This window comes from Triticum aestivum, chromosome 5D, assembly GCF_018294505.1.
Source record: "Triticum aestivum cultivar Chinese Spring chromosome 5D, IWGSC CS RefSeq v2.1, whole genome shotgun sequence".
Lineage (NCBI taxonomy): Eukaryota > Viridiplantae > Streptophyta > Magnoliopsida > Poales > Poaceae > Triticum > Triticum aestivum.
The window spans coordinates 259,235,466-259,307,554 of NC_057808.1; the positions used below are offsets into that span (position 1 = coordinate 259,235,466).

A 72,089-nucleotide genomic window follows, 5' to 3' on the forward strand; every position below is an offset into this window, starting at 1 on the left:
ATCCGGTTGTAGAGAACTTGACACTTGACCTTAATTAAAACGCATCAACCGTGTGTGTAGCCGTGATGGTCTCTTCTCGGCGGAGTCCTAGAAGTGAACACGGTTTCTGGGTTATGTTTGACGTAAGTAGGAGTTCATGATCACTTCTTGATCATTGCTAGTTCACGACCGTTCCGTTGCTTCTCTTCTCGCTCTCATTTGCGTATGTTAGCCACCATATATGCTTAGTGCTTGCTGCAGCTCCACCTCACTACCCCATCCTTTCCTATAAGCTTAAATAGTCTTGATCTCGCGGGTGTGAGATTGCTGAGTCCTCATGACTCACAGATACTTCCAAACAGTTGCAGGTGTCGAGGATACCAGCGCAGGTGATGCAACCGAGCTCAAGTGGGAGCTCGATGAAGATCTTGTTCGTTGTGTTGTTTCTTTTCTTGTTGATCAGCAGTGGTGCCCAGTTGGGGCGATCGGGGATCTAGCAGTTGGGTTGTCTTCTTTTCATTTGGATTTGACCGTAGTCTGTCTATGTGTGTTCTCTGAATGATGTATGATTTTATTTATGTATTGTGTGAAGTGGCGATTGTAAGCCAACTCCTTATCCCTTTCTTGCTCATTACATGGAATTGTGCAAAGATGACCCTTCTTGCGACTAAACCACAATGCGGTTATGCCTCTAAGTCGTGCCTCGACACGTGGGAGATATAGCCGCATCGTGGGCGTTACAAGTTGGTATCAGAGCCATCCCCGACTTAGGAGCCCCCTGCTTGATCGAATCGCTGGCGTTGTTGAGTCTAGAACAAAAATGTTTTGAGTCTTAGGATTATATATATCGGAGAGTAGGATTCTTTTTACTCCTCAGTCCCTTCGTCGCTCTAGTGAGGCCTCCTGACGTAGAAGTTTTGACTTTCCTCTCCTCAAATTTCACTAAAAAACATTAGGATCACGCGGGTATCTTGGAATCGTTCCGATGGTTTTGTGACGAGAACATTGTTCTTGGTGCCTCCTGACATTTAGGGGTTGTGGCAGTGTCCCGGGGAGTTGAGCTCCGAGGTGTTGTCGTCACAATTTTATCGTTGCAGTTCTGGAATACCTGAGTTTCGCCGACATCGAAATCTCTTTTATGCAGTTGTTGGTGAGATCACCTCGACACCACCCAGTACTGGGGCGGGAGTTCGGGAGTATTGCCATAACTCGTATAATGGATGCTTTTCGAAGGTTGAGGTAAATGATTTCCGAAGGTTTCTTGGTTATGTGTTGACGGATGGATACAGCTGGATCTAGGTATTGTTAGTTTGGGTGATATATTTTGTGTCCCCTGTATCCCCAACACCTGATTGCATAACCAGAAAGTTTCGGGAGTTTATAAGTGGGAATTCAAGTAGCTCTTAGGATATCTTTCCGACAGATGCATGATATGAGATTGGGGTTCGACGTCTAGTGGTCCGCCTTTCCACGGTTGGTTTTACAGTGGTCTCGTAGTGTCTTAAAGAGTCCTTGGCTATGCCGACTCGGCGACGCTTATTATGTCTTGTGCACTGCCTTGTACATGATGGTGCTGTACGATCGAGCCCGTGTGGGCCCCACCACGAAAACTTCGGACGAAATCTCTATCATATGTTTGTTCCGGCTTATTCTGCGAGCCAATCCTTTGTTTTGTTTTTATTTGTGGTATTCGAGTTGCTTCGAAGTCAAATGTTGAATCCATACCTTTCCTAAACGGTGTTCTCATATTGCTAGGTGAATACTAATCCTTCTTGATCATCGAGGTCGCCATGGTAATTTCTTTTCCAACCGATGTGTTTCTCTTCAAGTGGATCCGATCATTTTCAACATTCGCGAGATCAATTCTCAGTTCTTTGCAACGGTGTTTGCTTCATCCGTCCCAAGTTGTCTTTGTTTTCCCACCCTCCCACCCTCTTGCTTCAAGGACTCAGATTTCTTAATCATGTATCCATCTTATGGATGTGAAGTTTCTCCATTCTTTTCCATCAATGTTCTTACCCGGTGGTCCTCATGAAGATGTTCTTCAAGTTTATCATTATTCGTTCTCTTTCTTCTCTAGTGGACTAAATTCAAGCTTTCAGTGTTGATTGTATTATTTTCCTCGTTTCAAATGCTTTCTCATGTCGGTGCATCTCTTAATCATCCACCTCTTTCTATTCATGTTATATGGAGTGCTGAAGATATCTCTGAAGATTCGCATTTCCATTTCAAATTCGTTCAAGCTATTTTGAGGTTGTTATCTCATTCAAGCCATTTAATTCGACCGGTGTAATCTCTCTTTCAAGCAATCTTTCCAACGGTGTATCTTTTCAGTGGGCCCTAACCCACAGGTCTTTTCCCAGGATCTTACCTGACTCTTCTAATTTTTTTCTGGAGTTATTCTCAAATTCATTGCAAAGTTTGACGTAAGAATAAATTATCATCAGTCATATGTCTTTCTCCAAGATCTTTCAAACTTTTTTCATTGTTGGTTCAATCTTTCTAATTTTCATCCGGAGTGCCTCAACAATTCATGGTGGTGTTTCTCATCATGTTTCTCAACATTTGAAGACCGAAGAAGAATTTCTCCTAAATCTTGGTCCGCTCTCTTAAAAAATTCATAGTTCTAGCTTATGCCATCCTCTCATAATTGTTTTCGATTGTGAGAATTCTTTTCTTACCCATCCGGAGTATTTCAGAGTTGTTTTCATTTCTTGATCATCCAAAGGCCATCATTTTAGAAGATTTCTTCGTTCTAAGTTTTCAGCTTCGTTCTCCAATTATTTCTAAATTGATGTCTCTTCGTTCATCTCCGTATTCTCCCGGTGCATCGTTCAAGTATCCTCTAGTCAGCTCGTGATCTATTCGTTCTCATGTATCTAAATTCCCTCGAGTGTTTTTCGCGCGTTCTTTAATTCTTACGGTGTTTCGTCCTCTTTTCTTCATTTGTTTTCAATTCTACGGCGGTTTGTTCAAGATTCCTCTTCCTATGTTCTCATATTAATTTATTTGTTGTTTCAATCCTACCGGTGGTTCGTTGAAGACCTTCTCAAGTTTGCGCAATATCTATCTTAATCCTTTCTACGAGAATAAGTAGTATGCAAGATCAGTTGCTTGTCATCAATTTAAACTGGGAAGGATATGCATAACATCATTCTTATTCTTGTTTCATCCAAGTGTTTAATCCCTTCTTTTGGGGTTCATTCGTGATATCAATTTGTCGGTGCTAAGTTGTTCACCTTTTGTTTCCGTAGTTCCAATCTCTCTCAGTTAACTCACGCGAAGCTCCATCTAAATCATTGCAAGGATTCTTTTCATTCTTCAATTGTTCTTCAAGATTTCTCTCGGAGTTAAGATCCGCCAAGCTATACTCTAAAATAAACATGGTGTTCAACACATGTTTGTTTTGAGGAGTTCAATCATTCTTCATCTTGCATTCCGAAGTGCAATTCTTTCTCTCTTATCTTTTGAGGTGGTGTTATGTCATTCTTGATTATTTCCTTCATGTTTCATGATTCACAAGTTGTCAGTAATGAGATAATTAAATCCATCATTTTCTCTTCGTTCAAGAGATCTTTTCAACCAATCAATCTTTTTGTTGGAGTTATCTTGGGTTATATTTCACCTACAGCCTTCCCTAAGGAATGTTGCTAATTGTGGTGTCTATCAATGATCCAAATTTTCTCCTATCCTCTCGGCGAGAGAAGTTTTCATTTCTTCGTTGATCTCAAGCAATCATTTGTTTCCGTTGGTGGCAGAAGCTCACCTCATAATTTTGAGATGTTTGCCATAAGCCCACAACAAGCTTGTTCTTTTCGTTGCTGATTTTTCCAACAACTCTTTCAATCCTACTTCGTAAGGATGCTCTTAAAAAATTCATTTGTGGTAGGAGATGTTGGTTTCACTCTTCGTTCTATTCACTCCAACTATCTAACTATCATGCATTGTTCCCGGAGGCTTTGTGATGTTGCTCTCTTCGACCAATCATCTTGTTTTCTCAAGATCATGTAATTTTTCCTTTCTTATCCGTTTAGCCGGAGTGTCGTGTTTTCATTCGAGTTCTCTCATCTTATCAAGTTTTATCTCCTTCCTCAACCGGAGTGCGGTCTGAAATCTTTTTTCCCCTTGTGCCATTCTTGCATTAGTTCCGGAGGCAATGTGTTGTTAATTTCATCGAGTATCCTCTCATCTTGAAAAGATCATGTTAAAGTCCTTCCATTTACAGTCGGAGTGCTGCCCAAATTATATCATTCTATTCCCTTCCTATCTTGTTTTAACCGGAGTGGTGTAAATATCTATTGTGTCACTTAACCTCAAGGTTCTCATGGTGTTCCTTGTTTCCGTTTACTACGGAGTGCTCTCAATTCCCTTATCTCCGTTGTGTCATTTCCTCAAGCTTTGCGACCTCTCAAGGTTCTTTGGTTTCACTCGTTTGTCAAAGAAGCAACTTTGTTTTACCTCTTCCCCTTCCGTTTCTCTCCGGTGCCATCCTAGATCTCGGGACGAGATCCTCTTGTAGTGGTGGAGTGTTGTAATGCCCCGAGACCGACGGTTCAGAAGACTTCCATATTCTCGTGATCACCGTGTGTTTCTTTTGTGCTTGCTATTTTAATTTTGCATTGCATCATGTCATCATGCCATCATGTCGTTAATCTTTGCATAAAAACTCAACTAAATAAATTGCATGGATCTTCGATCCATTTAAATCGAGGGAATTCACATGGTGATTTCTCTTTGTAACATATCCTCCTAATATTTATGGAACTATTATAAATATTCCATTAGTTTGGTATTAACCGGAACACACTTGCAAAATAATTCCCATGCCTATTTCCACTTCAAGTTTCACCTCCAAGTTTTGCCAACAATTCTTTTCCCTCTTATCGAGGCCCTTCCTAAATGTTCAACATTTTGGACACTTTGTAATCCTACTCCTTGTTCAAACCATTTGAATTTAAACCGTTTAATCTTACCCACTCCGTTTTTCTTGGAACGAGCATATTTTTGTGAGTCCGGGAAAATTATCTGTCTGCCCAAATCCTATCTCTACCTTCCGTTCTTCTTCTTTTTCTTCTTTGACATTTTCTGTTTTTTTTGGAAAAAGAAGAAGAAGGTTTATCCTTCGTTGACCGTGAGAGCTTATAATGGGCTAAGTTGGGACACCCCTGCAGGGTATTAACTTTCGAAAGCCGTGCCCGCGGTTATGTGGGAGATGGGAATTTGTTAATATCCGGTTGTAGAGAACTTGACACTTGACCTTAATTAAAACGCATCAACCGCGTGTGTAGCCGTGATGGTCTCTTCTCGGCGGAGTCCGGGAAGTGAACACGGTTTCTGGGTTATGTTTGACGTAAGTAGGAGTTCAGGATCACTTCTTGATCATTGCTAGTTCACGACCGTTCCGTTGCTTCTCTTCTCGCTCTCATTTGCGTATGTTAGCCACCATATATGCTTAGTGCTTGCTGCAGCTCCACCTCACTACCCCATCCTTTCCTATAAGCTTAAATAGTCTTGATCTTGCGGGTGTGAGATTGCTGAGTCCTCGTGACTCACAGATACTTCCAAACAGTTGCAGGTGTCGAGGATACCAGCGCAGGTGACGCAACCGAGCTCAAGTGGGAGCTCGATGAAGATCTTGTTCGTTGTGTTGTTTCTTTTCTTGTTGATCAGCAGTGGTGCCCAGTTGGGGCGATCGGGGATCTAGCAGTTGGGTTGTCTTCTTTTCATTTGGATTTGACCGTAGTCGGTCTATGTGTGTTCTCTGAATGATGTATGATTTTATTTATGTATTGTGTGAAGTGGCGATTGTAAGCCAACTCCTTATCCCTTTCTTGTTCATTACATGGGATTGTGCGAAGATGACCCTTCTTGCGACTAAACCACAATGCGGTTATGCCTCTAAGTCGTGCCTCGACACGTGGGAGATATAGCCGCATCGTGGGCGTTACAGGAGTACCGCGGGGGGCGACGGTGTGGCCCGTCGTGGCAACGCAGCGGCAGGCCGATGCTCGATCGGTGTAGAGACGCGTAGTACTTTGGACGGTCTTCACGGGACCTACGGAGGCGCGCGCAACCGACGGGCTAGGTCGGTCGCGTGGCGTAGATGAGGTGGATTGTGGCGGCGAGCGAGTGATCAAGTCGATTGCGCGCGTGGTCGGGGACGCCGCTCGGTGGAGGTGGGGTGGCGGCAGAGTCCAACATGAAATCGGCAACGATGGACGGCGCGGGAAGACGTGCGGACGAGCATGTCAGGGCCGGCACCCGGGCTGCCAAAGCAGCGCCGGCGCTCGGGCAGCAAGGCCCGAGCGACCAACGGAGCAGCGGCGCCTGAGCTCGTGGCAGCCGACGAGCCTGACGCAGCCAGCCCGACGCATCAGGGATGAGGCCGGCGAGGCAGACCGCAGGGCCGCCGTGCAGACACGTGGAGGCGGGTGGCGATGGAGAGGTCCCGGACGGAGCAGGGCGGCGACAGCCGACGCAGGGCGACAAGCAGGCAGACGCGCGGACGACGGCCGTGAGGGGCCGCCTGTCGCGTGAGGCCGCCGGCTCAGTGAAGGAGCCGGCCGGTCGCGCCGGTGTTGGAGTAGAGGCGCACGGGGTCAACGGCAGCGGCGGGCGACGCAAACCGATTTTAGATCAGAAAACCAAAAAGAAAACACCGATCAAAACGACCGACGAGAGAGAGAGAGAGAGAAACCCGAAGCAAGGGTTCGGGAAAAAGACTCTCCAAGGCAGCCGGTCTAACACGACCGCGGACGAACCCTAGGTACGGGCGGCGCGTCCCCCGGCGGCGGTCATGGAGGCCGACCGCCCAAGGGACGGCGCGTGGACGGAAGCGTCAGGTGGCGGCTAGGGTTTGGATCAGTTAGGCTGATACCATGTTAATAGGGATAGAGGGAGATTGGTGGAATAGTTGATTGTATTGCTTGAGCCTCGTGGGCATATATATAGGAGTACATGATTATCTTGGAGTACAAGACAAGGTAGAATAATATCCTATGCTATCCTATCTTTCCTAATAATCAATATACTCAACAAGCTCTTCAAATGTTGCAACACCTTGAAATTTTGCACGAACATCGCGCATTTAAGCATCTTGCACACACAAAAATCATTTTTTTTATTTTTTTATTTTCACCTTTTTTTATTTACTGTTCACCAGAAGTAGATGAGTCCGGGCACCCAATTGAATTTCTGATTCCCATGCACAAAAAACAAAATGAGACAGTCAAAGAAGAAAAACAACTAAATCATTGGCCCCTCATGCCCATCACCACCGCTTGTCTCCTCATGTCGTTGATGCCGAAGCAATTGCGTGAGAAAGGAGAGGAATGCAACAATTGCTTCCATATCTGTCAAAACATGAGATTTGTGAACTCTTCAAGCCACCACCGAGCATAAAAGCAACTCCAGCCGTTTGGCCCCTCAGCACACCCAGCGAATGCCTTTAGGCGTTTGCCTCGACGCTTTTTTCGCTCTGGGGCGTGGCTGGACGGATGGACTGGCACGCTCTGTTGGCTCCCCCACGTAGCTTATGGGAAATGGCCGGGCGGATTCATCATCCCTGCGCGAGACGCCTCTCCCTGCTTCGCCGCTGCCGCGTCCCTGGCCTTCTTGGCGATGGAGCCTGTTCCGCCGGTCGGTGGTGACAGCCTCCCGACGCTGAACTTCCGCCCTCCACTAGGCGTTCGACACGCCCGATGGTCTTGTCATCGGCGCCCTCGGCTTCCTCTGCTTCGGCTGGGTGGAATCGGCAGCGGGGCGAGGGGCTGAATACTTCTTCGGCGGCATGGGGGCCGGATGGCGGGAGCGAGAGGAGAATGGCGGGAGCGGCAGGGAAGAAGGGAGAAGCAATGAGGAAAATGGAGGGAAAGGGGGAGAAAACGGCGGGAATAGGGTTGTCTGTCGCCGACAGAGCGGGCCCACGCGCCTTTTCGCTTCGGCCGGCGCCCCCAGCCCCCCCCCCCCCACCCACCCACCTCCCCCGCGGAGGGCTGGGTTCGGCTCGGGTTCGCCAGCTATTATTTTGGTCCAAACCAGCGATAAACGAGGAGTTGGGGACGTGGCTGGGTCGACTTTTCGCCGCCGGCGCTAAAAAAGACGCCCTGAGGGGCCTGTTGGGGGCGAGTGGAGATGCTCTAAGCCATGAGCATGCCCCATGCCTTCCTGATCTGAGATCCACCGCCTCCTAGAACGTGCAGTATACATTCCTCCAAGATGCGTGCAGTATACATATACCAATAATCATGTATAAAATGCTTCAGCGTTGCATAATGATAGTATTAACTTACGTATGCCAGACACCAATAACTACGCCGGACCCACAATTTTAAATACTCCATTTATGTGGAGCAGCTGGCCAATGCTAACCTGCACTAATGACGGACTGCATTTTCTTCACGCTGATCCCTTCGTATTCATCCACTGTCTCTCATCTCTGCTGGTCTTTAAGCCAAATATCATGGCGTTCTTTTTTCTCCATGCCGCGTGAGAGCTATCTGCACTAAGCTGCCAACCAAACTAATAATAGGTCATGATACATCGGCTTAGCTAATCAAACCTATTCAGAATAAGGTGGTGGACATTTGCAAGCTCCTGTTCTGTACTAGGATCCCAACCAGCATAGGAAAGGTGTCGCCAGAGTAGTGAACGTTAATGAACATCTAACCTTTCACCACTGGAGCTTGATGCCATGGCCAGACTTTTCTCCCAGAGCCAGGTTGAAGATGTGGGTATAGTGTATTTGGAGCAGGTTGTGAAGCGTTGAGTACAACAGAAACCTGCATACTCCATAATCACACTAATTCTCTCCACCCAGAATTTCTTCAATTTGGAAAGTGAGGCATTTTAGTTTCATCGCATGTTTTGAACTATGATGTACAACCGAATTCCTTACATGTATCACTCCCTTACCCAAAAAAATCAGTTGGTTCATTCTTCATAGTTAACTCCAATCATGAAAAACACAATTTGTATTTTAAAATGCAACCTTAATAAAGAAAGTACATCAATTAACAGAACATCAGGCAAAATTTAATAGGACAATAAAGATATAATTTTACACGGCTTAATAGAGAATACTAAGACATCACCAATATGACTTTGGTTTTGATCTCAGCTTCACAATCATACTTTGGATGTTAACCAAAAATTACAATACACGTTTCTGAACAAATTAGGGACATCGAAATAAACTCACAAATTTCTAACAGAACTTTACAATATAAAAATATCTGCATGATACGCACGACCGAACGACCCCAAACCCGCCCAACATAAGGGTTGCCGAACTAATAAAGTAAATATGGATTTCTTTTATCGGTGCAGTGTCAGAACTGAGTGGGGGTGGGGGTTAGGGGTCTGTCCGGTTGGAGATGCTCTTGGCAGTGTTTGAAGTGTCTGCCTAGATGGGGGGGGCATCTCCAACGCGAACCTCCCGCAACCATCCATATCGAGCTGTCCGGACTCCATGAACCATCCAACATTGTCCCACATTTGTCCGCGGACCAGTCCGGGTGTCCGTTTCCCCACAAAGTGGAAGCAAACCAAAGGGTCTTTGTGGGAGTCCGGACACCCGCCACGTAGAACTCTTACACCCACGGCCCACCCAAAACCGAGGCAGAGCCTGCGCATTTGGAGTCAGTCGAACTATTTCTGCAGCAAACCCCCTCCCCCTTTCTTCACCCTCTCCGCTACCATCCCACCACTCTCCACCCCCAATTCCCGCGCTTTTTCGTCGTCGCCTCCACATGGATCCGTACGAAAAGCTGTCGAAGACGACAGAGGTGGAGGATCCGATGAAGGCGGTTGTCCGGAAGATCAATTTGGTGACATGGCAAGCCCATCGCCTCAAAAAGAAGGCAAAGGATAACGAGGTGGTCGGCAAAAGAAGGGCGGAGGGCGTGGTCGCGAACGGGGTGCAGGGGTCGCGCAGGGTTTGGGACGCAAGGCGACGCCGTCGTCGTCATCCATGCACACCCAGTCTCGGCTGAAACAATACTAGCCTCCCCACTTCTACGCCACCTAGCGGCTCGGCGGGAAGTCCCCGGCATCTGCGGAGGAGTCGGTGGCAGAGTGAGCATGGAGGCTCGGATATCCTATCTGGGTAGGGCAAAAGTGTCATTTTTACGCACGGCTGATACTTTTGTGATTGGCATGTAAAAATATGAACATTAGCCTCTTTTTGTTTGTGATATGGTGCTATGAACACCACACTATAATTTGCTCGTATCACCATGCATTTGAAATGAAATTGGCGAAATCTGTACGAGTCGAATGGCCGGCCAACTGGTCAGGACTAGTCTAAGAACAAATAGTGTGTATGTTTTGAGGATCGGTGTTGAACATTGCCCTTAAGGGTATAAGATGCTCTAGCGGGTGGGGTTGGATGGTCACCTTCCGTATCTATTTCCACGAACGGTCTGACTAGTGCACGGACAAATACCCGCATCTATTTCCACGGACTAGTCCAAACCAGTCCATGGACAAATAGCGTGTCCCTTTTGGTGGTTAGCGTTGTTGATGCCCTAACATATACTCCTCCATTCCTAATTATAAGATGTTTCCTAATTATAAGATGTTTCTTAAAGGAAATTATGCTAAAATTGGGTTTTAAAGAGAGTTGGGTGAATTTAATTATGAAATGTCTATCCTCTGTGGAGTACCGGGTCCGTATTAATGATGATGAGACGGAGAGCTTTAAACCAACTAGAGGATTGAGGCAGGGAGATCCCCTTTCTCCCTACTTATTCTTGTTATGTACAAAGGGTTTGACTTCCCTTTTAGCTAATGCGGAGGAGAATGGAAACATTTCCGGTATAAAGGTTTGAAGAGATGCCCCATCAATTTCTAATCTCCTTTTTGCTGATGACTTTTTGATCCTTATGCGAGCCAATCCAGGGAGTGCGGAGGCACTGAAATCACTTTTGGATTTGTATTGTGCCGCCTCGGGGCAAATGGTTAGTGTTGAAAAATCTAGTATATTCTTTAGTCCCAATACTAAAGTGGAAGACAAGGCACAAATGTGTACAATTTTAAATATTATGACTGAATCCCTCGATGACAAATACCTGGGTTTGCCGGCAAAATGTGGGCATGGACAAAAGTGATTGTTTCCAGTTCCTGATCGATCGAATCATTATTAAAATTAGTGGATGGAAGGAAAAATTGTTATCTTCTGGAGGGAAGGAAATTCTACTCAAATCTGTTGTACAAGCCATCCCCACCTATGCCATGTCTGTCTTTAAAATTCCTAAAAAAATTGCAAAGGAATTATTGACGCGATGTCGCAGTTTTGGTGGGGTGACGAGGACAATCAGAAGAGGATGCATTGGATGGCATGGTGAAAAATGTGTGTTCCAAAATATCAAGGAGGTATGGGCTTCTGAGATATACACTGTTTCAACCTGGCGCTATTAGCTAAACAAGCGTGGCGTCTACTCGATAATCCGGAATCTTTATGTGCAACCATCTTGAGAGCTAAATATTTCCCTGAGGGAGATTTGATGAACGAAAGTTTAAAGAAGGGATCCTCCTTTACTTGGCAAAGCATTATGGCGGGAATGGACTCTTTGAGAAATGGTTATATCTGGCGAGTTGGAAATGGACAAAACATCGATATTTGGAGAGATGCGTGGATTCCGAATTGTGCGAATAGGAAAATTATTACTCCTAGAGGTGGGTAACTTCTGTCAAAGGTGGTTGATCTTATTGATCCCATCACGAATTTCTGGGATGAAGATTTGGTGAGAAACTTTGTAGCCAATTGATGTGCAAAGGGTCCTTGCGATTCCCCTACCTATGGAGAATATGTCAGATTTCATTGCCTGGAGCTATACAAAAAATGGTGTATTCACTGTTCGATCAGCTTATTTGGAGGAATGGAACCAACAACACGGGAGGAAATTGCAATATACTAATGGTATGGGTCGTACCAATGTCAATCCTATTTGGGGTAAGATTTGAAAATTATCGTGTCCGGCAAAGGTAAAGATATTTATTTGGCGAACGTTGCATGGAACTCTACCGTGTCGTGTTACACTTGCCAATAGACATATGAAAGTTTCGCCCCTTTGCCCATCTTGCTCGAATGGGCAAGAAGATACAAAGCACATCTTGTTTCTGTGTCAGAAGGCAAAAGAGGTTTGGGGAAAGCTGGGGATGTACGAGGTAATTAAGAAAGCTTGTGTTATTGATCGTGCGGGTGAGGCGGTTCTTGAATTTTTACTTCTTATGCCACGCCAAGAACTATCTATATTAGGTTGCCAAAATACAAGTGAATTAATCGCGATAACCGCCTGGTATTTATGATGGGAGAGACGCATGTTGGTTCATGAAGGGAAATCTCAAGAAGTGAATCAGATTTCGATGGGGATTTGTGCTATAACTGCAAACTATGTGAATGCCCACTCCCCTAGTGCGACTAGTAGAAAAGAAGGATGGAGCCGACCTCCTATGGGTTTTGTTAAACTAAATATTGATGCTTCTTTTGACCATGATCTGCTCAGGGGCACGGCAGGTGCGGTGCTCAGAGATGACAAAGTAAACTTCATTGCTGGCGAAAATTGAAAGATCGATTGGTGTGCTGATGTACTAACAGCAGAAGCGATGGCTCTTAGGTTTGGTTTAATTCTTGCATAAAAGATGGGATGCAATCGTCTTACTATTAACTCTGATAATATGGAAGTCATTGACACAATGAAGAATGAGGGACAATCGGCGGGAGTTGCGGCGGCAATATTCGAGGATTGCTACTTCATGGCATGCAATTTTCTGTTGACTAGATTTGAACATTATAATAGGGTAGCTAATAAGGTTGCTCATGAACTTGCTAGGCTAGCAAAAGCTTCTGTAACTAGAGATTGGTTTGAGGAGCCTATGAAGAATATTGTACCTCTTCTTATAGACGATGTAACTATCATTTCCAATTAATAAAGTGAATATTTTCTTTCAAAAAAAATGTGGACTAAATACGGACCAAAATTGATGAACATACACACTAAAACACGTAGGAACAGAGGGAGTGGTTACTCTCATACTGGTACCCGAAATTTCCCAGACGCAAAAGAAGTCCGCTGGTGTAACCGACTGTAAGCCGCTTGGCTGTACTAAGGCAACAATTGGTACAAGTGGCGTGACCGTCGCTTAAAAAACATTAACTAGTCAGGAAAATACTGAAGGCTAAGCAAGTATACCATCGTAAGTGCAAAGGAACAATCCAGACCTTGGTATACCTCTAAAATTGTTAGTGGTGAGAAAGAGGAAAGCTGGCAGGTAAAAGAAGCTGATGGAAGGAAGATCACATGCAATGTCGATGCCAATTTAATATGATACTGTACTTCACAATAAAATTGTACACTCAATCCTTGGGCTTAAATCGAAGGAAACAACACATATATGAACAAGTTGGCACCAAAATGGACGCCATTCATAAGGCGCTCGCTGATGGCCTTCCACAGGCACCAAATATGATCTGAGCTTTTTTGAGGCTCGCTCTTCCCTGATAGCACAAGAGATCTAAAATGCTACTTCAAACTGTATGTCCCAATCTGCCATTAGTTTTGTCACCAGTCTTCTTTTACTAGTTACCACTCTTACCGGAAGTACAAGCTCAGGAAGTATCGTGTTGGATTAAACCCTATGAGTATCACTACAAGACAAAAGGAAATATGTAAGATGATTTTTCAGAGGGGAAAACTTGGTGCTGTATAAAATGCACTTACTGAGTGGCGATAGTATGATGACAAGTCCGATTGGGTACAAGAAAAATGTCGTTCGGTCCAAAAATGGAAGAACTGCAGCCAAAGTTCACTTTTGTTAGGACAGTCTTAAAAACACATACAATAAAGTCAATTTAAAGATTAGACTAAACTTACCATCATATCCTAGAAAGTTCAGATAGTGATAATAAGAAATTGCCACCATGAACAGGAGGTTTGATAATAGGGCAGGCAAGAATCCATGTGCGATCAACAGAGGCGACAAAAAGTATTGAAGCACTGAGAAGAGAAATTATCAGATACACTACCATAAAAGCTAGTAGAACCAATTTCAGGTAGAGAGAATAATTCCTTCATTATTACCATATAGGATGACGAATGCAGGGAAGAACGAGTTGCAGTGAACATCAAACGCATACAGCCTGCAAATGTTTATTTTTCGTAACTACAGATACTGATAATAACCTCAAGAACAAAGTACTGGAAGAAGCAATTATGATCTCTTAACTTTGTTACTAGTCAACACAAGAATAACTGAACAGGAGTTGAGAGTCAATGGAAATTACAGAAACATGCTATCATGGGTCTGTGAGTGTCATAGAACAACTATTCTGTTAGCTTAAAATGTTCCAGGAGTTGATGCAGTGATGATAAAAAAAGAAAAAATCACCTCCAAATGGTGGAAATACGAGTCAAAGAAGATGCACTTCTAGTACAAGATAGGACAATTACCACTCGACGCGTTGTTCGACCACATGGCTATTAGGTTCCTCCCTCAGATAAGAATTGGTAAGAAACCTGCATCGAAGCGTAGCAGATGTTAGTTTATATTCTCCATTTACAGATTTGCATGTGTACTAAGTACTCCCTCTGTACATAAATATAAGACGTTTTAGAGACTTGACACAAGTCTCTAAAACATCTTATATTTATGTACCAAGGGAGTACTTTCTAACAGATTTAAGCACTAGGCCGCAAAATGTAAACATATGCCAGAAATGAAGATTAAAAACTACTCCCCTCTGTTCACAAATATAAGATGTTGTTGATATTTCAATATGAACTACATTCAGACTGAACTGAGTGAACAAACATACTAAAACGTATCTATATACATCAGAAAAAGTTAGAACATCTTATATTTATGAACGGAGGAAGTAAAATGCTGCTACCACCTCTAGAGTAAATGATGAAGAAGCAGGCGTTTCAAAAATAAGAAGTTATAGCAGTAAACCAATTGTCAGTGTGAAACCAAACTTTATGCAACTACTCCCTCCGTTTCAAATTTGAACTAAAACCACGTCACTTATTTTCGAATGGAAGGACTAGCTCATGACAACATGCTTCGACTTCCATTGCATGTTGAGGAATACCTCCCAAACAGAAAAAGACAGTAAAACTGAGTGACACAACTGAGAAGTACCAAAAACATGATGTTAGTGTTGCCTTCAAGTTCCAAGTCTACAGCATGAAGACTTACCAGCAAAGTGTGGCCAAAACTAGCCCAGCAAACAAGAAATGGACAAACACAACCGAGATGATTGTTAAAGCAGCATGGGGCGCACTCTCTCCAAACCTAAAGAACAAAGACAAGAGTTAAAACATTGAATAAAAAGGAAAAGCAAGCCAACAAGTTGATACAACAGAAAATAAAAGAAACACGTTAATCTATTCACTATGAGAATATATAAAATAGATTATAAACAAAAAGATAGATTTAAACCATCACCAAGATATATTCCCTGCACCCACTACAGAAGGGAATCACGAAGATAATTCCCTGTGATTTTATTTTATTTTTTGAAAAGTCCAGAGATAATAAAAGGGTATAAAGGACTCACGCTGCACAGTAAGCTGATGTCGCAAACACAAGGAAAAGAATTAGAATGACAATAAATGCAGGATCATCCCGAGCCCACTGGTTCTTTGTTTCTGTAAATAAGAATAAAGATATCAGGAACCCGCCATAATATCAAATCAGATAAAGAACTACAATAGTATGAAAGTCCATCAATTAAATTCCAGCAAACACGTTTACGTTGAGGAAATAATAGAAGTAGACCACGTACGCTTGTGATATTTGGTGTGCTGATAGCTGTCTTCCATAATCGCAACATGGTGCATACAAATAGACAAAAGCAAGTCAGGTGCCTAACTATATAATCAACATCAAAGTGAAAACTAGAAATGAGCCATTTCATATTAAACTATACAACGTTGAATGATGAAATGAAGGTGCAGATGTAACCCTCAAGCAGTGGTGGAGCTTGAGCGTGATTTTATTAGGAGCCAAAACAGTGGGGGCCAAGTTAACATAGTGTGTCATATGTGATCTAAAATTATGTTATATATGAAATAACATCATGGGAAATTTCTAGAACCTGGGGAGGGTAGGGCCCACTCTGGCCCTAGATAAGCTCAGCTGCCAGTCTGCCACCCTCAACCCTAGCAAAAAAAACTAGCTAGGGTTTGTGTGCAGGCATAAGTGGGTCAGAAGAAGGTCCTGCTATAAGGTGGTCGATGGATAGGTTTTTGGTAATCGTGGTGGTGTGGATTGTAAAATCTTAGAATGAAGTATTTCAAGCCTTTACCGATCATGTTATATCACTCGTCCTTGAATTCGAACTTAGCAAGTAGGGACATTAGCATTGAGAAATTAGATGATAACAATCCATCAGTGTGCAAGAGGTGCTAGTTTTACTACGACAATATCTGCAGAAAACAATTACTATGGTATAACAGTTAATGCAAAGTATTTAGAGCTGGACTGAGTGCAGAATGCGTACACTACTTTTGGTGAAGTACAGAGATGAACCATTTGCCAAAATGTGTATTCGATATCCATTTGCTGCCACTGTTGAGAAAAGCAATGCCATTATTCTTCGACCAAAGTACCGTAAGAATCACTGATACATGGATAATTATAAAAGATAACACGTTACAAACCCTTGGGATATGTACAAACAGTGGCAGGAAAGGCTCATATGAAAGAAAATCAGAGCATTTTCCTTAGTTACTCAGGGCAGCTAAACAATGAAGCACAAAATAGTCAGGATCGTCTCCAATTAGGTTTCCTATTAGAAGATCGGCGGGTCAATTTTACGTATTAACTTAACTTTGCTCAAAATTTCTACAGAATAGCTAAGATTGAAACATTGATCCCATAAACAAAGCTGGGCATTCCAGCCTTAGATAATAAGAGAGATGGGGGGAAGGGAGATGGTAGAGGGAAATGACCATGATAATAAGAGAGAGGATATCAGTGACTTAATGTCAATGTTTGCACATAAGTGATAAAGGGAGGGAGGGAGACAAATGAGGGCAAACGAGTGAGAAGTTCATGAAGTTTGCATGTATATCTCATATTTGAAACAAACTTAAAAGACTTCTGCCTCATATTTTGAATGCAGGGGGCTATTGAGTAAACAGGTAGTATCATCTAAAGTGCTTGTGCTATCTTTAGGCTGCATAGTGAACATTTTCTTGCCTGAGGTGCTACTCTAGGAAGAAAATTCTCATAGTTGTGACAAAGTAACAAACTTAATTACAGAACCACAAGTAAAGGAAACAATGAACACGACAGAACATAAGTTTGTCCCTTGTACTATTGCAACGAAGCAATGTAACTGTTCTAATCACAGTGGATGCCAACAATCTGTGTTAGAACACACCTACAAAAATCCAAGCATCAAAACAAACTCAACTCTACAACAATCTATATATAGTGTTCAGATTTCAGAAGTGTTTTTTTTCTTTTTCTTTGACTAGGTTGTTTATCTTAATTCCCTGTATGTGTAGGAAGGTTTTAAGAAATCTCTTGTTGTAACAATTGAACCTCAGTTTTAATTATTAAGAGGAAACAACACATATGAGCAATAACCTTGACAACTCTGCAGCGCATATAAATGTACAACTGAAGTGAAGTAATTCTACTCAGATCCCAAATTCACACGAGATAGCTAAAAGAATCCCAATAATCAATCAAAATATACCAATATCCCAGATGAAGAACAAAGCAGAAGAACCTACCCTTTAAGGTCAAGTTAGACAGTCCTGAATCCAAGGTGACACCCATTCCTAAACCCATTGATTGATGCATCAAGGATCAGGTAAATTCAATAACATCAAAAAACTAAATCAGCTCCCAGCTCATTGGTGTAGAGTAATGTGCAAACTCAACCAGATGGGCTGGAAATCTAAAAGTGCATTGCATCCTCGAACTCGCCCACCTCCCCTTAGCCTCTCATAATTGCTACGCTGATCCTTGATGTGGGGAATCCACTCCACAAACGCCCCCAGGTAGCAGAAATTGAACCAAACCTCCTAAGATCCCTCCTATGTGGTATTCATCCTACCTTGGGCAAACCCGCATTTCTGCGACATATGAAACCCTAACGAGATTCGAGGTTTTCGTGGCAACAGGCCCGCAAATCGCAGAAGCTGAAGCACCACGCGGCCTTGCAAACCCGTACGCCAGATCAGCGCCATATGCATGGCGAAGAGATCCGGCCGAATGAATGTGGATTCCGAGGAGGAGGAGACCAACACCAACCTTGACGATACGGCGGAGATACGGGCCGAAGAGCGGCGGGGCGGAGCGGGCGGCCCCCCTGCCCTTGGACGCCGTCGTGGGCAGCATCGTTCTCCCCTCTCCTTCCTTCTGCTGCTCCTGCGCTCTCGCGATCTGCTGCCGCTGCTGCTGCCTGCTTACTCTCCTCTGGTGGTGGTGGTGGCTGTCACAGCCGCGGGGCACGCGAGATCTGGCTTTTCCCAAGTCGTTCGTGTCTGTCAGCGTTTTTGTTTTCTCTCTTTTTTTTCTCGGGAGCTCAAAGCTAACAATTGAGGTTTTTCCTATCTAAAAACACGAGACATAGCTTTTTTTTAAAATCAATCTATTTATTAAATATCATGACAGTACAAAGAACAGCAGAAGTAGTGAAAATTATATTCAGAACCGTAGACCACCTAGCTACGACTACAAGTACGAAGCAAGCCGAAAAGTGTGTTGGCATCATCGCCCCTCTCTTACCGGAGTCGGGCAAATTTTATTGTAGTAGACAGTCGAGAAGTCATCGTGCTAAGACCTCACAGAACCAGCGCAACTGAATAGCATCTGTTGTCGATGGGTGAAGCTAAGATTTGAAGTATCGAACTTGTAGACATACCAACGCGGACGAACGAAGATCGGCTCCAAGTAGTTCCACTGAGGACAAGCGCCAATGAACCATGCAGGATCTACCAGAGATACACCTCCACGCACCCTCCGAGGAGGCGAGACGCACCACCAAGACAGGGCTGAGTGAGGAGAACCTTAATTCATTTTTAGGTAGTCGTCGCCTCCACGCCTTCCTAAGAAGAATATAAACCCTAAGAAGATAAAAAAAACACGTAAAAACTGAGCAAGCGCCCTCCTGCCAGCAAAAGCCGAGGTCCACCGCGTCTCCATGGCCTAAGCCATAGGAGACGAGGCATACCTGCAGTAGCGCCGGTAGGAGGCAAGAAATTCTAATCGCATGGTTGTGAGATAGCATAGGGTGAAGGAGTATGTGGCGCGGTGTCAACACGAGACATAGCTTGTGTATGTGCTACCTATGAAATTATGATGTATGAGTAATTATCTATAATGTTTTTTTATCTATAGTGTTTTATTTTTTTATTTGTGATTCAATTATGATGTGTGAGTAATCCGCTTGGTATTTTTATTGAATGTATCCAGTCGGGATAAGAGTCAGATATAGCCTCATAAAATCCATGGTACAATTTTCTCTATATATTTCTATTATTAAACGGGATTTGGTGTTTGTAAGTCGTTATTTTTTGTTTCGTTCCCTCTTCATATGAGTTTATCCTCCTACCAATTTCTCCTCCCACCACCAACTTTCTTCCCTTCCCAACCGTTTTTTCTTATCCCCACACATCACTCAATCCCCTCCTTCCCACCACACCGACTTCCAAAGCCCACCCTTCCGATGTGGAGCACCACCGCACAGGGCACCCCCTTCTATCTCCCCTTCCCCTCCCAGATCCTCCCATTCTCAACCTAAACAGCTGCTCCTCTTCGCCCTCCCCGGTCTGGTGCAGTAGGAGCCAGGCCCCCGACGATGATGGCAACCTCCGACCACCCTTCTCCCCCATGTGGAGGACACCTGCGCTCAACGGCGAAAACGGGCTCCCTTTCTTTGTCACGTCCCCCATGGCATCCGCTTCTCTCGCGGATCAATGAGGGCTCGCCTAATCTGGGGAAGACAATGATGGTTCTGATCGTGAAGAAAGAAGGCGGAAGCTGGGGACCTGGGGTGGAAGGAAGAAAGCCGCTGATCGCCGGGAGAGAGGAAGATGACAATGACCAACAAATAAAGCACGACAGCGCGCAAGATTTGGATCGGGGAAGAGCACAAGTTGCACGTGAAAGAAATACATAAGGCTCTAATACCATATTAGAAAATATGCAACTTATATTTTCAGGTGGTCATGGGCCTATATATATATATATATATATATATATATATATATATGACAAATTTTATCTACCACCAGTGGTAGTTACCACCACGTGAGTTTTGTATGTTGTATGTAGTATCTATCAAATCGGAGACTACGTACGCGTAGTATGTAGTATATAACGATGTTTAGGTAGTATACATACTACTTTTTAGGTAGTATGCATCGTATTTTGAGTATGCTCTTTTTTACGTATAAATATATATGTATTTCATAAATATAATAAAAACCATGGGCTAACTTGCAATTTTTTCATGTAACTCACTTTAAAATATGTTATATATAATATATGAACATATTTATAATGTAAAATAGTATATATAATATTATATGGTAGTATATGAGAAATGTGGGGTAACTACCCCTAGGTGGTAGGATGAATTTTCCCGTGTGATAAATATGCAAGACACCCCTTATACAATGGGGATATATACGACAAATATTTATATAACTCTAACAACATGATCATGAGACAACCATGAGCAGATCTTCGTCGAGACATAAACAGTCCCATGACTTGATTTTGCTCAACGGGCAAGTGGCTTCTTGATTACCGCTAATTCTTCTGCAACAAGAATCACCATGTTTTCTACATATTCTCAATATTTAAGATGAAGTGAGACATTGCAGATGAACATAAAAGAGATATTTTAGCATAATGTAAACAATAAGCTTCCTTCATATGAAATTTGGGATGCCTAGGGAACCTACATTATCCACAAGGGAGACCCATAAAACTCATGCTCTCCGGACGCGGAGTATCTGCTCCCGAGCTCAAATGCTCTCTGATGAACAGTAAAATCAGAGAATGTTGTAAAAAAGTCAAAAATCTTTTTGTGGTAAACTTTGACAAATATTTTGTGTGCTTGCAAAAAATTCATGATGAAATGACATTCGTGAAACTCATGGAAAAAATCGATGCTCCAAAAATGCTATTTTTAAGCATATTTATGAAGTGCTGATATTTTTTTGCCATGACTTTCATGAATGTGCTTTCTTGCTGAAATTTGTCAAGCACACAATTTTTTTTCAAAGTTTGCCAAAAAAGAATGCAGTTTTTTTATTTACTACTGTTCATCCTGAGGTCAATGCTAGGGAGCTGGAGAGTTCCTCGACAAACGGTGGCAGACTGATTTCTTTAACTCCATCTCCTACAACCGAGCGATTTCTCCGGTGAAGAGCTGCTTATATAAGCATTACTTCCCAGCTCTGAGCCGTCAAAATGGCAAATTTTTAAGGTTGAACATCAACCATTGATGTGTGTTTATAAATTTTTTGAGAATGTTTAAACATGTAGATTTTTTTTTTAAAATTGATCCCATTGATCGCACCTAACGTGAGATCTCACACAAGTTTTCCCCATATATTATGCATTCATATCATCAAATGACGTAAGTACTAAACCTGCTAGGTAAATAATGGGTGATCTTATAATGTCTCAAAAATCAGATGGTGATTTTAGCTTCTGTATGATTATTGTATCTCAGATATTAATAATTTGATTCATAAATAGTACTCCCATGTTTAAGTTGGTTCTAATATTACCGGTACATGCATTAGTATCTACTCCCTCCGTTCCTAAATATAAGTCTTTCTAGATATTTCAATAAGTGACTATATACAGAGCAAAATAAGTGAATCTACACTCTAAAATATGTCTATATACATCCGTATGTGGTAATCCATTCAAAATCTCACATATTTAGGAACGGAGGGAGTATGTTACAGACAAGATGAGTCTTACTGAATGTGAGGTAACTCCACACATACGACGATGAGTGAAATGTATCTAGCTAGACAAGGTTTGCTTGTGTCAAAAAGGGTAAGATAATTGAAAAAAAAGCATCAAGATAAAAAAATCAAATAATAGAAATAGAGCTATCCACATAAACAGGGTGACAACAAAATAGTCGCATATGCAGAAACTGGCATGCCAGTTAATATGGAGTTGCAATAGTGTAGCATATATATGCATGAAAAGATAAATAATTGAGTTGGCTTGAAGAACGTTATATTATCTCTGTTTCTCAGTCTCTCTACGGACATGTTGAACACTCGCCAATACTTTAGTTCTAAAATTTTAAGAAGCAATATAGATAAAGTTTAAAATCCCTTCTCCAGGGTACAGAGATCACATCAGATCACTCCACAACAGAAATATCCATCAGCTGTAAAGCTTCCACAGCTATAGGGTATCTTTTACATACTGATGCTTTCCGAACTCTGGTCCTCTAGAAGATATATAACTGATATACACAGAAGAGAAAAAGGAAAAGAATAATGAAATACTACCAAATGACACAACAATCATTTATACGAGATTATATTTAAGTACACGTTCAGAAGATAATCATTTGTCAGAACTTTTGACATCATAGAACTCGATGTCCTTATATTTCTGAGAAATTATTTCTGTCTGAACTTTCCGAGCCGTGTCGGTTGCACATCCAACAAGGATAAGCACTGATGTACCAGCAAATCCCCGAAATGCTGTCAAGTGAGAGATTTGTTCAACCACAGATGGTCCAGCAGCTAGTACAGCGAGAAAGGCAGATCCTAGGACAGAGATACGACTAAGAACCTGCAATTAGATAAAATTATTTTTAGTGTGAGATATTGCTGAGATACCATGGACAAAATTAGATGTGCTTCAGTTCTGTTGATTGTTTCTTATTGGATGTGGTACTTCTAAGTCTATTTGTCCAAAATTCATGCATGGCTGAAGTGCAACATGCTTTCTCACATGCATACATGACTAGTTATCTGAAACAAGGGACCTAGACATTTCAACATCAAATGGAAGTACTTGTGGCATACTGACAGGGAACATTTCAGGAGTAAGGTCACCACTGATCTCCAAACTAAAAGTGGTATGATTTCCTACTGAAAGTGAGAAATATTGCCCAGTTGTCTGAAAACGCACAACTGCGTCATACAAATTAGTATAACATATGCAGTGGAATAGTAAATTTATGAAGAATCTAATAAAAGGAAAAAAGTGCCAATTGTAAAAGGTGTAGCATTTATCATCCTATGTTATGTTCTGCATCAGACGATTATACAGTGACCCATACCACTAGCAAGACTAGCATTTGACCGGCCAATATGAATAGGACATGGAACTTTTGTTGGTTAGTCCGAGTTTCAACTATCAAACTGTATCTCCAATTGATTATGCAAGTGAACAAATAAATCACAAATTTCTTCTGTAAAAGGAAAATAAATAAAGTAAATCACCAGAAAGAGAGTGTTAAGAGTTATATTATGTTCCATGTATAGTCTGTGTAATTTCCTCGTTGTATGAGGGGTTTCCTGGCCTTTGGGCCCCCGGGAGTACAACCCCAGGAGTACAAGTTGCATATTTCCTAACATGGTATTGGAGCCCTAGGTTATTTCTTCGCACGCGCAACTCATGCTAAGGTCTAATCCCGCGTCGCCGCCGTTGTTTTTTTGGCCATCGCTGCTCCCTCCTCCCCGCGCCACCGTCTCCTTCCGGTTGCTGCTGCTCTCCGATCCGCTGCTTGCCTCCCAATCTGCCTGATCTGCATTCTCCCGGCCCGCACAGGAGCAACCGCCTGCCTGCAAGTCAACTCACCTCGCCGCCCACTGGATCCCGCCTGTCTACAGGTCTCCACCGCGTCAAACTCCCTTCTGCCACCACTATCTTCCGCGCCGGCTCCAGGAGCGGCTCCCGATATGCCGCCCCGGCCCTGCAGCCTGCAGCCGCATCGCCCAGCCCTGCAGGTCAAAGCTCCCACTGGATCAGGCCACAACAGTGACCAATCTGAGCCGTGACGCTCCATGGCCTCCCGCGCCCAGCAATCGGAGGCTCCTAATCTGCTCCGGTCCACCCTGCAGCTCAACGGCCCCGTCGGCTGCGTCGTCGATTGAATCAAACTGACGGCCTCGGGGCTGGTTCGGTTGGTTGTCTTCGTCGTCGGGCTATGTCCAGTCCTCGTTGCGCAGTGATTTTGTATGGTACCAACTACACCGAGTTCATTGCCTTCATGTGTGGCATTCGTCTCTAGGGCATTCTTTCCGGTGAGATCCCTTGTCCGCCACACCCGGTTCCTCCTATGGCTCCTACCCCGTAGATGCCACCGACTCTTGCCGCAGATGCTTCTCTGGCTGCTAAGGATGCGGCTAAAGTTGTTGATGATGCTGCAATTCGTGCTTATGCCCAGCAGGTCTTGGCCTATGAGGAGGCTCTTCCTATTTACCATGAGGCTATGTTTGCTTAAACTCAGTGGTTTGATGATGATGCTCGTGCTGCGGCTGTTCTCACTTCCAGTCTGCCTCAGCTTACCACTAAGTTTATGGGCCTCACTACCGTCTTTGAGATGTGGACCCGTCTTGGCCAGCGATATCAGCCTCTGGTGATGCCTTATACATGTTTGTGTTTCACCAGGAGCATGCTCTCCAGCAGGGCGACTCCACTGTTGATGAGTTCTACACATAGGGTTCTGCAATGTGGTGCCAGCTTGACTCTCTTCACACTGCTGGTTGTGGTTTTTGCTAGTGTTGCCACACTGTGCGGTCAGACTTGGAGTTTCATCGCCTCTATGAGTTCCTGTCTCGGCTCCGTTAGGAGTTTGAGCCGCAGCGCGCTCAATTGTTTGCTCGTGACCGTATTTCTCATATGGAGGCGTTTTTTGAGATTCATGCTGAGGAGACTCACCTACGTGGTGCTGGTTTACTTTTGAGGTTCGCTCTGTGCCCGCTGCTACAACGTCTGCTGCACTGGCTCTTTCCCGCTCTAGTGCTCCGTTGCTCCTTCCCACTACTCCTGGTAGTGAGGGTCGCTCTTGTAGTCATTGTGGCTACTACAACAAGGATAGTCATCCGGAGTCTGATTGCTTCATGAAGAAGCGGCACATGCGCAGCAAGGGGCGCACATCTTCTTCTGGGACTCATGCTTCTACTCCGACACCCGCGGCTGTCTCCTTGACTGAGCAGGATATTGTGCGACTAAGCGTATGCTTGCCACTTCAGGTTTTCCTTCCATGGGTGCTGCAGGTTCAGATTCTATGATTGATGCTTCTAGCACTGAGCGACCACCATCTACACATTCAGGTACATCCTTGTGGGTTCTGGATTCAGGTACATTTAATGTGCCATCTTCCTTGTCTTAGCCTACTTATGGCTTACGTGCTAGTCCACTTCCTTCTGTTGACCACCTTGGTTTTCCACGCACTGGCGCTATTGTTCTTGAGCCGAGTTCTTATCGTGATGGTGTTGTTCACCCCGAATGGAGATTGCGATGGCAGAGAAATTGCTGCTCTTGAGCGCACCGACGTGTGGGATCTTGTTTCTTTTCCTCCCCATGTTTGTCCCATCACTTGTAAGTGGGTATACAAGGTAAAGACTCACTCTGATGGTTCTCTTGAGCGCTACCAAGCTCGTTTTGTGGCTCATGGTTTTCAGCAGGAGCATAGTCGTAATTACGATGAGACTTTTGCTCCTGTGACCCATATGACCATTGTTCGCACACTTCTGGTTGTGGCCTCTGTTCGCCATTGGTTTTGAACCTCAGCTTTATATCAAGAATGCCTTTCTTAATGGTGAGTTACATGAGGAGGTTTACATGAAGCCACCACCTCGGTATTGTTGAAGTCTATATGCGGATTGCCTAGCCTTTCCATCAGTTCGGACTTTCGGTTGCGTTGGCTAGTGCATGAAGCTTAACATGGTATCGGAGCTAAGGTCTTGAGTTCAAGTCATGGCTTTCGCAATTTATCTAAAAATTGTTGTTGCCCCCCCTTTGTGTCCACGTATAGGCCTCTTGAGCCATACCTCTTGAGTCTATCCACATGTTGACTTCCGCGTCACACGCGAGAGGGGGTGTTGAAGTATATATGTGGATTGCCTAGCCTTTCCATCAGTTCAGACTTTTGGTTGCGTTGGCTAGTGCATGAAGCTTAACATGGTATCAGAGCCTAAGGTCTTGAGTTCAAGTCCTGGCTTTCGCAGTTCATCCAAAAATTGTTGCTGCCCCCCTTTGGCCACGTATAGTCCTCTTGAGCCATACCTCTAAGTCTATCCACGTGTTGACTCTCCGCGTCACACGTGAGAGGGGGTGTTGAAGTGTATATGTGGATTGCACTAGCCCTTTCTATCAGTTCAGACTTTTGGTTGCGTTGGGTAGTGCATGAAGGTTAACATGGTATCAGAGCTCAGGTCTTGAGTAGTTGAGTTCAAGTCCTGGCTTTCGCAATTTATCTAAAACATGTTGTTCCCCCCTTTGTGTCCACGTATAGGCCTCTTGAGCCATACCTCTGAGTCTATCCATGTGTTGACTTTCCACGTCACACGTGAGAGGGGGTGTTGACATGTATATGTGGATTACCTAGCCCTTTCAATAAGTTCGGACTTTTGGTTGCGTTTGCTAGTGCATGAAGCTTAACATGGTATCGGAGCTACAATCTTGAGTTCAAGTCCTGGCTTTCACAGTTTATTAAAAATTGTTGGTAGCCCCCTTCGTGTCCACGTAGAGGCCTCTTGAGTCATACGTGAGTTTCGCGCGTCATCGCTCTCTTCCGGTTGCACCTGTTGACTTGTCTTCCCCGTCACACGTGAGAGGGGGTGTTACAGTATATGTGGATTGCACTAGCCCTTTCCATCAGTTCGGACTTTTGGTTGCGTTGGCTAGTGCATGAAACTTAACAGGTATTCTGTTCCTGATGGCATAGTATGCCATCTTCATTGCTCTCTCTATGGCCTTAAGCAAGCCCCTCGTGCCTGGTTTGAGCGTTTCGCCTCTATGGTGAATGTCACTAGTTTTTCGGCAAGTGCTCATGATCCTGCGTCCTTTCTCCTCATGGTCGGACTCTTCTTCTATATGTTGATGACATGATCAACACTTGCGACGACCCTGAGTACATTGCCTTTGTTAAGGCACGTCTTTTTCTTATGTCTGATCTTGGTCCTCTTCGCTACTTTCTTGGGATTGAGGTTTTCTCTAGCTCTAGTGGCTTCTTTATTTCCTAAGAAAAGTATATCCAAGATCTTCTTGCTCGTGCTGCTCTTACTGATGAGCGCATTGTTGAGACTCCCATGGAGCTCAATGTTCACCTCTGTGCTTCTAATGGTGATCCCTTGTCTGATCCAACGCGTTATTGTCATCTTGTTGGGAGACTTGTCTATTATTTGTCACTCATCTGGATATCTATCTTGTCCATATTTTGAGTTAGTTTGTTTCTGTTCGACTAGCACCTTTGTGTTCTACGATATCTTCGTGGCACGATTTCTCACTGTCTTTTCTTTCCCCACTCTAGTTCGTTACAACTTCAGACCAATTCGGATGCTACTCGTGCTAGTGATCTTTCGGATCACCGTTCACTTTCTGCTTACTGTGTTTTTCTTAGTGGCTCATTGCTTGGAAGACGAAGAACAGATTATAGTTTCCCATTGTAGTGCAGAGGCTGGTTGTGAGCTATGGCTCTTTGGACGGCAGAGGTGACTTGGTTATGGCTGCAGTTTCCCGTTCAGGTCCAAAGGCTGAGTTGTGAGCTATAGCTCTTTCGACGGCAGAGGTGACTTGGTTATGATGGTTACTTCAAGAGTTTGGTGTGTTTGTTACTACACCTACTACACTATTGTTTGATAGTACGGGTGATATCAGTATTGCATGCGTGACCCTGTCAAGCATGAGCTCACCAAGCATATTGGTGTTGATGCTTCCATTGTGCACGTTGGTGTGTAGGACCAGGTTATTGCTCTTCAGCATGTGCCTTCCGAGTTACATTTGGCGGATTTCTTTCCAAAGGCCCAAACTAGACCACAACAAGGGTTTTATCTCTCCAAACTCAGTGTTGTGGATCTACCCCGAGTTTGAGGGGGTGTTAGAGTTATATTATGTTTCATGTATAGCCTATGTATTTTCTCTGTTGTATGAGGGGTTACCTGACTAGTTACCACCTGTACATGTATATATATATACCGGCCTTTGGCCCCCAGGAAATACAAGTTGCATATTTCCTAACAGAGAGGAGCAGGTGAGCTTCACAAAAAACTAAAGAGCAGACAAGCCAATTAGTGTCTAATACTGATTTTCTACAAAATTTGCAAGCAAGCATTTGCATATATTTTCAAGCAACACAAGCACAAGAGTTCTGGGAAACAACATAAGCCCAAATGTCCTAACTGTTCATACAACAGACCTAGCAACCACAGAACAAGCTGAAATAAACCCAGGCCTCAAAGCTGCTCACACAACTAATGGTGGAAGGTGCGGCGCCAATGTTGAGCCTCTGCCTTGATACTGTCCACACAACAATCAGATCATTGCTCATCACCTGGAAGATTAGTTTGTTGCTCTCACACCAAAAAGACCATACTGCGAAAGCAACCATCGAGTTTAAGTCCTTTCTCTTCTCTTGCGATACACTTGTGCTTCGTTGTCCAACAGTCCCTCAGGAGGCATTCGCCATAGGCGTCCTAGAAGCATGCCCAGTCAAATGGAGAGGCCCCAAAGCTTTTTGGACCACATGTACCTCATGAAGAGGTGCTTTACTGTCTCCTGCTCAAGGGAACAAAAAGGGCAGGTTGTGTGACTAGGGAGATGGTGGCTTTCCAATTTATCTGTCGTCTAGCAACAGTGTGGTAGGTCAAACCACAGAAAAGCCGACACTTCAATGGTGCCTTGGCTTACCAAAGGATTTTGTGGTATAGAAACACGTTGGTCCCAAGAAAGCAGCACAATATGCCGACATAGGCCGGGAGTGAAACGCCATAGAATCACATCCTCCTTGCTGGCAATAAGGGTGGTGTGGCTGACCTGGCTCCAGAGCATCGGGTATTCCGCCAAGATTGGCATGGTAAGCATGCATGAGATGTCACTGCCCCAAGATTTATCCTGCAGGCCTGGCAACAGTTTTGGTGGCACGAGTCTTGGTTGCTACCCAAAGGGACGGGACAATGGATTTTATCGGAATGCATCAATCCAGTGTTCCATCCAAAAAAGGTCAGCGACCCATTGTCAACTACAAACATGGAGGCAACATGAAATATCTCCTGACTGTCTTCTCACGCTGCATTGGGAGGCCGACCCAGATTCTGGATGGGTTGGGAATATATCACGAGCCTTGAGGACGCTATGGCACTTGATCTCCTCCATACCCCGCCAAATGAAGGCTCTATGGCACTTATCGTTCGATTTGATCAGCCATGACGGTATCACAAGTGACAGCATATGTAAATGGATATGGAAGACAGTACCGTCTTGGCGAGCACCAGCCGACCGCCCTCCTGTGAACATTCTAGCTTTCAAGCTTATGGCGGTATAGCTACCACCTTGTCAAGTAGGGACTGCAAGTTTTGCTTGCGCGGCCTCATGATTGAGAAAAGCAAATCAAGGACCACCCTAGCTGGAAATGCTTGACGGCACAAGGGACCCCTGACAAGGAAAGTTGGATCTCATCCTCACGGCAAAAGATGGGAGTGACGGCACACTTCCTCATGTTGAAGTGTATATATGGATTGCCGATTGCCAAGCCCTTTCCATCAGTTCGAACTTTTGTCTGCGTTGGCTAGTGATGAAGCTTGACATGGTATCAGAGCCTAAGGTCTTGAGTTGAAGTACTGGCTTTTGCAATTTATCAAAAAATTGTTGTTACCCCCTCTGTGTCCACGTATAGGCCTCTTTAGCCATACCTCTGAGTATTCACGTGTTGACTTCCCGCGTCACACGTGAGAGGGGGTGTTGAAGTGTATATGTGGATTGCCTAGCCCTTTCCATCAGTTCAAACTTTTGGTTGAGTTGACTAGTGCATGAAGCTTGACATGATATCAGAGCCTATGGTCTTGAGTTCACGTCTTGGCTTTCGTAATTTATCCAAAAATTGTTGTTACCCCTCAGCCCTTTCCATCAGTTCGGACTTTTGGTTGCGTTGGCTAGTGTATGAAGCTTTACACCTCACATCCGTGTGCAGCCCCGAAATCCCACCCAAAGTTCAGGAGAGCATTGACCTTGTCCAAATCCTTCTTATGGGGGGACGAAAACATCACCACATCATCAATATTGAATGTTGACATGACCAATTAACAGCTCGAGGTCATCCATCTTGCAGAAGAGGTTGTTGAGCCTTCACCATGAGGATAAAAGAATTAGAGAGAGCAGATCTCCTTGCCTCAAGCCTCGACCATGCCGTATTTTTTGCCCCGAGACACCGTTGAGGATGATGCGCAAGAGCCCAGAGACTAGCGATCCAGTTTCCTCCAATGTTGCCGAAACCCCAAATAGGAGCAAGGTGAAGAGAAAGGGCCACAACACTGTATCAAAGCTTGCCACCTTAAGTAGCAACGTTGGCAGCTTCATCACGTGTAATGCCTTAGCAACGGATTGTATATAGAAGAATTTGTCCTGGACACAATGCACCTTGATGAATGTGCTTTGTTTCACATGAACCACGAAGACAAGTTTAGAGAACTTGGCGACCTGAAAAGGATAATAGACTAGAAGCCCTTAACTTCTTGAGCATCCACCTTCTTTGGCACGAGAGTGATGAGCGCCTTGTTGATGAGGTGCAAGGACCTTGAGAATGTCTGCATTGATGATGGACCAAACCACTTTGAAAAATCATCCCGAGAAGCCATCTGTCCAGGAGCTCGGCCATCCGGCATATACATAATTGCCACATGGGGCATGACCTCCTCAGACAAAGGTACCACAAGGTGTTGTAGGTTGCTGCACTGCAGCACAATAAAGTTCAGGTTGACTGCTCACAGTCCAGATCAACACCAAGCAACCCACCCTGGTACAGTGGTACTCAATGAGTAGCGGTGCCTTCTCCACGTGCTCAATGACCCTGCGATAACCATCATTGAGGGGTGGTATCAGATTTTCTGGAGGCGGTGATTAGCTATTTAATTGAAGAACCTAGTGGAAGCTTTTTCTTGTTGCAATCAATGGATCTGACAGCACTACCTCGCCACCGCCCGTCCTGTTAGGGAAAAAGCAACTTGTATTCCCAGGTGGCCATAGGCCAGTACATATACACGTACAGGTGCAGGTGCAGGTGCAGTACAATATGCAGGAAGCCCCTTATAGAACGGGGAAAATGCAAAGGGTATATATATAGGGAAATGGTTTTCTGGAGATGGTATCAGGTAAAGTATCAGGTGATACCAACCCTTCCATGCTCCCAATTTAAAAATTCAGATTTAAACATTCATTCAGAGAAGTCCCCCTGACCTCAACCACCGCTAAGGAAACCATGTTTCTTTGGAATAAAAACTCAAAGTGGAATCTCACTTAACTTCCCATGAGACAACCACCTGGAGGAAGAGAAAGCAGTGATCTGATTCCGAGGTTGAGAACACTTGGGAGGAAAAAATTGAGTAGATACTAGTGCCTTTTAAAAGGTTTACAGCTGAGCTATATGGGATACTACCTTGCCAAATGTTTAATACAGTACCAGAACAATTAGCACTTATCACCATACAAAGACACATACAAATAACTACTCTTCCCCACATACCCATTGCATAGAATCGGTTATGCAGTTAGCCTAATGAAAAGCTACCATGTTGCAATAATGAGCAAATGAAGTACATAGTCATGCAATACTCCAAAATTTAGACAAAAAATGCATCCTTTCTGATGGAAGAGAAACAACTCACTGTTTTAATAAAGGCAGCTGTATTTTTTCCTGGCCGCACAAGCGGTATTGACGCACCTGTTCGCTTCAATTGCTCACTAAGTTCATCAGGATCCAATTGAAGAAAAGTGTAATAGTAATTGAAAAAGGCTATAAGCAATACATTAGTTGGAAGATAAAAAGAACCTGCAGCACAGTTAACAGAATGAGATTATTGTAAACAATAGGTGCTTTATGGCATCTTGGTTCTCCTGAGAATAAAAAAAATTAAATAAACTAGAAATATTCAGTTTACCTCCTGGAGTTAGGGCTATGGCAGCCTTTTTAAGAAAATCTAAGCCAGTGAAACGTGCCAAAGTAGCAGGTAAAGCCAACGAAGACGTAGAAAATATGATAGGCATGACACCGGAACTATTGACCTGCTCGTAATGGATTGAAAGGTAGGTTACAAAATAATTTAAAAACAGGAACACTGTGAGGCTGAAAGACAGAACAATGTTAGCACAATTGTGAGTATTAGCAGTTTGATCTTATTCATTTGCGAATGAAGAACAGAATACATTTTTGGCAGTCCAAGATGCTCCAAATCTTTATCGGTTCATATAAATGAATAAATGAGTGAATTCCTCACACCATGCTTCATGCTTGTGAGATCTAGTGAACTAAGCACTAGTGATTGTCTGCTGCTCCAAGCCAGCCAAGTACGACTACCCACAGGAGTGAATATTGCAACCAAGTTTCTTGCTTCTTCTTTGATTAAAACCCAGGGGGTGCCTCCCCCTCTGGTGTTCTTTTTTACTCTTATGCGTGTGACATCTAGAAAATGGTTTGAGATTTTTAATTTGTACTCTCAGATAACATAAAATCTTGTAGAAAAAACTAACACTAAGCAACTAAAAATATTGAAATTCTAACAAACACTTTAAGAGAAAGATTGTGTATGAAACTGGAACTTCCTCTTTATGGATCTGCCCCTCTTACTGTATAATTTTGACTTCTTACCCAAAAAGTGTTGCTCTTATAAGTTTTTCACTAGAAGACCAAAATGGTCTTACCACTGCCTTACTATCTGCCCCCCTCCCCCCGAGTGGGGAAAATGGAAGGGGATTGAAACAATCACAATGTTCTGATGGAAAAGAAGATTCATTCATTAGTTCCCTCAATAGGTTCCATTACGGGGTTGGTTTGTTTGATTCGTGGTGAAAAGAACCAAGAAACTAGCAACCGCACACACCACCATCGCTGAACTCCACGCCATGCCTACATGAGGGCAAGGAAGAGATGGTGTGGTCAGGGACTGAGGGAAGTATCCCCAAGTCTGGGAGCACCTAATATGTTCTTCTCGGAAAGGTTACAAGGGTGACGTCTCACATGGTCACTGGTGATGTGTCTGAAGAGTAAAGGATCAGGTTTGTGACAGGGAACAAAAGGAAAATACGGAGAAAACAAAGAGGAGGGATCAAAAGGAGGGGCTAAGTGGTACGTTTCCAGCATTCAACCAGTCAAATGGCACAAAGGAGAGAAGCCCAATGTTTTGGTGACATAAACACATTATGCAATACAAAATGGGATGTAAATAGAGGCAAAACCACTACTGGCAAACAAAAAAAATTGGAGGTAATGCTACACACTACAGCATGATTGAGAATAATACATGCTGAATCTTCCGTACCCAGGGGCAGATCCAGTGCCTAGGAAGGTCAGGAGTCTGTATGACTCCAAGGACCTCAGGGCATTGCTTTGCCAGAGTACAGTGAATTATGTTATTTACTCTTTTTGAAGAATACACAGGACATCTGTGAGCTTTTCATTCAAAGGAAGAAATTGCGTGATTTGCACAAGGCAGTGGAGGAAGAAAACAGCATCAGGGTCACGCGCTCATGTTTGGAGGGCAGTTGGGCTGACTGCAACCCACTGGCACATTCAGATTAAGCCACCACTTTGAACTGGTCTGGCTCAGGAGCAAGGCCAGTTGCCCAGACTGAAATGCTGAGACAAGTGGAATGAAAACCCTAAGCAGTCTTCTGAGTGAGAGGTGGCAAGACATCAATGTTTTATGAGGGTGATGAGAGCAGTAGGCAGCTGAAGTGGTGAGGAGCCAGGAGGCTAAGGGCCAGTTCTTTTCAGATTCCCCAGCTGATTATGTCGGGTTGTGCCTCTGTGGTGTTGTATGGGTCATGCCCTCTTTGGCGTTTGTATGTTCTGCTTTTTTATTAAAAAGGCAGCCCGGTGCACGTAGCTCCAGCTTGCGCAAGGTCGGGGGAAGGGTCCGACCACTTTGGGTCTTTTGTACGCAGCCTTTCCCTGCATTTCTGCAAGAGGCGTTTCCAGGACTCGAACCCATGACCTCATGGTCACAAGGCAACAGCTTTACCCCTGCGCCAAGGCTCCCCTTCTCCTTTCTTAATGCATATTCGAAAAAAAACTGGGCTTTGGCCCATCGATTCCCCAGCCAACTGCTCCCAATTCATGTGTATGGCCAGAAGTGAGGCAACCCCAGCTTCCTGAGATTCTGAGCCAAAAATCGAAAGAGTATATGTCATTGTCCCTATCCGCCGGTGGATTTACAGAGAAATCGGCCCTGGCCATCTCCCCTTCCCCCTCGGTAAAAGATGCCGCTTGCACTCACTCCTCGCCCGGTCCCGCATGGAGCAGACACCACCACTCTCGCTGCCATCATCTTCACGTTGGTGGCGCCGGTGGTGGTCGGCGCTGCTGCTGAGTCGGGGAACATGCTTGCCGGCCTCGCCGGGGACTCGATTAGTATCTACAGTGCCGCGCGTGCTCCCGCCCAGGGAGTTCTTTGTCCACTGCTGTCCTCGACTTAAGTGTCCTTGTGCTGAAAAATGTTGTTCTGCATATGGGTGAACATACTGGATTTCTGAACTCTGTAATTATGGTGTTGCTTCTCCACTTCATGAAAAGATGTGCAAACGCTTGTTTGCACTCCAAAAAACCATGCACATCTCGAGATAGTATGAAGAGATTGAGTTATTTTCAGTATAATCAAAATAAGTCTTGAAACAATTGGCTACTCTCTAACTATAATTACTGCCCCAGCTTATTTGTGTTCTGTATGTGTTAACGGATCTCAAAACCTAAAATCGATCAACGGCCAACATGTGGAGAGGCAGAAATTAAATGAAACCATATGGAAACATTACGAACCTTAAAAGGTAGATATGCAGAACGTTGGGGTCCTCCAGTTCGACTGCCGTATCGAGAAGCATAGTTCAGTGGTATTTTTCTCTCAGCTTCCTGAAACCATAGAAATGATGTGAATTAAGCAAATCATATGCTGACAAATTTATATTTATCTTGAAAAGCAAAGTATATTTTCTCACCTGGACATAGACAATCCCAAGAACCAAGAAAAAGAATGACAATATGATTGTGAGAAGTCCAACATAATTGCCTGCTTGAAATCCCTCTGCAACTGTCCTTCCAAATGATGCAGGCAAATACGATATTATACTTGTAAAGATAAGAAGAGATGTTCCATTCCCGAGTTTCAACTCAGATATTGTTTCACCAAGGAAAGTTGTGAACACCGATCCAAGCGTCAATAGAGTCACAGATGTTAGTACCCATTCTGTGCTGAAGTCATTAACATAAGGACGAAGAAAAAGAACTTGCCCGATAGCCTAGCAAAAGGTACAGAAATTAAATTTGAAGCGGATGGGAAGATAAATAGAGCAATCAGAACTTACATTAAAAATAAAAATAATACCTTCATAACTAATAATGTGTAAAGCTCGTACTAGAATGAAATGTACCCACAGCAGTATATCATTCTCCAAAAAATGTCTGACAACAGAAGCATCAGACGGACTCAACTGAGTAATACTAGGACTTTTTTTCATTGTTTATGACCGCAAAGCACATGATTTGGCATCAGGAATAAGTTTGTTGTATTTTGAGTTTCTTTGCCATGTCAAAGATAAATCATCGGTGTACATAGAAGGTACTCCCTCCGTTCCAAAATACTTGACTTTTATTCATCCAAAAATGGATGTACCTATATACTAAAACATGTCTAGATACATCTATATTTTGACAAATGGAAGTCATGTACTGTGGAATGGAGGGAGTATAAGTTTACAAAAACGGAAGTGTCATATTACCTTGATATTGCAAGTTATGTGGTCAAATTGTGTGGCATGTTTGACATAATTCTAACTGTTTAACATGGTATGCTGTTAAGTAGATAGTCAGTTAATATAGCATGTGATCACTGATCGCACAACATTACAAAGCTTTTCTTCCGTCCCGACAAAAGTAAGTCATACACACAAGGTATCCCCTTTGGTACCATGGAAACCTTGAGGTACCGATGCTTCAGAACCAATTATTGACATAAAAAAATCCAACAGCTGCTCTTGTAATTTTAATTAGTCAAAGAATTATCTTGACAAAAAAAGATATCCAAGAGCTGCTCAAATATATCCAAGACTCTAACCTACCTGGGCAATTGCAAAACCAACAGATGCATATCTTGTGTACTGAAGAATCTTTTTTCTACCTGCCTCCCCTTCTTTTTTCTGAAGCTCTTGCAATTTTGGGTAAAGCTGAGTAAGGAGCTGAAACACAATCTGTGCATTGATGAACGGAACAATGCCGAGGGAGCATATTCCAAGCCGGCCAATACCTCCACCAGAAAAAGAATCCAAAGTGCCCAGCAGACTGTTCTGGTCAAGATTACCAGCAAAAGCTGCCTGGTTCACTCCACCCAAAGGTATATACACACCAAGTCGAGACAATGCCAAAAACCCAAGGAGCTTCAGAAACTTCCCGGGTAGAGGACCCTTGAAGAAGTCACCAAAGTCAATAGTACTGTCCTCCATTGCAGCTGCTCCAATCAAATTAAAATACATTATATAGGTATAACTGGATAAACTGAAGTGGACCCGAGCTGCAAATATATGAACGACAATGCCACCAGTCATACCTGCTTAATACATAAATAGTAGCAGTCGACTCGGCACTCCCTATATCAACTGAATTTTCATAGTAACTAAATATCATGTATATGTTTGGGCTAAATTGGAGTTGAAAATTTAGACTGGTTGAAGAAATTTCTCATCAAGAAGATCCTACAACCAAAATTTTAACAAAATGTGGATGAGTAATCAAGAGGCAGATTTTTTTTTTATGGGTAGCCCATTAGGTTTATCAGTTACAAGCATATTACTTTCTTTCCCCGACAAACCGGCAGGAGCGCTGCCTTTTAATTAAGGAGAAGAATATTTACATGTTCGGACATGTTTTGAGAAGGGGACAAGCGCCAAAAACCCCAAACAACGGGGGATGCTCAAATCGTTGGTCACTGAGACAGGTGACGGGCTTGAACGATCAATATCAGACGTATTAAGTTTGCTATTCTAGCTTTAATCCTAAGACCCATATATCCCAATTCCGACCTATCGCACTTATCAATGTGCTCTTCAAACTGGTTGTCAAAGCATGCGATGCGATTGGGTCTATTAGCGGCTAAAATTGTCGACCGTGCGCAAATGGCTTTTATTAAAGGTCGTTTTATCCTTGAGGGGGTGCTATGTCTTAACAAAATTGTTCACGAGCTTAAGCGCAAGGAACTCCCTGATGTTCTTCTAAAACTTGACTTTGAAAAGGTGCATGACCGAGTTAGTTGGTCTTTTCTTCAAGAAGTTCTGCAACGGAAAGGGTTCCAAGCAGGCTTTATTCACAGGATTATGCAGCTTGTCTCGGGAGGACATACTGCAATTTGCATCAATGGGGAGAGGTTGGCCCGTTTTTAAGCAATAAGAGAGGCCTGCATCAAGGGAATCCCATCTCTCCCCTTCTATTTGATATAGTTGCAGATTCGCTCTCTTCGATGCTAACCAAAGCCAAAGAGGCTGGTCACCACAAAGGGGTGGCGTCCCACCTCATTCCAGGAGGAGTGAATCATCTCCAATACGATGACGACACGTTGCTTCTCTTTGAGCCCGATGTACGAAGTTTGGCCACTATCAAGATCCTTTTAATTTGCTTCGAAGCTATGTCAAGGATGAAAATTAAACTTTGCCAAAAGTGAAGTATGCACGGTAGGTGTGAATGAGGCTGAGAGTGTGTGTGAATTGCCCTCTTCTTAACTGCCACAAATCGGATTTCCATCTCTTACCTTGGCCTCCCATGCTCGGATAAACAGGTGTTGGTGTCGGATTGGGATCCGGCGATTAGTAAAGTTATTACACGAGTTGACCCTTGGCAAGGGAAACTCATGTCTTCAGGCACGAGACTCACTCTTACCAATGCATGTCTATCGGCTAACCTGACCTTCGCGATGGTCCTCTTCTTGCTGGGGGTGGCGTCCATGCGCAGTTCGACAAAGGTTAGAGCCAGATTCTTCTGGGAAGCGGACGCGGCCAAGCGCAAATTCCGTATGGTCCGATGGGCGGACATTTACAACCTAAAGACCAGGGAGGCCTAGGTATTACTAATTTCAAGAAAATGAACCTTGCGTTGATTAGTAAGTGGATTTGGAAAATTGCTCAGAACGATGATAGCCTGTGGGCTCGTGTCCTCAAAGCTAAGTACTTTCAGATTCTTTGCTCTTCGCTACTAAGACCAAGGGCTCCCAATTTTAGAATGGGATCCAAAAATACAAAGAGATATTCAATTTGGGTGCTCGCTTCGAGGTCGGGAACAAGAAGGACACTAAATTCTGTCTTTCAAAATGGACTGATGACAAACGTCACTATGCTATATTTGTCATTGCGTCGGACCCTGAGATCCTAGTTAGCAAATGTGTTTGTCGCCGGCCAAATTAATCTGGCTTTTATGCGTAACCTCAATGATTCTGAGCTTGGCTCATGGGAAGCTTTACAAATTCAGCTCTAATACTAATTTAACCACCGAAAAGGATTCAATAAGTTGGGATCATGAGGCGTCTTGCGACTTTTCAGTAAAATCTTTATATGCCAAACTTAACCAAGGTCCTAAGGTGAGATATGCCAAGGCCCTCTGGGCAGCGAGATCTCCGCTCAAAGTCCATATTTCCCTTTGCGGGCTGTGTTAAATCGTCTGCCATCTGCAATTAACCTTCAGAAACAGAGAGGTCCAGGCAACGGCTGCTCCGCCCTTTGCAACAGCCCGGAAGACGTCGACGACATTCTTTTCCGCTGTGCCCCTAATATATTCTTATGGAGCTGCGTCGGGGACAGCTTTGGCGCTAACTGGGCACCGAACTTCATGGTTGAACAGCTTGCTCCGCTGTGCACCACGAGAAGCCAGCAACGTAGATTAGCCTAGCACTCGTTTGCGGCCTTAGCTTGGGCGTTGTGGGCCACTTGCAACAAAATTGCTATCAAAGGAAATTTCCAAGTCATCCAGCTAATTTTATTTTCAAATGGTATCTTTTCTTTCAGCAGTGGTGCCCTCCAGGGAAGAGGAAGGGCCAGTGACGCGGCCAGCCCGGTGCTTCACACGATCATACACTTGCACGCCATCAACAGAAACAACATCCTGTGAAGCCATCAAGCCCTGCCTAGCACCTTTATATCTGTGTAGGGCTATGTCTTTTGAGCGGTTCTGTAATGCTTACTCTTAAGCTCTGATTTTGGTACTTTTATTCTCCTTTCAGTTGTAAGACATTTTAAGACTAAGTGGCCTATGTTGGCTTTATTAATCAAGTCGGGCGTTCCTTGCGCCTTTCATCTAAAAAAACATCACTTCACCTAAAGTAATGAAGCATTTGTGCAAGGTGGCGTCCTTCTAAAGCGCTGACAAAATAATCATGGACTATACTTTGTCAAAAATAATAGAGGGAGAAGGGATTAGCTTTGAATTGCAACCTGCTGCTCCTCGGCCATAGGATGACTTCTCTTTCCTGGATCCACTGGAGCTCCCGAACACTGGAGACAGGACACCGAAAAGTGTCGAGAAGGGAGGCTGATAATCAGAACTGGACGGGTCCTCCCTGTAGAGCCCTAGAGGATCAAAGGCCGGGCCACCCGTCTCCAACGTGCATCTACACGAATACAACAGCAGAGAACCCAGTGAAATTTAAACAGCACATGCTCCCTGATTGTATTCTTCGCCCAAGAGAGGCGCTAATTTGCTACCTGGGGGAGAAGGCTAAGGCGGCTCTTCCTCTCCTTCTTGCCGTTACCGTGCGGCGGCCCGGGAAGTGGAAGGAGGAGGCTGCTCTGCTGAGGTAGCGTAGGCGCAGGGGAGTGGAGGTGGGAGGAGGGCGCGCGCGGGCCGGAAGGCAGCATTGCTGTGGTGTCGCCGTGGCCATGGTGCCGCGGGGACGATGGCGGAGGAAGGAGACGAGTGGACGGTGGGTTTTTTTAGGTGATAAAGCTAGACGAAATGATGATGACGCTGTAGAACAGGCTTCGTCGGCCCGTTCATTGTTGACTTCGGCCCAGTTATGTCTAGGGGCGACAGCACGGGACTTCAGAGCCTCCCAACAATCGCTTCGGGTGGGACTGAGAGCGCGCCATTGTCGCGCTTTAGACACTTTCTTTGAATTTTATTTTGGACGACGATAACTGCCACACGTATGTTATTTAGGGGTTGTGTCGCACGCCTTGTGTAGTATGAAGACAACCCCGCCCGCACGACGGCGTCCGGGCGCACACAGCCACAGCCCGCACGTCCGGTGTGTGGCACAATCGACCACACATCCATGCGATCGACCGCGCTGCCCGCACAACCTAACGCGCCCGTCTTCCCGGCCTGCCTTCGAACCCCAGTGCGACCTGCCGCCGTCGTCTCCTACCTCTCGATCCCCTACCTCCATCGTCTTCCTTCTCTAGTTGCCATGGCAACCAGACCAGATCTCTAGCGCCTAAACACCCCCCCACCCCCACCGCCACCCCCGCGACGACGAGCTAACAGGTCGATCTCCGATCTCCTCCTGTTTCTCATCCTTCTTCTGTCCCAGAAAATTGCAATTCCAGATTGCCCACGAAGATGGCGACTAGATCCACACTGTCATGGCAAACACACCACGGATTTGTGTGTATTCCCCTCTGCCCACCAACATACGCTAGATCTGCCATATTCTACCCTAGATTTGAACTAAGCTTCTGGGTTGGGTTGTTGCGAGTAGTTGCTCCAGAAGGATGTGTAGGATTCACTAAAATCAGGGAAAGAAAAGGAGGAATTTGGGTGGTGCATAGGGAGGGAGAAAATTAATTGCCACCTATATGTGACGTTAGTTGCCACCTATCTTTGCCGTTAGCTGCCACCATGTTATGTTGTTACTTGCCATCATATTATGTTGGTTGTTGCCATCGGTTCAAAATGATAGTTGGCATCCATATTTTAGAAAAGACAATGAATGTGCATGTCCTAATTGCCATGATGTATTAGTTGTCTATGCAAGAAATGTGATAAGATTGCCGTGTTTTCTTGTATGTGCAAACAGCAAGAATGCATTTTCGAATATTCATGCGTTCTTGTTCATGCAGTGACTGAAAACACAGTGGGAGAAAAGGCGAAAAAATGAATCATGAAGATGGCACTGATCATTGGTTTTCTCAAAGGCCGAAAGCGGCCCCTTGGGATGCAGCAGAGTACAATCAACTAATTTCCGCTGGGCCGTTGCTGCCACTACTAGAGCAGTACGCGATCATCCGTACGATGCATGATCAAAAAAGGGACAGTTGCCATGTTTGTGACGAGGAAAATGGCATTCTACTTATGTCCTACAATGTTATTTTTTGCAGGTTCTTATGCCACAACCACACACACAGGGATACCATGGCAAGTTCAAACACAGGGCGCTAACGCTGACAGATGTATGGGAGACCAACTTCAAGTAGCCAATATGGCAAATCAAGGTAACGCATACGAAAGAAGCATACTGATGTGGCCATGAAATTAAACTTGCAAGGATGGCAAAGACTTACGAGTTTTATGGAAAAACGCAGGACCATCATGCAGCACATGGCAACAGGCGGCAACCATGTACCTGCCAACAACGTTGTACACAGGTGGGTCGTATGAAGTGATTTTGTGGACAGTGAATCAGGAGAAGGAACATAGGTGACATTGGTGTTTACGTGATGACTTGACAAAACGCAGTTGTCGTATCTGGACAACTGCAGTTGCCATGTCTGGAAAACTGCAGTTGTCGTGTCTAATCAACTGTGATTGCAATGTCTAAACAACTGTGGATGCCAAGTGTGAACAAATCTGTTTGCCATGGTTGAACCACTACATGTGCCATGTTGTACAAAATACAGTTCCCATGCATTGACCAACTTGATGTGGAGTGGAACTCCATACGGCCAATCTTTCACGAAAGGAGCGGATCCCATCTAAGAACACGATGAACACGGGGAAGAACGGAGAGAAATCACAAGGGGAAACACTCAAGAACAAGTCCAATCACACATCCACTAGACAATCAAACACACAAGATCCACAAGGTACATGAACAACAAAGGGAAAGATACAAGGTAAGGTTCATCTCCATGAGGAGATCTTGAAGGGGGCCGCCCAAGAGGGGGTCTTGATGATATATCCCGCAGGATCTTCTCCTAGATGGAGGTCTTGGCCTCCATAAGGAGTAGTAGTCTCTCTCTCTCTCAAGAGTAGAGTGGTACAAGGAGCAAAGCTCTCTATCAAATGAGCTATCACTTTGCTAACCCTAGAAAGGAGGGGGAAAAGGTCTATTTATAGTCTAAGCCACGAAGGGGTAAGTGGGAGAGAGATACAAGGCCAAAGGCCCGGCTGCGCACAAGCAGGGTCGGACATCCGGTCAGCGTCGGACGTCCGGTCGCTCGCGGGGGTCCGGTCGTCCGGAGGGCGTCGGACTTCCGCTAATATCGTTCTGTCGCCGTGGCACCGGTCGTCCGGTCGGTGTCGGTCGTCCATGCGCTGGGACTTGTCGGACATCCGGCGTTCGTCGGTCGTCCGGCCGCTGTAGCTTTCATCGGTTGGACTTCTGGGCTGGCTGGAGCTCCAGGCGTCGCACGTCCGGCCGCTGGGGACTCCGCAGCTCCGTCTTCTTCCGTCTTTGCTTCCACGCTTCCTTCACGGATGGTGTAGTTGTTCCTTGGCGCTTGCACTCCTCCTCGTCGTCCGTGAAGCTCCGGCGATACCTATGCATGCACACGGGTGGAGTGTCAAGTAGTATACCATCCTCGAAGGGGTCAAGTGAACACGTGTAAAGGAGAAGATTCACCTTTATGTATGAGAAGTAGCGGTCGCACGTGTCACTTGCTAAACGGACTCTTGACATGGTGATGTCCATAGGATGCTCCGCATCATCTCCTCCCCCTTGGAAAAGATCCGACCTCGGATCAAAAACCAAATCACCATGGGAAAGAGATGGCTTCGCCGTGTAGAAGTGTACGTTCACCAAGTGCTCATCATCTTCAAGCTCGCAATTGGCACTCTTCAATGTCGCACCGTCTAGTGATTCCTTCAAAAGGAGCAAAGACAACAAACACTTGGAAAAACAAATGTGGTTAGCGTTAATGCAAAACCAAGCATTCAAGAGGTGATTCACCCAACAAGCGTCATCATCAAGCATAGCATATGGTGTGACAAAGGATTGTGACATGGCATGTAAGCACATAAATTAGGCACAAGCAAAGATATCATGGGGACAAGCATGCAATTGTGAGGTAGTAGTGCAAATATGTGTGACAAGAGAACAAGCATTTACCTCAAGTTCATAGAAATCATGCATAAAGTGCTCGACAAATGGTCGATGGTAGGCATAAGAATCATTCACAACACCTAAGAAGATGAGATGTCTAAACACATGGGTTAAGTGCAAGACAATCCAAGCATAATGTGCATAGGGTGTAGTGAACATGGTGTGGCACTCAACACAATAGAAAGAGCAATTGTTCATCATGTGTGAGGCAATCAAGCTAAGCATGTAGCAATCAATGGGACATGGCATATGTGAAGTGATGACATTGTTGCAACCAAACATATGAGAGGAGCAAATAATCCAAGAATTGGATGCAACACACAAGGCATATATATCATGATGCATGGAATGGTGAAAATGACAAGTCGAAGCAAGATCTCTAACATGTGTGCAATCAAGGGGTCCAAGATGAACAATAAGTCTCATGGGGAAAGCAACACAAGTAGTATGATCCATAATATCCATGATCATGGTTTGGGGGTTCTCAAAAGAGAAGGATATCACCTCGAAAGCGTGTCCTTGTGCGTCCTTCACAATGCCGAAGTACAAGCAAGTGCGATGTAGAATCGTCATGGTAGAAGATGGTTCGCTCTCAAGAGCTCGAATTGTCAACTCACGTGAGGTGGAAGTCGACACAAAGTCCAAATATCCTACACATGCACACAACAAAACAAAGAACGTATGTGCATGGTAGATAAACACATCATCCATCATGATGGTTCTCTTCTTTTGCACATAATCGTTAGAAGCACAAGTGCATGAATAATATGATGCAACAATGGCAATATCCATGGCACCAGGTATATGGTGCAAAGAGGTAAGACAAACATGCTTCACAAGAAATATGTCAAAATCTCCAATTATATGTGAGAATGCTATAGGGGCAAACTCATTATCAAGACTAAAGGCATAGTTGCACTCAATACATGGCAAATCATCTAGCATGAGGGAGGCAACATATGGAGATATATGACAAGAAGCAATAACAATCATGTGCAAAGCATGTAGATGGTTGACATCAACCGCATGAAATGAGCAAGTATGAATCATCGGTGATGCAACAAGGCAAGCAAGCACAGTAATCAAGTCGTCCAAGCTAGTAGCGCGAAGATGCAACATACTAGAGGAAATCAAGGCAATCATGTCATGTGAGCAAATAATAGGTATGGGCAATGCACATGACATATCGCAAACACGAACACAAAGCAAGATCATAGTATCATCATAGGCATGGGTCACAAATGAAACATGGCAATAACAAGCAATATCTCCACCAAGCTTGCAAATACACATACAAGTATGAGAATCAATCATCATGTGTAATGCAAAGCATGGGTCACAAATGCATGGCAAAGGCATAGGAATGAGCATATCATGCAAAGTGAACATGGCAAGATGGGCATATAATATGTAATGGACAATAACCCATAGCCAAGTGAGGGCCATGTAGAAGAAATGCGCGAAGTCTTCGCGTGAAGAGAGCAGTGGGAAAGACAATCCATGGGATCCCAAGTCATCATTGCTCTCTAGAGCTCGTTTTGTCAACTCGTGGGATTGCGAGGTTGACAAGTATTCATGGGTACCTACACAAAAGAGACACAAACGAAAGAAATTATGTGTGTGGTAAATGTACACATCATCCATCATGATGTGTATGTGCACGTGTGAGTTAGCACAAGATAAGCATCGCTCAAAGAAATTTGATGCATGGTATAAGAACATGTCATTCATCATGAAAGAATAGTTATTATGTATGACACGATGGGGATGCAAATTGAGCATACAATTATATGGCACATCAATATCATTTTCATTCATGGGAAGCATATTGTGCACATAATTATTGGGATCATGCAATGGATGGGATGAATCAAAATCTCCTAAAATGTATGAGGAAACTATGGGGGTCTCCTCATGAGCAATATTGGAAACATCATATGGAGAAAATGGACAACATCCAAAACAATGCATATCCGAAGCTAGGTGGTCATGGCATGGCATATGAGATAAATGATGCAAAGGGAGCATATCAATATCATCACAAGAAAAACAAATGCCAATAACCATGGGCTTGTCATCTATGCCATATGTGCAAATTGGGTTATTTTAATGGCATATGCATAGTCACTACGATGAGATTGCAAATATGACATATGGTTGATCTCATACATAGCATATGACAAGTCAAGCGAATTGTCAAACATGATGTGACCTAAAGAATTGTCACAAGAGATCCTATGTAACATGGCATCACAACTAATAGACTCCACATGGAATCATCATACTCATCATAAATGGGCAAATCATCACATGGGGAAGTCACACTAGCATGAAGCATGGAATAGGTTGATCAACATCATGCAAGCAATCAATGTCAAGAATGTCCACTAGTGGGACTAGAGCATCACCTTCACCTATGTTACCTTTCATTCCACTCAAGTGTGTAGGTGAGGTGGGAAAGACCAAATGGTGGTCATCTTCATCTTGATGGAACCATGTGGGGGGTGCATCATATTCCACCATGGCCATCGTCTTGTCCAAAGGGAGGACGTAGTCGTCGCGAATCGGCGCGTCATCATAAATGGGACCTAGCACCGAATGAGAAGACACAATAGAGGTAGAGGGTAAGTCGTTATAAATCGAAGTGGCCTCACATGCCCTATCAACTATCTCACTCTCTCTATGTGGTGGTTCACTCACTCCCTCAAAATAGGTGCACTCAAACTCACATATGGTGGAGTCATTCATCTCACTCAAGTGGTGGGGGTTGTGTCTCTCCTCACATGGGAATTGGGTTAACTCGTCATGTATGGGGCTAGTTGTAAACTCACTCTCACTCTCAATATGGTGGCACAAGTCACTCAAGTCATCATACGTCGTCGTGGTCGAAGTGAAATACTCAACCATCTTATCGCCGTCACCATGGATGAAGGCCGAACATGGCACATCATCACTCTCCTCCATGACCGAAGGGAAAATCCCATGCTCGATCATCATGTCGCTCGCTTCCAAAGCTTGGTCCTTGAAGTTCTCCGTAGTCATACTCGTTGCCGCACCATCTTGAAAAAGAGTCGAAGGAGACTCGGCATCATCAATGCCACAAAGAGGGATGGCGGTGAAGTCGAACTTGGGAGCATCGTCTTGGAGCTGATCGGGCTTGGACATCTTTGTGGTACTAGCCTCATGCTCGTCGTGTTGGAGCTTGGTCTTCGAGAAGTGTGCTTGGGGTGGAGAAGCCTTGGCCTTCATGAGTTCTTGTTCCGCCTTGAGAGCACCAATGTAGTTGTCGTCGAGGGACTTGTAGTTCTCGAGGAAGATAGTCTTGGAGATGTCGTTATTCAATCACATCATGAAGTGGAACTTCATTGACATGGGATCGTCCATGCCGGCTCATCGCAAGGCATTCTTCATCTCCTTGAAGTACGCGTCGATGGACCTGGATCCTTGGGTGGTGTTCTCCAATTGGCGTAGAAGTTGTTCCGTGTAGGTTGGAGGCACAAACTCTCGCCGCAAGGCTCTCTTTGTCTTGGGCCAACTCATGTCGTAGCCCTCCGAAGGTGTGTGAAGCCACCATGTGGACGCGTAGTCGTGGAAGTTTCTTGTGGCGCACTTCACTTGATCTCTGGGAGGAACTTGATGTAGCTTGAGGTAGTCGTCCATTAGGCGCTCCCACTCGAGATACTCCTCGGGTTCTTGAGTCCCATAGAAAGGAATCTTATGGTCGGTGTCGAGGTCGTAGTAGCTCGTGGAGGTCGCGGACTTGAGCTTGGGGAGCTTCTCTTGAGCGTAGTCTTGAGGTGCTTGTTGGCGAAGATGCCGTATGTCCGTAGGCGAAGATGCCTTGAAGTCGCTTGGCGAAGATGCCAAGGGAGATGGTGAAGTCGTTGAGCGGTTGTTGGTGTTGAGCTCTTGACCTTCACGTTCTTGTTGGTGATGGTGTCGATGCCGATGTGACCTTGCCGGAGATGGTAGCTCGGAAGCATGTGCACTTGAGCGTCTTCTCGAAGATGAGGAAGATCGCTTGTAGGACTTGATGAGGGCTTTGATCTCCTCCATTTGAGCTTGCATCTTGGCGTCGTTGGAGTTGTTCGTGGCATCGAACTCGTCGTTGTTGTTGTAGACCGAAGGTGAAATGCCTTGCCTATCCATCACAAGACTCGAGTAGAGGTGAGTAGGAAATGAGATAAACAATACCAAGTTACCTTTTCCCAAAGTTGAGGATGTATCCCGTTTCACTCAATGTGAGATGAAAGAATAGTGGAATTGGTACCGGACTTGTTCACTCACACCTATCAAGTAAAGCTTATGGAGTAGCTCGGTGAGGATAGTGGCACAAAAATTTAATGCAAAATGTTAGCAAGAGTCAATAAAGTTAAAAGAGATTCACAAATTCGCAAGTGAAACAAGTAGACAAATAGCAATGAATGGCACACGGAAACTCACACACGGATAGATAAATGGGGTCGTGCAACCAAGGAATGAGCTCAAAATGAGGAATCCACCGAAAACGCTCGTGTTGCACAACTCAAGAGAGACGCTAGCACGATCGCTCAATAGGCGGATACGACACTTGTGCACAACCTATAAGATGCAAAATGGATAAACTTGCTATCCCAAGTATGCTATATATGTATGGTTCCCGGTGTTTCTCTCAAGATGATCCAAGATGATCGGATATGACAATCTTATATGCAATGTGGTTATCATGCTATGGCTATTGCTTACAAGCTTCTTTGCTCTCTCTTTTTTCTTAAAAGCTTATTCTTTTTTTATGGCCACAATGCGAAATGCACAAACCAAGATAGCTATTGTGTATATGCGGGAACAAACTTTGTGACACAAGAGATGATATGATACCAAGATGATATGGTAAGTATGCTATGGAAGGTGTATCAATGATCACTAATGTGCACAAGTAACGTTGCCGGCAATACTCAAATGGCTAGTCTCGATAGGCAAGTGACGCAAAATGGGCTAGGGGTTATCAATGCAATTGCAAGGGGAATGTACAATGATGTCGTCGAGGTTACCGTCCTTGACGATGATGAGTGGCGGTGTTCTTGATGTAGATACCAAGATGATGGAGACTCGTCCCTAAGTAGCCGAAACACCTTAGAAAACGGAAAAACCACAACTCAAAATCTCAAGGACAAAAGTCAAATGGTGGTAGCGGAAAGCAGTGGTAGTTTTGCACTTTGCAATGCGGAATTGGAATGATGGGTTATGCGAGTCAATGTTGAAGTGACCGTCCCTAAGTAGCCGAAACACCTTAGGAGACACAAGTCATAACTCAAACAAAATTGGGTTAAGTTGGGGTGGCGGAAGTGTATGGTGGGTAAGCCTATGCGGAAGTGGTGGTGGTGGTTGATGAGGAAGCAACCGTCCCTAAGTAGCTGAAACACCTTAGGAGACTCGAATCACTACTCAAGCAACCACATATGCAATATGGATCAAGAAGTTTTAGGTTTCGGAAGTCGATGGTGGTGTAGCGGATGATGTGGTGGAAGCCCTAGGCAAAGATGCCAAAGTTCCAAAAATGTGATGGATTCAAATGATGTTGGTGGTAATTTTGTGGGAAGGGGGATGTCAAGAGCTTCAAAACGAGCTAAAGAACGTAAAAAATGGACTCCGGATGAATTAGTTATGGGCAAAACAAAAATCAGCCGAAAGTGATATCTACAGGTAGCGACGTCCGGAAATGGACGGATGTCCGGTGAGCTCGGAAATCCGCTAATTTCGTTCTGGAATGGATACCGGACGTCCGGTAAGTAGCGGATGTCCGGTGGTTCCTGGGGCTCCGGACGTCCGGTAAAGTGGCAGTCGTCCGGTGGGTCGGGGTCAACGCGGGATTTGAGCTCCGGGACGCGATTTTGGGCGGAATTTGGGGATTTTGGGGTCAAAATTGAGGAGATTTCTTGGATGAAAGATGGGGAAACTTGGGGAAATGCTAGATCCACTCGAAACCAAGCAAATCCATGGATCAAATCCAACAAAACTTCATCATACCAACAAATCACAAAAAATTGGGGCTATTTTTGGTGGGGATTTTCGAATTAGGGAGAAACAAGCAAAATCAAGCTAGAAAACAAGGGGAGGGCTCCAAATCGTGATCAACGTGGCTCATGATACCAAGATGATGTGGAGTGGAACTCCATACGGCCGATCTTTCACGAAAGGAGCGGATCCCAACTAAGAACACGATGAACTCGGGGAAGAACGGAGAGAAAACACGAGGGGAAACACTCAAGAACAAGTCCAATCACACATCCACTAGACAATCAAACACACAAGATCCACAAGGTACACGAACAACAAAGGGAAGGATACAAGGTAAGGTTCATCTCCATGAGGAGGTCTTGAAGGGGGCCGCCCAAGAGGGGGTCTTGATGATATATCCCGCAAGATCTTCTCCTAGATGGAGGTCTTGGCCTCCATAAGGAGTAGTAGTCTCTCTCTCTCTCAAGAGAGAGTGGTACAAGGAGCAAAGCTCTCTATCAAATGAGCTATCACTTTGCTAACCCTAGAAAGGAGGGGGAAAAGGTCTATTTATAGTCTAAGCCACGAAGGGGTAAGTGGGAGAGAGATACAAGGCCAAAGGCCCAGCTGCGCACAGGCAGGGTCGGACGTCCGGTCAGCGTCGGACGTTCGGTCGCTCGTGGGGTCTGGCCGTCCAGAGGGCGTCGGACTTCCGCGAATATCGTTCTGTCGCCGTGGCACCGGTCGTCCGGTCGGTGTCGGTCGTCCGTGCACTGGGACTTGTCGGACGTCCGGCCGCTGTAGCTTTTGTCGGTTGGACTTCTGGGCTGGCTGGAGCTCCAGGCGTCGGACGTCCGGCGTCGTCCGGTGGCTGTAGATCGTCGGACGTCCGGTGGCTCGTCGATCGTCCGGCCGCTGGGGACTCTACATCTCCGTCTTCTTCCGTCTTCGCTTCCACGCTTCCCTCACGGATGGTGTAGTTATTCCTTGGCGCTTGCACTCCTCGTCGTCGTTCGTGAAGCTCCGGCGATACCTATGCATGCACACGGGTGGAGTGTCAAGTAGTATACCATCCTCGAAGGGGTCAAGTGAACATGTGTAAAGGAGAAGATTCACCTTTATGTATGAGAAGTAGCGGTCGCACGTGTCACTTGCCAAACGGACTCTTGACATGGTGATGTCCATAGGATGCTCCGCATCACAACTGCTAATGATCGCATGTTGTTATGGTGGAACCACATCGGCAAACGTATCGTGGCAAGCTTCAGCGTTGCAGGCCAATGCTATTGCAGATAGAGCACAACAAATTGGAATGACAAACCAACTTCGATTAGCACATGCGGCAAAACAAGGTAAAAAATATGTGAACCAAACAAAACAATAGTGCATTTGCTTTTGTGAAAAAGCATGGGGGGAAAGTGGATTTGTCACGATGGTGGCGGAAAACAACAAAAAATGCTACCAAGTGGACACGTGATAGTCATCTATTGTCTTTAGGATTTGTCAATTACTGTCTGTGTGTGTACAACATTCGTGATTAACTCCATTTGCCTAGTGGGCTCGTACCTAGAATGCAAGTTTTGATGCTAAAGATGCTGGTTGCCATGTCTTGGCAACAGTAGCTGCCATGTTTGTTGAACTGTAGATGCCATGGCTGAAAAACTGCAATTGCCATGCATGGCTAGATGCAGATGCCATGGCTTGTTGTATGAATGATATCGTGCCAAATCAGATGCAGTTGCTATATTCCGTTATGATAAACCTGCCATTCAAGCAATGCTTACACACGTACCTAATTTTTTTACAGGACCTTCAACTACAATCAACAGCGGCGCGGGGACATCTACTGCGGGAACCTCTGAGCACACGGAAGGAGCGTTCCACCAGCAAGTCAACAATGCTGCCACAAACAATGCAGAATCAGTGTCGGAACTGGCAATCGTTCCAGCAATGACAACAAGCACACCTTTGCACACCAGCACAAGCAACACTCAAGCAGATGAAACAGCCACCGATACTGAAGTGAATGATGAAACAGATGACGAAGCACAAGGGGATGAAGAAGATGGGCAATCGGAAATCATGATACCTCAACCACCATATGTTGGGTAGATATTTGGTTCGTTTGAAGATGCTAAGGAATTCTACCAGAGAAATGTTCCATGGGTTTACAGTGAACACCGAATACCATATGAAAATAAAAAAAACTAACGAGTACAGCAGAGGTGAGATAAGATGCTACAAGGCACGAAGGAACAAGAAGGGTAAAGGTGTTGCGCCTGTCGTGCCGGAATGAAAGAGAGGTATCATTGTCAAGATGGAATGCCCTGTCCGGTGTAAGCTAAACGCAGATGGAGCACGGTGGGTGGTCGCCGAATATTTCGACGAACACAACCACAAACTCATAAAGAAGTTTGACCTGGTAAATTTTCTGAGCGCCCACAGAGGATTCAGCCCCCTCGAGAAGAAATTCGTAAAATTGCTACATGATTGTAATATCGGAACATCAAGAATGGTCCAAATACTATCCCTGATCCACAGCGGAGATGGTAGACTGAGTAGCATGCCCTACATATCAGCAGACGTAACAAACCTAAAGGCAAAGTACTGTAGAGAGAGAGCAGGTTGGCTGACATAGAAGACACAATAGCCTACTTCGAAGAGAAAGCAAAAGCAGATGCTGATTTCTTCTACAGGATAAGATTGGACGATGAGGACCGTGCCAGAAACATGTATTGGGTGGATGGTGCTGCAAGAAGAGCCTACAAACATTTCCGTGATTGCATTTCATTCGACGCGACATATCTCACTAATATGTACAAGATGCCCTGCGCTCCATTCGTAGGAATAAATAACCACAACCAGTCATTGTAGTCCGGTTGCGGACTCGTTCGGAACGAAGATACGGATGGTTACACTTGGCTGTTCAAAACCTTCTTGGAGTGCATGGGTGGACTTGCTCCAATGAACATAATAACAGACCATGATTTTAGCTTGCGTGCAGGCATAGAGGAGGTCTTTCCGTTGGCAGTGCACAGGCACTGCAGGTGGCATATTATTAAGAAGGCTGAGGAGACGCTAGGACCATTCTTTGCTGACCGTCCAGAGCTACGCAAGGCATTCGAGTTGTGCGTGGACCACGGCTTGACGGTGGAGGAGTTTGAACGGAGATGGACGGCTATGATTGAAACATACCAAGTCCAAGACAACGAGACACTTACTGGCCTGTGGGAGAAGCGAATGTACTGGGTGCCGGCCTACTTCATGCAGTGCTTCTTCCCATTTCTGCAGACTACTCAGCGCGGCGAGGGGTTCAATGCTGTTTTGAAGCGGTACGTGAGCCCTGGCAACTCATTGCTGCAGTTTGCCAAGCAGTACACAGCTTTGCAACAGAAAAAACTGGGATCTGAGCTACAGCAAGAAGCAAACACCGCGCTCAAGTAGCCTAAATTGCTAACATATTTACCGATGGAGAGGCAGATGAGCAAGATATATACCAACAAGATTTTTAACAAGTGGATTATCTTACCGTCTTATTTGCACAAGCATGAAGATAGTAGGTGCCATGTAGAATGCAATGCAGTTGCCAACTTTTTTGACTTGCTGACCTATTGAAAATAGCCACTGAGTACATTATAAGCATGATCTGTAGTTGCCATGTGAAATCAACTATAGTTGCCATGTGTGTTGAACTGTAGTTGCCACGTGTAATGAACTGTAGTTGCCATGTGAAATGATATGTAGTTGACATGTGAAACAAAACTGCATTTGCCATGTTTTATGAACTGCATTTGCCATGTTAAATGAACTGCATTTGCCATGTTAAATTTTATGCAGTGGCCATGTGAAATATCATGCAGTTGCCCTGTGGAAACAAACAACCCAAGAACAAATGTGGGGAAAAAATAAGGATTTCCATGCCATCATTGATTTTAGATACGTTTACTATGTTACGACTTACCTCAACATAAGGTGCTACAAACATCATATAAGAGTTTAACAAAAGCCCAAAAACATGCAGATTCCAGGAAGAAATAAAGCGTGCCAGCATGTACACAGCTTACCAGGTGGACGAACATATGTTCAAGGTGTGTTCTCTCTCGGGCATGTCTGATTCAGAACCTGAAGACCCGGACAAGGGAAGGAACTACTTTGTGAAGGCCTCGATAAATGAAGGCGAATACTACCGCCAATGCTGCAAATTCGAACGGGACGGGATTGTGTGTTGTCACATACTGAAAATAATGGACATGCACGCGGTAACGCGATCGCCCCGCCATTTCATACGGCGGCAATGGACTTGGGACGCTGGCGATGCGTTGGGGCCACAAACATCAAATGCAGTTTTGGTTGTGCATGATGAGAGACCAGAGGCAACCATGGATGTCGTGAGGCACATTGTGTTGACCAAGAACTATGCTGAACTAATAGAGGAAGCATGCAAGAGTGATGAGACAGCGAGGGTGGCAGAAAAACACAGGAAGGCCCTGAAAAGAGAGCTTGATGAGATCAAAAAGAGGAAGGCTGAAGAAGCCTTACACAGGTTCCCCCGCACCTCAAGTGTGCCTTCGTCCATGGGTCCATCATCTGAAAACTCGGAGGTAGGGTCTAGAACAGCAAGCACGCAAACCCAGGTCAGGAACCCGCCCCGGTCCATCACAAAAGGGCGTCCAAAAGAGGTGAGATACAAATCGGGGTTGGAAATTCAAGCAAAGCACAAGAAAACAAAGAAGGGGACGGGCAACCCGTAAGCAACTGTGGAGGATTGTAACTTGGGTGTTGGTGACATTTTTGTAAGGTAGATGGTCAAGATTTTAAAAAATGGGAGAATGATTGTTGGTGGACATCAGAATTTGACGAAAATGCCATGTATGAATGACTATAATTGCCACGTATGTGCTACTAAATCTGCCATACAGCTTCCATCGAATCTGCCATGTAATTTCTACTGAATCTGCCATCGCGTAGATTTCCGTTTTCAGACCACGCATTTTTCCACACATATTGTATTGTACACATACCGTGAACAAACTAGTTGAAACGATCACGTGCAAAAACACAAGAGAACGGTTTTCTTATGAACTACCTACCATGCTAACCGATACAGTTAGCAATGCAAAAAACCCAAAAAACAAAAAACAAAACGATTACTTTCACTAACCGTCCCTGATCAACTATATTTGCCGTGTTTCAGGCATCATAGACGCATTCAAACACCGAACTGGTACTACCAACCACAAACACATAATAGTACTGAACATAAACATAGTTGTTGTCACACCTAAGTAGGTTCAGATCCACACATATATTACAAATATTCATTGGCACTCACACGCCACCACTATATACTAGACTATGGGGGATGCAGTCATAACATAGCACACGGACATAGTTTTAAAAGAACAAGTTGATACCTTACATTCCTCAGCCACATAATGTAAGGTAGGCACGCGGTATGGAGCATCACGTGATCACTTGTACTTTTTGTTGGCCTTTTTCACAGCTTCCTCTATGAACTCTCGTTCGTTTGCCCGCGTGTTGAAATCTTCATTCATCAACCAGTTCCATGTGTACATTTTACGGAGCTTGACGACCATTGCAGTTGTGACGACAGGGACTCGTCGACCTTCTCACTTTGTAAGGTATTCCAACGTGTGAAAGCCACAGTCATGCCTATAAAGAAAAGAATCAGGTGAACTCAAGAGAACAGAAAAATCGTAAACTTCAATGCAGAGGTGACAAAGGTTTAGGATTGATGTGGAGTACACATGAAAAAGATAGTAATTGTCGGTTTCCTTGCTTCGTAGTCGCGACATACTTGATTGGAAAATGACTGATCTGGACCTTTGAGTTTTCGTAGTGACGGATCCATGTCTCTTTCAGGTTGTTGATAAAGAATTTAGCATGTGTAGTAAGGTCTTCATCAGCTTTTGAACGCATTGAATCAAGCACCTCAAATCGTTGGTTCTTCATGTCAAGGAAAATCGCGTAGTGGTGACCACACTTGTCACCTAGGTTGTCTGGTGCAAGCTCCTGGAACATGGGGAACATGACCTGCAAGTAAAAATAAAGGAAAGAAAAAGCAGAGTTCACATCAAAAACAGAAAATGATGTAAATTGGAAAAATGATATGTAAAGATATTGCCGGATGCAGCAAGAGGTACATGAACGACAAAGCAGCAAGGGTCCAAAAAATTCACCCACGGGGAATGTTTATTTTGTTCATGTGTAATTAAAAGAAGTTGCCATCCATGTATAAACAAAGTTGCCCAATATTTTGAATGAAGTTGCCACATAAGTTGCATTAAACAGTCAAACATATTTTACATGGCAGCTGTTGCCACATATGAAGCATGGCTACTGACAAAACATAAAATGGAAGAAATATGTACAAACAAGAAGGAACACTCACATATTTCTTCAGTGTGAGCTTGAATTCACCATGCGCGGCAAAATGCTTCCTCAGGATTTTATGGTGGAAGTCACCATCCCATATTTTGCAGGTCACGCTGTACTGCATGATCGTCTTGTTGGGACAAATATCCATATGCCTGTTGATGAAGTCAATCCCACACGCAACTACATTCTTCGACATTTTACCAAGTGGCCTCACAGACTTGGCAAGATCACCCAGGTCGACGTACGTCGCATCACATTGTATGATTTTGGTTCTGTCCAAACATGAGCTGTATGAAAATGATATAACATGAAAGAATCATGTCTACTGAATAAAATAAAAATAAAACATAAACAATGCATGGTTGGAATAGCAAAGGAAAAATATCAGAGATAAGTGAATGAGGGGTTATGTGGTGTGGACATTACGCTTTCAGCTCCTTCATGTGCTTGCTGTTTGACCTCGCATTTCCAAAACGCTTGACAATATCGTACAGATGGTTCTGCTCCTTTGTGGCCTTAACTTCGGGCTCATAGTCATCCACGGGTGGTGCGTGAACTGCCCTGTTCTGCCTCACGGATCCAGGGGTGGCACTTCTAACGGTATCCTCAGATACAGACTCAGCGGGCACGTTAGAACTTGATTGCCCCTGACCCCGTGAGGACCTCCTCTTCAATGCTTCCTCCTCAATCCTACGGTATGCTTCATCAAGTGACGGCGAAATCTCCTCAGGGGTGGCTGGAAAAGATAAAACAGTGGGTTAGGAAACTTGGTAACAACAAGATATTGTGAAAAAGAGTGCAGAAATGTGAACTGTAGGTGCAAATTAGAAAGTGTCCACGTGGAAACAACTCCAGTTGCCATGTGCATTGCACTGTAGTTGCCATGTGGCAACAACTGCAGTTGCCAAGTACATTGAACTAGAGTTGCCATGTTGCAACAACTCCAGTTGCCATGTGCTTTGCGAATGGAATTGCCACATGGCAACAACTATAGGTGCCATGTTGCAGCAACTCAAGCTGCCATGTGCATCTCTTGAGATTTTCCATCACCAGTAAGAAACCAAAAAAGCTTGTGACAAACGTCGGACTAAAAAAATGTAGAAACAAATGATAAACACACAAAAATGTACGCGGCTCTGCAAACTTCACAGTCTTCCTGCCATCAGCCATTGGTTGCGCCATCATTGGGACCGTGCTTGCTGGGAAAGCAAAGGCAACAGGCACAGGATCTTGCACCACTAGTTTGTCTCGACTGCAATCGATGCCAAGGCTACAGCTCGGTGGGGTGAAAGCCATTGGGTGCCCCTCCTGCCTACCAGCCGAATCGCGAACAAGTTGCTTGGCAGAATCCAGGGGTGACAGATCAACAAACATTTCTGCCTCATCTGCTGCAGGATCATCGGGCTTATTAGTAGGGCGGGGAGTGCTGTCAGCGACCTCAATCGCAACTTTCTTGCCAATCTTCTTGTTTGGGCTGTAGGGGACACCAATGTTGACTGGGAGCTTAGAAGTGCGCAGATTTAAGCTGGGGTTCTCCACGGCGGTGAAAGGCGCAGTCTGCTCTGGACGTTCACCTCCTTCAGTCGTGCACGACTTGCCACCTGTGTCAGTTGTACTCCGGACTTCCGTTTTCTCCATAACATTGCTTTTGGCAGGAGGTGGGAACAGTGTGGAAGCAGGCACATAACCAGAGTCATATCTGCTGCTCCTAGCTACATCTGGTGCATTGGATATGTGTGCAGGATGCTTGCGGGGGCTACGCCGCCTAGGTGGCAGACCAGCTCGCGCAACGGTCGCCGTAGCAACCTCTGGACCACCAGAAGCTGGATCTGTTGTGTCATGAGTCTCACCTGTGGATGGCATCTCATTCTGAAATTTGGCCGTAGCCCCTTCTTTTGTGGACGCGGAAGTGCCACCAGCCACACGCTTGGAATCTGTATCAGATGAGCAGGAATCTTCCTTGTTTAGGTTGATCTCAGAAGCTCCACTTTAACGCTTGCTGATCGGGTGGCATGGGTCACAATAGCACCCCTTATTGCCACCAGCGTGGGCAATATCTCAGCAGTCCTGGCAGATACTGACTCATCACTCCCTGATGTGCGGATGCCTGTTGTTGGAGTCTGCACATCTGCAACCGGCGGAGATGGTCGGCCCCTTGCATCAGAGCTAGTGGGAACAGTGGACGGTGCAATAGTGGTTTGGTCGACTGGCAGCTCATGAACATCTGAGTTGCCACTTGTCGACAACTTGGAATGAATGCGTTCAAGTGGGTCTCTAGGATTGTGTTTGGTCATGCGTGTAGTAGTCTTCTTCACCCTGGAAGAAAGCACATGAAGAGTATAAAAAAGTGAGCAAAATAATTGCCATGGTAGTCATCATAAAAATGAAAAATGTGTGATGTGCCAGAGCTGCCATTTGAGAACAAGGTATGGATGAGCACACATGGCAATGTTGGTGGTGGGAGTTAGTGGAAAGCTGCCAGTTGCCATATCAGTGGAAAAAGAATTGCCATGTGGTCTAGTTAGCAGTTGCCATGCAGAACAAGCAGGAGTTGCCATGCAGCAAAAAATAGATCATGAAAACAGCAGTTGCCATGTGGGACATATGGCAGTAGCCCATGTGGCAACCTAGACAGTTGCCATGAGAAGCAGACAGTAGTTGCCACATAAATGAATCAAGTAAAAAAGTTGTGTATGATCTAGAAGGCATCAAGCAAAAAATAGCACTACGACAGTGAAAAACAAGGAGAACGTACTTCTTGATTCTCTTCCTCAAGTCTTCCAACACGACAGGATCCCTGGTGTTGGACGTCGACGTACGAGGAGACGACCTAGTGGAAGTGGTGTCACCAGCAATGGGAGCACCCTTGTTCAATTGGGCAGAAACACGGGTTGGCGTTGGTGCTTGTTTCTTCTTAACTGCTCGTCCACCAGCTGTCGCCTCACTACACGTAGAAAAAAATGGCAAAAAAGATACCAAGTGTGAGACACAAAAATCATGCCACACTTAGCAAACAATGAACAAAAGGTCGGTCTGTTTAACAGGAAGGACAAACAAAACACTAAATAGATGTCAAACCTCCTCCTAGCAGCTACGGGATCGGTCCTAGACCTCTTGCCAACAGAGCCCTGCCCAACATCCTCTGGAGCCCTGCCCCTCTTTGAGAGCGACACCCCCGTGTCTCTCGCAACTATTTGTTCAATGACTTCCTCCGGTGGAGGAACATTTGGTGCAGCCTTATCCTTCTTACCACCTACACAAACTTCAACATGTTCATCGTCGTCGGTTTCATGTTGCACATTCTCCATGTCATCGTCATCGTCCTTGTCGAGACCAGCATCTCCATCTAGCTCATCTTGCATGTTAGGGACCTCCTGAGAGCTGTTGTAGTCATACCGGCCACAGCAACCAGTTGGTCGATGCGTACGTTCTCCAATGAATGATGTGAACTGCCTCACAACCGCGTCGTTGTCAGAGCCACTAAGTGTCGTCCAACCCTCAACCAAGTTCCCGAGCAAGCTGGTCATGCCAGAAGCAAACTGCCCAACTAGATGCTCAACAGGTGCCCTCGCCTGAGCACAAAACAAAAAGTAGCAATAACCAAACATATTAGAGTCACGTTCGTAAGAACAAATAAACCAAAACAACCGTAGAGATATATCAAAATGCAAAGAGAAAAAAAAATTCAAAAAACAAAATAAACATCCTTCATTACCTCAGCAGGACAAGATGGAGCTGAATGCACATCCATCCACTTGCCAAAGTTTTGTGGCCCACCAAACACACTGTAGTCTATAGCATGCTTGGCCATCAGCTGGAAAACAGCAAAAACAACTAAGATGTAAGAAAGAAATAAGGAGCTCTGGCTACAATTCATGTATTGCAAAAAGAGGAAAAAAGAAGGAGTTTCGACACGGATGGCGGAGTTGCCGTATGGGGTCAAACATGGGTGCCATGTGCAGACAGCCATGGCTGCCAAGGTATTTATCGCTTGTTAGCCATGAATGGTTGCCGTATGGGGATTTTTTTTCATATGTTATGCAACATCAAAATTGAAGAATGTCGTGCAAGAAAGAAGGCAGAACTAACCTGCAGTTTCCCATATTTCGTATCAGTTATCCTGTCTGCGGCAAGCACAACCTTGACAGCATCGTACGTCCACGCAGAGACAACAAACTTATGTGGAGGCGGCGGGCCTCCTATCCCAGTAAAGTCGACGGTGGACAGATCAAGACAATCGACGTACATGAGCTGGTATACACAATAAAAAATAAAGCTATGCCAGGTGCCATCATGCTATGTTGAAAAGAAGCTTATGTAGTTTCCTTGAGTCATCAAGTTGAAGAGAAGGAAGAAAGATTTGCCATCTATCTATGTTAGTTGCCATCATGGTATGTTGGCAGTTGCCATCTTGTTATGCTGGTAGCTGCGACCAGCTCAACATCATGGTTGTCATGCAAATTGTATAAAAGAGAATGAATGTATGAAATGAACACTTTTTTTGTGTTGTTGAACAATGCTATTGCCTTGTAGGCAGCAACTACAGATGCCATGGATGAAACAAAAGTCACTTTCACATGTAAAAGATTCACATAAAAAATGAAACAAAGGGTTGCCATGCACGATCTTATACGGTTGCCATTAGAAAAAAAAATCCAGTTAAAAAGATCAGTCGTAAACTTTGGGTTGGCAGACTATGGCCAAACAGAGATACCAAAAATGCAACCCAAAGTGTGAACCCAAGTCGTTAGAACATTCTTAACAAGATGATACGAACTCAGAAAAATGCAAATAAGATATCTGGATGTTCAGAAAACATCACCTACATTTGTATGTAATTTTTATTCATGAAAAAAATATTGTTTATACCTTTTTATTTTTAATAATGTTAATAACAATAATTACCTCAGGTAGTTTAAAGGCTGCTTTTGTCCTAAATGTAAATGATATGCACATAAAGGTAATGTTTATCTGAACATTTTGATATCTTATTTTCATTTTTCTAAGTTCATATGAATTAGTTATGAATTTTCAAAGTTTTGGTCAAACGGTCAAAGGGCATTCGAGGGACCACGACGGAAAAAGTAAGGGCAAAACTGAGCAAGCTCGAAAAGTAAGGGCAAAACCCGTGGGTAGGAACCAACTAGGGGTAAAAATGCAATTGTCCCAATGATAAATGGTAAATTATAGTTGCCTCTAAGACTGACTCAAGTGTTGTTGGTGATCATGTTTTCCGGATCTCAGGATATTGTTCAGTGTAACAATAGTCCTAAAACAACATACAGAGTATGACGTTAGAAGAGCGATTATATTGAATCGACGCAATCTTGTTTGTTATATTTTAGATAATATCGTCTAAAATCAATCGTTATAATACGGAGTGTTAGCATGTGTTCTAGTTCCTCAGACCATGAGAATATCGTAGTCACTTTCTACCATACAGTGGACTTTGGGGTTGCTCAAACATCATATGTAACTAATTATAACGACAACTTACGGGTTCATCGAAAAGTTTGACAAGGGATTGGATAGCTCAAGAGTGAGATTTGCTCCTCCGATGATGGAGAGATATTCTTAGGGCCCTCTTGGTGTGACGGCATCCATCATCGTCTGGCCAGACACAGGTGACTACGTCATGGGGATGCCGGAACATTTCAACGAGAAAGAAGAACAAAACCGGCAACGAGATCAACGGTATAGTGAGCATGTGCATGACTCAGGAGGATACAATGCATCCGGGTTTTGTAAAGTATCGAGCAAAGGGAACATCGCATGATAACCAAAGGTTCACTCAAATGTCATTTGTATAATCATAGGGATCGATATGGACGTCCACGGTTCTGCTATCGATCATTGAACGAAGGGATTACGTTCATGTCTATGATTTACCGAGCCTACGGGGTCACAAGATTAAGGTAATCACGATCTGCTGAGTGTTAGTAGGACGAGAGTATCGATGATTTATTTGTGGAATTGTTTCATTAACATTCGAAATAGTTTCGAGAGGAACCGGAAGCATTTCGGGGTCTCGGAAGGGTTTTAGAGTTTATCGGGCAATATCAGGTATTCCCAATAAATAATATATAGGTGGAAAATGTTTCTGGTGATGTTAAATTATATATAAGAGGCTCTAGAAACTGTTAGAAGGCCTTTATAAATAATTAAATATCAACGGGCCTTAGAAGGCCTAGAGGTGGAAGGCAACTTCGGCCACTAAGGCCCAAGAGGGGAGGCGCCCCCCTTTCCCTTTAGGGCATGCCGAATTGGGGAGGGGGAAGGACTCCGCCTTGCCCCCTGGCCGGCGCAAGGGGAGGGGAGTCCTTCCCCTCCTCTTGGCAGCCCCTCCTCCCCTCTAACCTATATATACTTGAGGTATTGACCCTTTTCTAAACACAAGTTTTGGAGCCTCCTCTAGTTCATCTAGTTCTAGTTCTATTTGGTCCTAGTTGACTAATAAGAGCTAGACCTAATTCCTCTAATCCTCATAATTAGAAGTCCAGTGTAGTTTTAATCTCTCCTCTCCAATTCTTCGACGACGATTAGCTCTGGACGGCAAAGCGTTGTCGGATCATGAAGACCGTACACTTGCAACCAATTAGCGAGGCCGTGCTTTCGGTCTTCCATTCGAGGGATCGTTGAGGGCGGTTCGCAGGACCGTCATCAACGGTTCCTGGAACTCCAAGTATGATTTACACCAAATCGTCGACTTCTGCTGCACTCCGAACTCGGTAACGATCGTTGATCCAAACCCTATATGCATCTTTATATTGTTCCTGGGTGTTCGTAGGGCATTTTCTTTTGTTTTATACTACGTTTCTCAATAGAACCAACACCTTATGCATAATCTTTAAGATAAAATAGAGGACAAGTTTCATATTTCCGCAGCTCCTATTGGTCAATCTTATCATAACCACTTGAGTACTTATATGATACATTATTTGCTGATGACATGGACATTTTTACCAACAAGCTAACCAATTAATGTTGGAGATACTCTTACATTTTTATACTCCCTACACACTTTGTACTAAATCTGCGGGCCTTAGTTTGGGACGGATGAAGTATATCTTTCTTCCACGGGTAAGATCGCTATGTAAGTTGGCCTAGCCTGCTATTGTTTGGTCTAACATCCATAATAATGCTATTTAGAGCATCTACAGCTGGGCGCCCCCAACCCTTTCTATACGTCCGAGTGGATAGCCCAATAGCTAATCGGTCAAAACACCTAACCCAGCGGGACTTCTCAAACCGGTCCCAAACATCTAGACTGTCCGGCACCCCTCATATCCAACCCATATCTAGAGCGGATGTGGGAGGCCCTGGTGCGTCCGCCATGTTAACCCGACCATGTTGGCCCATCCCGACCCAATTCGCCCCCACTAAAAACCCCACATGGAGTAAACCCTAGCTCCATTTCACTCTCACTCTGACTCCACTCTTCGTATCTTATCCTCCCACTCCTCAACAGTTCCCGTCCCCCTCTGCATCTAGCATGTCCAACACCGACAACGGTGGAGATGATGGATCCGGTGATTAGTGGGACGCCTTCCCCAATGAGGCGTAGGGCGACGAGGAGGAGTTGGCCCTCCGCATCATGCTGCAGCGCTCACGGGGTGGACACATGTAGCAGCTCTGACTCTGCTCCGTCCACTGTTTCCACGGGACGCTGGGCCGAGCCCATCCGCACTGCGCACAACTCCGTGCGGTCAACCCGCTCCGCGCCACTAGCTTGCCGCCCTACTAACCCTCCGGTTGCTGCTGCTCAAGAGAACTGATGCGTGTTAGTGCCCGCTCCGCCGCCGGCACGGACGTGCATGCCCGAATTTGAGGCGTGCATCACCCGCCGCAAGAGCCATCGAGCTAGGGAGTGGACGACGACATCGAAGGCGGCTGCATAGTCCTCTTGACATCGTCGTAGATTGTCGGCAGTGTCTGATGAGGACTCACGGCTGTCTACCATCGCTCACTTACGGCGTGTCTAGAGCTGTCAGCATGCGAGGCGACAAAGAGGGCGGTGGCAGATGTGAGAGCAGCAAAGCTCAAGAGGCAGCAGAAACGCTGTCGGTGTCAAAACCGGCAGATCTCGGGTAGGGGGTCCAAGCTGTGAGTCTGAGGATCAGTGGTAACAAGGGACAATGGGAACACGGTGCTTACCCAGGTTCGGGCCCTCTTAAAGGAGGTAAAACCCTACGTCCTGCTTGATTGTATTCGATGAGTATAGGGGTTACAAGAGTTGATCTACCTTGAGATTGTAATGGCTAAACCCTAGCCGTCTAGCCTATGATTGTTTTGATAGCCTCTACGGACTAAACCCTCCGGTTTATATACACACCGGAGGGGCCTAGGGTTGTACAGAGTCAGTTTGCAGAGGAAGGAAATAGTACATACGGACACCAAACTTGCCGTCCATGCATATAGGAGTCTTACCCGGACACGGGGGATAGTCTTCAGCTTTATCTCCACGGCCCATCAGTCCGGCCCATATCGAATAGCCCGGACACTCGAGGACCCCCTAATCCAGGACTCCCTCAGTAGCCCCCGAACTTGCCTTCAGTGACGATGTAGTATCTGGCTTATGTCTTCAGCTTTGCAAGGCGGGTTCTTCATCATACTTCGGATTGATGACAGTTCAGTTTTGACCTCCATGTTCTGCCTTTACGATCCCTTCCTGTCGTCGCCTCGATTTCCACGCGTTGGGCAAATGTGAACGGTCCATAATTTTTTACAAATAAACCCCTTATTAAGCAAGGGTAGCATCTATATAAGGAGGTTAGATCTCCCAATGCCTGTAGCGATCCGACCTCAGATGGTCAAATCTCTGTGTATAAGTGTCATCCCTGGATCGGTAATGCTGACACACACAGTACTCGAGGATTTATAACAGAGTTCAATCACACAGTTATTACATCGAATGTCTCAAAAGAGAACTTATTACAATAATATGGCTTAAGGCCACCTAAATAAGATAACAACAGAAGCTTCGAAGGTAAATGAGTCCATCAACTCCAACGGCATAGCTGAGTGCACGACAACGACCTAGCCCACCTTACTCTTCGTTTGAAAACTCTGCAACATAATACATTTCAGCCTGTGTAGGTCAGCACATGGAATATGCTGGCAAAATAACACTATAGAGCAATGAACATGGAACGGCTATAACTATATGCATATATGGCTGGTGGAGGCTCTATGGTTATCATTTTTGCGTAAAGCCAATTTTCCCCTACAACAAAGGAATATATTTATTTAACTAAAAAGTTTGTTGAAAACATTGAGAATGGAAACCCCATCTCAATCCCAAATTAATAGTTAATAACCCAACAAATTAATTAAGTAAAGTGATGAGATCAACATAATAATTCAAGCACCAGATACTCAAGATGTCCATAACCGGGGACACGGCTAACCATGATTAGGTTGTACACTCTGCAGAGGTTTGCGCACTTTTCCCCACAAGACTCGATCTCCTCTGTGGAATTTCTCGCACTACATGATGTTTGAGAATCGGATGACCGAGACACAGTCTTTCAGAAGCATTAACTCTTTCGACGGGTAAACCGAACCACCTACATCTGCCAGTTTACCACTGAAAGAGGTCACAAACATACTCAACTATGCCAGAGCCCATAATGGCTTGTGGCTGCACACGGAAGTTTCCAGCATGAATGACATAATGATCCCTTTGAGCCTGGGTGGCAAACCATAGGAAAAATCACACGGATACCCCGGGATCTCCTTTGGACAACACTGGATTACCCCAGGTGCCCACAAACCAATCCACCCAGATGTGTATTTAAGTAGCCACCTTAAGTTAAACCTTAGTTAACAATAATCTCTCACATCTGTCATGAATCACTCAAACCAAACCACGTCTACGAGCATAGCATAGCAGTATAAGCATAATGTAGAAGTAACTCCCAGGGTTTGAAGTAAAAGACAATAGGTTCTACCTCATCAACTACTACCCAATACCCACATGTTAATCAGATCCTACTCATGCAATGTTCGAGGATTGAATCTAATGCATAAAAACTGGGTAATAAAGAGGTATGATCAAAGTGTTACTTGCCTTGCTGACGATCTGAAAACCCTAGTGACTCGTAGTAGCACGCTTCGCACTCTGGAAACTCTATCGTAAACAAAAAAGCATACATAAGCACTCAAACATAAGATGCAAGGGTAAAACTCAAGAGAAAAGATCCAAACTGAAAGTTCAACTGAAGAGCTTCGATTTGCAAAAAGAATCAATCGAAACGGAGCTACGAAACTCAAACTACGATCAAAAGAAGTTCGAATTCAAATCTTCTTGAAACCAAATTTTAATTTGTCAAAATCATATTCAAGTTGATTAAGTGGAAAGAGGGGAACAAGACGAAGATTTTGGCGTTGGTTTCACTGGATTTGGACAAACGAGCAAAAAGTTGCGAGGGTCTGAAGATCAGGGACTAATCTATGATAAAAGCATTCGCGGATAGGTCCCTAGCCGAAAATAAACGGATATAGAAAAATCTAACGAACGAACGTTCGCTAACAGAACTAAACGAACGAATCCGTTCGTTAAAACGAACTAAACAGAGAACGTTCGCTAAACAACGAACCCTAAAATTAAAACCGATCAAAAACCAAAGAACCAAAAAAACCCAAAAAAAGAACCTGTGAACCGGGACGATTTTATATTGGTTAAACGGCAGCGTCGGGCGAGGCGGGCGGCGGCGGCGGCGGCGCGCGGAGGATGCATCGGCGGCGGCTGAGGTGGGAGGCGGCGGCGCGCGGAGGATGCGGCAGTGGCGGCTGCGGTGGGAGGCGGCGGCTGTGGCGCAGGGTGAGGAGGCGAGGGGCGGTGGCGATGGCATTTAAAGAAGGAGGGGGCGAGGCCGACTTGCGGGAGGGGCAAGCGAGGCGGCGGCGGCGCGGCTCCGACCCGGACTCCGTCGGGAGTCCGGCGCGAGCACGGGGACAAGGCGGCGGCGCGGACTGGGCCGGCTGGGCCTTCGGCCCTGTCGGTCCGAAACTTTCTTTAATAAAAATAAATTTCGCCCGAAAGAAAGATCCTAATAAAATAAAAAAATTCTAAAAATACCAGAAATAATTTTCACCATCCAAACCTAATATTTAGGACAAGATGAACATTTTTCTGGCCTAAAATGCAATTTTTAAAATGCATATTTTCTCTAATTCAAATAAAATAGCAAATAAAATGCAAATAAAATATTAATTTGATTTTAGAACTTCTCCTCCAATATTCCTCTCTTTTGAAGAAGTCATTTTACTCTCTCTTTTATTTTTATTATGGGAAATAATTGGAGAGAAAAATATTAAAATCAAATTGATCCTCTTTTCAAATTTGAGAAAATTCAAATATGAAAATAAACGAAACCTCCAACTCTCTCCTTGGGTCCTTGAGTTGCTTAAGATTTCAAGGATCACAACCAAAATGCAAAGAAAATATGATATGCATATGATGACCTATGTATACCATCCAAATTGAAAATTGGGATGTTACAATGCCATCCCATATCGCGCAGAGAGCATCAGAGCAAACCACGAAAAACTTCAAAACATGGCGAGTGCTCCTGGCTCTTCCTCACGCCCTCATGGCCCTCAAGCGGGTGATTGGTGAAGTTGCTCAGTGTCTCACCTCCAGCTGAATGGACTTCAGACGCAGGGATATCTCACTCCCGCAGATCTAGTCTCCGTACGGGTGGGTTTGGCCTCGATTGGCAACGATGTGCTAGCAGAGAATTTCCCCAACCCCAACAAGGAAGAGAGGTGTGCTTCGTCGTGTTACATGCCCATTCCGAACTCTCGATAATCGAAGTCATGGCCATCGCGATAAAGCGATGCGTCCAGCCCCTTCAGTCTAGAGTGACCCCTTTATGGTGTTACAATGGAGAGGACGACGCATCTCGTTATAAGCGCGAGGGCCCGGACACCCTAGCCGCTCTGGCCGCCATTCTGGCAGATCTTTATAAGGGGGAGAAGTAGGAATTCCTCCATTTAAATTGTCGAGAAGAGTTTTCCATGTATAACCCCATTGAATGGGTTAGTTTTTTGATTATCAGCATTGTCCTACCTCATTATCGAGGCATGCTAATCAAATTGTTCTGGTATTCTGAAAACAGACATGGAGGAAGGTAGTCGAAAATGTGCACTGCCCCTCCCCACAAGACTATGCTCGCAACAAAGACCTCGACTTCCGCGAAGATCTGGATATATTTATAGAGTTTGATGATGGAGTCTTTTATCAAGCGACCCTTGACTGCTCAAAAGTGGCTATTATGGCCGACTACCCCGGGCTTCTTCCTTTCTCCAAGGTAAGTATTCGGAAATCATCCTCAAAAGGAGGAGCCCCCACTTGCGTCTCACCCATCACACTGAATCGTGCTTTATAGGATCAGCGCTCAGCGAACCGCACTCCATCGAGGGCAGCCCCTAGGACATCTACGCAGGGCAAGCCTTCAAAACGAAAGGAAATCGGGAGCTCCGTCGAGCCCCCACCTTCATCAAACTTTTAATATGTGCCTAGGCATAAGACCAGATTGTCATATTTCTCCTCCCATCTTATTCCAGGAGGAGCACACGGCGAACCGTGTCCAAAGTCCCAGCTAGCCGATCATCAGCTAATCCAGCATCGGGCTCGTCAACCAGGACGAGAGCCAATACGGACGCCACGCCAACTCATCCACCTCATGAAGATTCGGATGATGTATCCGTCACAAATTCCGAAGTGGAGAGCGTGATGAATCATCGATGACTGAAAGAGACCATGCGTGCTCCAGTTTTTACTAAGCAGGAATTTACTGCCCTCAGCAGCGTGGATGCATATATCCGAGCTGCCCGAGACGGACTTGCTGGAGTTGCTCACCTGTTTTCAAAAGATATGCAGGTAATGGTTTGTGTAAATTTAATAGATATATGCCAGTAGCCCCCGAGACTTGAAGCGGTTTAGACCAACCGATTTAAGGAACGTTATGACCGCATGTTCTCCGAGAGAAGAACAACACGCTGTTCCGGGAGCTTGAAATGAGCCGGACAAAGCTAAATGCCGCCACCACAGAGCTAGAGGAAATGAAGAAGGTCACGATGACCATTGATCAAAAGAACAAACTGGAGGAGGAAAAGGATAAGCAAGCCAAAGAGATAAAGAGCTTAAAGGCTCAATTATCGGACGCAAAAAAGAGAATAAAAAGTTGAAAGACGGCATATTCGGTATGACCTTTGAACCATCCAAGGGACTCTTACTATCCCGTAATTCGGAGTGTCATAATGCTATTCTTGCAGGTCTGCTAACCGGGCAGCATGAAGAAGAAGTATCCGGATTTCGAGGCGACGTCCTAAAAGAGTTGTCCGTAGTGCATGAGCGAGCCCGGAAAGCCATGAGAAGTATGGCCAAGGCCTTATGGCCATCCGACGCCCCTTGATACGTCTCCAACGTATCTATAATTTTTGATTGTTCCATGATGTTATATTATCATTCTTGGATGTTTTATAATCATTTTATAGTCATTTTATAGTCATTTTATATCATTTTTAGGTACTAACCTATTGACATTGTGCCAAGTGCCAGTTGCTGTTTTCTGCATGTTTTTTAGATCGCAGGAAATCAATACCAAATGGAGTCCAAACGCAGTGAAACTTTTTGTGGATTTTTTATGGAAAGACATCCAGTGGGCCGGAGACGTGCCTGGGGGCTGCTATGAGGGGAGCACAACCCACCAGGGCGCGCCTGGGCGCCCGGGTGGGTTGTGCCCACCTCGGGTGCCCCCAGACCACCTCTTTACTCTATAAATACCCCAATATTCCAGAAACCCTAGGGGAGTCGACGAAAATCAATTCCAGCCGCCGCAAGTTCCAGAACCACTAGATCCAATCTAGACATCATCACGGAGGGGTTCATCATGTCCAGTGGTGCCTCTCCGATGATGCATGAGTAGTTGTTTGCCTATGGGTCCGTAGTTAGTAGCTTGATGGCTTTCTCTCTCTCTTTTGATTCTCAATACAATGGTCTCTTGGAGATCCATATGATGTAACTCTTTTTGCGGTGTGTTTGTTGGGATTGGATGAACTTTGAGTTTATGATCAGATCTATATTTTTATCCATGAAAGTTATTTGGTCTTGTTTGATCTCTTATATGCATGATTGCTTATAGCCTCATATTTCTTCTCCAATATTTGGGTTTTGTTTGGCCAACTTGATCTATTTATCTTGCAACAGGAAGAGGTGCTTTGTGATGGGTTCGATCTTACGACGCCTGATCCCGGTGACAGAAGGGGAACCGACACGTATGTATCATTGCTATTAAGGATAACAAGATGGAGTCTATTTCTACATAAATAGATCTTGTCTACATCATGTCATCGTTCTTATTGCATTACTCTGTTTCACCATGAACTTAATACAGTAGATGCATGCTGGATAGCGGTCGATGTGTGGAGTAATAGTAGTAGATGCAGGCAGGAGTCGGTCTACTAATCTTGGACGTGATGCCTATATAATGATCATTGCCTGGATATCGTCATGATTATTTGAAGTTCTATCAATTTCCCAATAGTAATTTTTTTACCCACCATTTGCTATTTTTCTCGAGAGAAGCCACTAGTGAAATCTACGGCCCCGGGTCTCTTTCTCATTATATTTGCCTTTGTGATCTATCTTTATTTGTTTTTATTTTTAGATATATTAAACCAAAAATACAACAATACCTTGCTGCAATTTATTTTATCTTGCATTCCCGCGAGATCTATCTATCAAATTATTACAACTTTCTCACGCCAGGTTGCCAATTTCCGACGCCGTTACCCGAAAGGGATTGACAACCCCTTTAACACATCGGGTTGCGAGTATTTGCTATTTGTGTGCAGGTGATGTTTACATAGTGTTGCTTGGTTCTCCTACTGGTTCGATAACTTTGGTCTCATCACTAAGGGAAATACCTAATGTCGATGTGCTGCATCATCCCTTCCTCTTTGGGGAAATACCGACGTAGTCTAGCAGACATCAAAAGGAATTTCTGGCGCCGTTGCCGAGGAGACATCATCAACATCTACCAAGTTCCTAATCACAAATCTCATCTCCTCGCAATTTGCATTATTTGCCATTTGCCTCTCGTTTTCCTCTGCCCCACTTCACAAAAAATTGACGTTTTATTCGCCCTCTTTTTCGTCCGCCATTTTCTTGCCGGATCTGTTTTTGAGTGCAATCTTGTTGCGTAGTCACAATGACTCAAGAGAACACCAAGTTGTGTGATTTCTCAAATACCAACAACAATGATTTTATTGGCACTCCCATTGCTCCCGCCACTAGTGCGGAATCTTGTGATATTAATACTGCTTTGCTGAATCTTGTTATGAAAGATCAATTTTCCGGTACCCCTAATGAGGATGCCGCGTCCCATATTAACACATCCGTTGAATTATGCAATATGCAAAAGAAAAAAACTGTGGACAATGATGTTGCGAAGATGAAATTATTTCCGTTTTCTTTGCCAGATCATGCAAAAAATTGGTTTTCTTTGTTGCCTCGCAATAGTATCGATTCCTGGAATAAGTGCAAAGATGCTTTTATCACTAAGTATTTTTCGCTCGCAAAAACTATTTCCTTTAGAACCCAGATCATGAATTTCAAGCAACTTGAACATGAGCATGTTGCACAATCTTGGGAAAGGATGAAAATGATGCTAAGGAATTGCCCAACTCATGGGTTAAATCTTTGGATGATCGTACAAATTTTTTATGCGGGGTTAAATTTTGTTTCTCGTAATCTTTTAGATTCCGCCATGGGGGGTACTTTTATGGAAATTACTTTGGGTGAAGCCACCAAATTGCTTGATAATATCATGGAAAATTATTCACAATGGCATACCGAAAGAGCTCCTACTAGTAAAAAAGTTAATTTGATTGAGGAAATTTCTTCTTTGAGTGAAAAAGTTGATGCTCTTATGAAATTGGTTGCTAGTAAAAGTGCTCCTATTTATTTCAATGATATGCCTTTGTCTACTTTGATTGAGCAAAATAGTGATGCCATAGATGTGAATTTTATCTCGCGAAACAATTTCAATAACAATGCTTATAGAGGTAATTTTAATTCTAGGCCTTTTCCTAGTAATTCCTCTAATAAGTATGGTAATTCCTATGGAAATCCTTCTTATAATAATGATAGGAACACCTCTGATCTTGATAATAATATTAAAGTATTTATCAACACTCAAAAAGTTTTCAACACTCCAATGGAAGAAAAGTTGAATAAGATTGATGATTTGTCTAGAAGTGTCGATAGAT

At 44.5% G+C, this 72,089-nt stretch overlaps 2 protein-coding genes across 2 annotated transcripts; both read right to left on the bottom strand.

The window, feature by feature from the left end:
• Positions 1-13,267: 13,267 nt before the first annotated feature.
• LOC123120623 (protein unc-50 homolog) lies at positions 13,268-18,514 on the bottom strand. Its single transcript, XM_044540628.1, has 10 exons — positions 18,250-18,514; positions 16,484-16,551; positions 15,767-15,792; positions 15,539-15,629; positions 15,178-15,273; positions 14,430-14,495; positions 14,061-14,119; positions 13,854-13,976; positions 13,701-13,772; positions 13,268-13,627 (listed from the first exon to the last, which is right to left on the bottom strand). Exons 1-10 carry the CDS (start codon positions 18,334-18,336, stop codon positions 13,572-13,574), a joined length of 744 nt encoding a protein of 247 aa, XP_044396563.1. The 5' UTR covers positions 18,337-18,514; the 3' UTR covers positions 13,268-13,571.
• Positions 18,515-22,295: 3,781 nt separating this feature from the next.
• LOC123120625 (preprotein translocase subunit SECY, chloroplastic) lies at positions 22,296-40,184 on the bottom strand. The gene is made up of 8 exons (XM_044540629.1): positions 39,880-40,184; positions 39,610-39,785; positions 36,259-36,644; positions 35,140-35,439; positions 34,964-35,053; positions 32,091-32,214; positions 31,818-31,981; positions 22,296-22,779 (listed from the first exon to the last, which is right to left on the bottom strand). Exons 1-8 carry the CDS (start codon positions 40,053-40,055, stop codon positions 22,549-22,551), a joined length of 1,647 nt encoding a protein of 548 aa, XP_044396564.1. The 5' UTR covers positions 40,056-40,184; the 3' UTR covers positions 22,296-22,548.
• Between the last annotated feature and the right edge of the window lie 31,905 nt (positions 40,185-72,089).

Coding starts and splice junctions, on each gene's coding strand:
- LOC123120623 (XM_044540628.1), bottom strand. CDS start 18,336: ATGCTGCCCACGACGGCGTCCAAGGGCAGGGGGGCCGCCCGCTCCGCC. Junction 16,552..18,249: donor ATCTCCGCCGTATCGTCAAG/GTTGGTGTTGGT, acceptor TTTTCTCAACAG/TGGCAGCAAATGGATATCGA. Junction 14,120..14,429: donor GTCGAACAACGCGTCGAGTG/GTAATTGTCCTA, acceptor AAACATTTGCAG/GCTGTATGCGTTTGATGTTC.
- LOC123120625 (XM_044540629.1), bottom strand. CDS start 40,055: ATGGCCACGGCGACACCACAGCAATGCTGCCTTCCGGCCCGCGCGCGC. Junction 35,440..36,258: donor TTGGTTTTGCAATTGCCCAG/GTAGGTTAGAGT, acceptor ACCTTTTGCTAG/GCTATCGGGCAAGTTCTTTT. Junction 22,780..31,817: donor CAGCTGCCTTTATTAAAACA/GTGAGTTGTTTC, acceptor ATCTAATTGCAG/GTTCTTAGTCGTATCTCTGT.